Source organism: Notolepis coatsorum (genome assembly GCF_963971535.1).
Source record: "Notolepis coatsorum genome assembly, chromosome: 15".
NCBI lineage: Eukaryota > Metazoa > Chordata > Actinopteri > Aulopiformes > Paralepididae > Notolepis > Notolepis coatsorum.
Window position 1 is genome coordinate 106,600,563 of NC_140179.1, and position 72,089 is coordinate 106,672,651.

At 44.1% G+C, this 72,089-nt stretch overlaps 1 long non-coding RNA gene across 1 annotated transcript; it reads right to left on the reverse strand.

The window, feature by feature from the left end:
* Nucleotides 1–16,392: 16,392 nt before the first annotated feature.
* LOC311241267 lies at nucleotides 16,393–31,947 on the reverse strand. Its single transcript, XR_014620519.1, has 3 exons — nucleotides 31,867–31,947; nucleotides 23,286–23,346; nucleotides 16,393–16,467 (listed from the first exon to the last, which is right to left on the reverse strand). It is a non-coding gene; the product is annotated as an uncharacterized lncRNA (long non-coding RNA).
* Between the last annotated feature and the right edge of the window lie 40,142 nt (nucleotides 31,948–72,089).

Genomic DNA, 72,089 nt, shown 5'->3' on the forward strand with positions numbered 1-72,089 from the left:
TTTTGTTCGATTAATACCCAGGGATTAAAGTTCTCCTCAATTTTATTCCAAATCGCGACGGATTTTCCGTAAATTTTCTACCTGCTGCATATGATTTTCTAGAGGCATACAATCTATTTTGATGTCGGTATTGGGTAGCCTATATAAACAATAATACGAGAGCATATACAAGAACAATGAATCTCACTGCCATGTATGATGTAGCCTATACGCCATGTGTAGCCTGCCTATGTGATCAATACAAACATGAACTTGAATTCCATCATGTCTGTGTGCTAGAGCTCACAAGGCTGTTGTCACAATGTAAATAATAACGTGCACTGAAAAGTTACAGTATGTAGTTGGTTGATTATTTGTATGACAGTCATAAACCCTTGCAAAAAGTATCCGTTTTATTTAATGAATTGAAAACATGCAGCATGCCTTTCCTCCCAGCAGCAACGACAGTGGAATCCCTTTCTATTCACATAACTGCATTTGTGATGGAGCTTTGACAGCTACATGGGTGGTACAGTAATAACAGTCTATTACTCGATCCATCTACAATATCACGATGGACCGTGCCATGTAGCCTATGTATAGCCTGCCTATGTGATCAATAAAAACGCGAACTTGAATCCCATCATCATATTTATATGTTGTGTCTGTCCACTATGTTTATTACTTTGTTATTCCCCCCCCCCTATCTATGTAAAGCGACCTTGCATGGGTCTTTTGAAAGGCGCTATATAAAATACATCCAGGCGGCATGACTTTATTATTATTATTATATTATATTATTATTATTATATTATTATTATTATCACGGCGACATGACTTTATTATTATTATATTATTATTATTATTATTATTATTATTATTATATTATTATTATTATCCAGGCGACATGACTTTATTATTATTATTATTATTTTCCAGGCGACATGACTTTATTATTATTATTATTATTATTATTATTTATTATTATTATTATTATTATTATTATTATATTTTATTATTATTATCCAGGCGGCATGACTTTATTATTATTATATTATATTATTATTATTATCCAGGCGGCATGACAACAAGTCCCAACGCTGTTGTGCGCGGCGGGTCCGTGTCACGAGCCTGTCGGGACGAAACCAGGCAAGGGATAAACACGCACTACGGATAACCTGAGGTACACTAGGACCCAGGAGTTCTCTGGCCAGGTACTGCTAGCCTTGAAAAGGAACTTAAGGAAGTCCCGTGAGACTTTGACCAAACTCACGTTTGTTCTCGTCAGCTGGCATTTACACTCCAGGTGATTACAGGTGCAGAGGAGGTGGTGCTGCCCCATGGGTTTTTAAGACGTGTTTTGTGTGGCCAACCATCCTGGTGTCTGGGAGCACATTGCTGGCTGGCAGTTGGGAGCTGGAGGCTGGACCCACACGGCCTGTAGGGCAGCCACTGTTTTTCCTCTTTTTAACTTTTAACTAAAGTGATTTCCTTTTTAGAGTTTTAATTAGTTTCCATTTTTTACCTCTGTGCCATCTGACCGCTTTATTTTATTGTGTATTTTATCCAGCAGTGCAGTGATGCTTCCTATTTATTAGACGTGCCGTGTGTGTGCTCTGTTGAGGTGCAGTGCTGCGTTTGTGTGCAATATTCTTTTTAATTACTAGTAATGGTGGTCTAGATTGGTCCAGTTGGGCATGATCCCTTTTTAGTAGGGGTGTAGCGGTACACAAAAGCCACGGTTCGGTACGTACCTCGGTATTGGGGTCACGGTTCGGTACGAGTTCGGTACAACAGAAAAGATATATTTATAATAATTATTATTCATATAATTTTTTTGTATGGAGAGAGAGAGGGTCTCACTGCTTGCTGCCCTGGATTCTGACTGAGACCCCGACCTGCTGGGAGCATCTTCTCTGCTCAACACCTTGAAAGACATGAGGTTGTTGTTGTTGTTGTTGTTGTTGTTGTTGTTGTTGTTGGTGAGATCAGACAGGACCTACAATAATGGTGACCACTGCTCTATATATACTATAGTAGTAGATAAGTGGAGGGACCCATGTTACTGACCACACACCCTCTCTCTCCTCTGGCCCCCTGCCGGGGAGCACCTGGGCTGGGCGTCCTGCCTCCTCTGGCCCCCTGCCGGGGAGCACCTGGGCTGGGCGTCCTGCCTCCTCTGGCCCCCTGCCGGGGAGCACCTGGGCTGGGTGTCCGGCCTCCTCTGGCCCCCTGCCGGGGAGCACCTGGGCTGGGCGTCCTGCCTCCTCTGGCCCCCTGCCGGGGAGCACCTGGGCTGGGCGTCCTGCCTCCTCTGGCCCCCTGCCGGGGAGCACCTGGGCTGGGCGTCCGGCCTCCTCTGGCCCCCTGCCGGGGAGCACCTGGGCTGGGCGTCCTGCCTCCTCTGGCCCCCTGCCGGGGAGCACCTGGGCTGGGCGTCCTGCCTCCTCTGGATGACGTGGAAGGGCCCGGCTCAGTACTCTGCCAGCGCCACCCGTATGATGATCAGATCTACTGGTTAACGGTGTGTGTGAGAGGCTGTTCTACGACTCGATTTGGGCCTAGAACCTCCATCTCAGACTGATCCAGACCCCGAACTGAGAGACGGAGGCGTTTAAGGGCTTTTTCTGTGGGCCTATAAGCTCAAGGCCAAACCTTTTACCATGAAAATATCTTTCAACCCGAGCAATTAAAAGGTCCTGTAAGGTGTTTTTTTTGTTAAAATAAGTGTTAAGTAGCTCTACGTTCCAACAGCCATCACTGCTATAGTGTCTGGTCAGTAACATGGGTCTCCCAGGCCCTCAGCTCTGCAGTAAACAGAAAATACATTTTCTGGTATCCTGTTCCCACTTTATCCAATCAGGAGAGAGAACCCTAGATAATGTTAATAAGTCAGATGTTCTTACTGCACTGGTAGATTATTTCACTTGTTTCTAGGACACATTTGCTTAAAAATAGTTTTTATATCTTATCTTTTTGCAGTGTGGAGTTCTCTCTCCTGATTAGATCAAGTGGGAACGGGATACCAGACAATGTATATAAAGACAGGCAGTCAAATTTGATTTGAATATAAAAATATGAGAAAAGTAAATAGTGTAAACAATATAACAGGTCCACAAGATCTCCCCAGAGAGGGGACTGCACTGTGCCGTTTAGGTGCAGATCTCCCCAGAGAGGGGACTGCACTGTGCCGTTTAGGTGCAGATCTCCCCAGAGAGGGGACTGCACTGTGCCGTTTAGGTGCAGATCTCCCCAGAGAGGGGACTGCACTGTGCCGTTTAGGTGCAGATCTCCCCAGAGAGGGGACTGCACTGTGCCGTTTAGGTGCAGATCTCCCCAGAGAGGGGACTGCACTGTGCCGTTTAGGTGCAGATCTCCCCAGAGAGGGGACTGCACTGTGCCGTTTAGGTGCAGATCTCCCCAGAGAGGGGACTGTACTGTGCCGTTTAGGTGCAGATCTCCCCAGAGAGGGGACTGTACTGTGCCGTTTAGGTGCAGATCTACCCAGAGAGGGGACTGTACTGTGCCGTTTAGGTCCAGATCTCCCCAGAGAGGGGACTGTACTGTGCCGTTTAGGTCCAGATCTCCCCAGAGAGGGGACTGCACTGTGCCGTTTAGGTGCAGATCTCCCCAGAGAGGGGACTGCACTGTGCCGTTTAGGTCCAGATCTCCCCAGAGAGGGGACTGTACTGTGCCGTTTAGGTCCAGATCTACCCAGAGAGGGGACTGCACTGTGCCGTTTAGGTGCAGATCTCCCCAGAGAGGGGGCTGTACTGTGCCGTTTAGGTGCAGATCTCCCCAGAGAGGGGACTGCACTGTGCCGTTTAGGTGCAGATCTCCCCAGAGAGGGGACTGTACTGTAGCCGTTTAGGTGCAGATCTCCCCAGAGAGGGGGCTGCACTGTAGCCGTTTAGGTGCAGATCTCCCCAGAGAGGGGACTGTACTGTGCCGTTTAGGTGCAGATCTCCCCAGAGAGGGGGCTGTATTGTGCCGTTTAGGTGCAGATCTACCCAGAGAGGGGACTGCACTGTGCCGTTTAGGTCCAGATCTACCCAGAGAGGGGACTGTACTGTGCCGTTTAGGTGCAGATCTCCCCAGAGAGGGGACTGCACTGTGCCATTTAGGTCCAGATCTCCCCAGAGAGGGGACTGTACTGTGCCGTTTAGGTGCAGATCTACCCAGAGAGGGGGCTGCACTGTGCCGTTTAGGTGCAGATCTCCCCAGAGAGGGGACTGTACTGTGCCGTTTAGGTGCAGATCTCCCCAGAGAGGGGACTGCACTGTGCCGTTTAGGTGCAGATCTACCCAGAGAGGGGACTGTACTGTGCCGTTTAGGTGCAGATCTACTCAGAGAGGGGACTGTACTGTGCTGTTTAGGTGCAGATCTCCCCAGAGAGGGGACTGTACTGTAGCCGTTTAGGTGCAGATCTCCCCAGAGAGGGGGCTGCACTGTAGCCGTTTAGGTGCAGATCTACCCAGAGAGGGGACTGTACTGTGCCGTTTAGGTGCAGATCTCCCCAGAGAGGGGGCTGCACTGTAGCCGTTTAGGTGCAGATCTCCCCAGAGAGGGGACTGTACTGTGGTGTTTAGGTCCAGATCTCCCCAGAGAGGGGGCTGCACTGTGCCGTTTAGGTGCAGATCTCCCCAGAGAGGGGACTGTACTGTGCCGTTTAGGTCCAGATCTCCCCAGAGAGAGGACTGTACTGTGGTGCCATTTAGGTGCAGATCTCCCCAGAGAGGGGACTGTACTGTGCCGTTTAGGTGCAGATCTCCCCAGAGAGGGGACTGTACTGTAGCCGTTTAGGTGCAGATCTCCCCAGAGAGGGGGCTGCACTGTAGCCGTTTAGGTGCAGATCTCCCCAGAGGGGACTGTACTGTGGTGTTTAGGTCCAGATCTCCCCAGAGAGGGGACTGTACTGTGCCGTTTAGGTGCAGATCTCCCCAGAGGGGACTGTACTGTGGTGTTTAGGTCCAGATCTCCCCAGAGAGGGGGCTGCACTGTAGCCGTTTAGGTGCAGCTCCTTCAGTCAGTCCTGTTCTGCAGTCAGAGCCACTCAGTTCTGGAACATCCTACCAACTGAAATAAGATACTGTGCTACCTGCCACACCTTTACAAAACAACTCAAGACCTGGCTATTAACTAATCAAACATGTGCCCACTTTTAATCAGTTCCTTGTGTATTTTGTTATTGCTTTTACTATTATCATGTTGGATTGTGTTGTACTTTAAAGGGGAACTCCAACATTTTGGGAAATTAGCTTATTTAACATCTTCCCTGGAGTTAGACAAGAAGATACATACCTTTTTTGTCTCTGTGCGTGCATTTTAGCTTTGGGAATAGACGCTCCGTTAGCATAGCTTAGCTTCATCACTGGAAGTGAGGCAGGACAGTAGCCTTACAGTGCCTTACAGTGTATTGCAAGGTCTGACATTGACCAAACTTGATATGCATGACCTTGGTGGGCTCTAGGTCAACTCCTGAAAAGGGGGTCAATGTCAGACCTTGCAATCAAAAGTTAGGGGGCGCACTGAAATTATGGCAAGGGTTATTAGCCCCCTAACTTTTGATTGCAAAGTCTGACATTGACCCCCTTTTCAGGAGTTGACCTAGAGCCCACCAAGGTCATGCATATCAAGTTTGGTCAATGTCAGACCTTGCAATACACTGTAAGGCACTGTAAGGCTATTGTCCTGCCTCACTTCCAGTGATGAAGCTAAGCTATGCTAACGGAGCGTCTATTCCCAAAGCTAAAATGCACGCACAGAGACAAAAAAGGTATGTATCTTCTTGTCTAACTCCAGGGAAGATGTTAAATAAGCTAATTTCCCAAAATGTTGGAGTTCCCCTTTAAATGCTTCTGTTTTAGGTGTATGGTAACATCTTGCCAAAAGGACTACAGTTGCCAATTAAGACAGCTGGCTAAAACTGGCACATTTACAGTACTGTTGATTAATGTGTACTGTCCTTTTTAAATAAACTGAATTAACAGTGTAAACAGGGTGCAGATGAGGGTCTATATGCACCATCAGTTATATTAAACATTACAGTAAATATAGGCAACAAATCATTAGAATCTTAATATATACTATGAGTAAGAGTAAAAGTACACAGTATACACTAGGTGCAGTATACACAAGGTACCCTAACTGGCATGCTGTACGTCATACGTTGTCCGTGCAGGTTTAGGTGGTTAAGAGTCACACACTTAGTGGGCAGACATTCCTAGTAGTTGAGCTGTGATGGACCTGTAAGCGCCTGGCAGAGGGCAGCAGGTCAAACAGGCGATGTGCTGGGTGGTGAGAGGAGCAGGGGAGGAAACTAACTTTTTGGCTTACCAGCCAACTGGCGAGTATCTGATTTTTTTTACCAGCCAAACAGATTTTTTTACCAGACAAAAAAAATCGCTAATTGTGATAATTACTTCTTTGTATGTCTTCGTCTAAATAGATTTTCAATCATAGTAAAATAATCACACCGTGTCTCTACTCTTTAAAATATGTATTAGCATAAAACATTAATCTCTACTCTTCACAATATTAGCATAAAACATATTAACATGAAAGAGGTATCTATTCTGGACTGGGTTGGGCTGAACTGGGCAGTGAAAGATGCTGGGTTGGGCAGTGAAAGAAAAAAACCGAAGTATGTTGTGAAGTGTATAGATAGATGTGAAATATATAGATGTAGCAGTAGTCTATCTGTATGTCATATGTTATGATGAATTGAAAATGCCGTACTGTATTGTACCCATTCTGCAATCTGTTAATAAAGTTTTCAATCAATCAAGTTAACTTTGAACCTCGGTTGTCAAGCCTCGTCAATGTTGTGTATGCATCTGGGTAGGCACACTGTGCCTTTAAGACAGCTCGGTGGTCTTACGACAGTACCGTCAAGTGTTGTGATAACGTCAGTTGGGTTGGTGTGCTGTTGTACACAGTGCACTGGTTGAGCTTAGCTAGCCCCTTTCGTGACTGCGATGTGCAAGCCAGGGGCTTTTGAGCATGAAATAAAATGTCTAACCTTACGTCGTAGTCCTGTGCTTTTTTGGAAACATTATAGTCATAACAGATACACCTAGCTGGCTGCTTTGAGCACACGGGGCTAACGTTAGCTAGCAAGCAGCTATCGCTAAAACTAGAAGCTAACCACTGTATACATTTCCAGTAGACTAACATTACACCTCTGTGATTTAAATGTGTCCTTAGTAACTTATACTCGAGGGTTGTACTAGGGTTGGATGCAGTTCCCCGTTGGTCAGTCTGTCTGTTTTCCATCTTCTGCTGTGTTTAACGTTATCTGTTTGCGAGTGCTCCTGATGGCTAGCCTAGTAACGCAGGACTTTTATCATTATATGTCCGCGGGTTGGCCAGTACTGCGCAAACTTTTATTAAACATTATATGTCCGCGGGTGGTCTTGTGCAGTGCTCTCGTGGCACTGTCAACTAAAGCGAGCACTCAGAAGACGCGCACCGTTTGCCAGTGCAGTGATTGCAGAATGTTTGTTTTTTTTGTATACTCGCCAGACTGGCGAGTGGTCTTCATGAATCACTCGCCAAACGTAAAAAATACTCGCATTTGGCGAGTAAAGTGGCCTAATTTCCTCCCCTGGAGAGGAGGTCAGAGGGCATCGTGTCACATGGTACTCTCCCTGCTAGCTGGCACACCTCCACCATGCCGTATCCACGAGATGCCCTGCCTTGTGCAGAGCAGACAGGTTTCAGATCACGTGCAGGCAGCATAAAAGCCTTAGACACCATTATTCTGTACTAGAGATAAGTAATAGAGATAAGGCTTGTAATACACAACAGAGAAATTCGACCACCACATTGTTCAGGTGTAATGCCGGTGGATATGGTGCAATATTGCCCTAAATTATTATTCTCTCATAATTGAACTACGCAGTTACATCATTAGGCCACAAGATGGCCCCGTTGTATGACTGAAGTAAGGGTTCAGTTTTGTCAGCATTTTGCTGTGTAGGTTTCAGTTACGGCATACTGCTACTGTCTTTCATGGATCAACAATCATTTTAACATTCTCTTTAGTCTGTGTTACAACCCCAGTAAGTCAAGGGGAAGGGGTAACTAGCATAAAAGATGATTGTGTAAACGGGAACCGGTACTAAATTAGAAAAAAACTGAGTATTGATAAGCTCCGACATTATCGGTACTGCTATCGGTAGTCTTGGAGCACATTAGCTACGGAGCTAACAGAGTGTACCACTATGAATTGAAAATGGGGGACCCTGATGTAAACAAGACAAAAGTCTTTCTCTGGTCTGCATCCCCTTAACAATTGTGTGTATTGAGCATAACAGAGTGTACCATCCATCTGCGACGCAACGGTGGCAGCAACACTTGAAACGGACTAACGTTAACGTTATGTCGAGTTCATACTACACTACACGTATGAACTCGACATAACATTAACGTTACTCCGTTTCCATGAAGTGTTTAATTAGCAGCAATCCGTTGTTGAAAATGTAACGTTAAACCGGAAATGGAAACGCGAGGACAGGAAGCCGTCATGAAATCGTTGTCATATTGTAGTCTTTTAGTCTTATTAACTAAAAGATTTTAACAAAATAAAAAGCAGCAGCACTATTGGATAACTGAGTCATGTTTGCTATGTATTTCTTTCTTTAGGAGAGTAGGACATTTGTTTCAGTTTTAGCATGATGTTTTATAGATGGCTAGGTTAAACACAGGTTTTTGTTTTTAAGAGGGGGGGTTTGACTTGATTTTATTTACGTTTATTTCAAATATGCAACACAACAAACAAACATCAAGTACAGATATAGCCTTAAGCCGTTCAAATAATAAATGTATAATTAATTTTTAATAATAATGATCTAAAAGAACCGATAAGAGTATCGCTAAAGTACCGAACCGTTAAGCAGTATCGATAAGAGTAGTAGTATCGATAAAATCCTAGCGATACCCATCCCTAAGTAAAACAAAACTAACTCGGTAGGGAATATACTTTAACTGTACAATAACGCAAATGTCAAACCAAACATGCCCAAAACATACAAAGGGTGGCATCACTCCCGACTAGGGATGTCCGATATTATAGAAAAAACGTAAGATTGCCCTTATTCGCAGCAATGTCAGGTATAACAAGACATATTTTAAATAAATATTTAAATGATGATCTTCATACACAGGCGTAGATATTGTTTCTTTCTGCGCCATGCCCTACTCTACCTAGGAGCCACCCCTCTAAACCACATGCAGTATTTCATGAGTCCTATTGCAAAGCTTACAGATGTCAAAGAATAATTGGGAGGGACGCAATCTTTCAAAACTTAAAAATGCATTGTTTTGCATCTATATTTAGCACATATTTGATAGAATCTCTATCGAAAATAATCAAGCACCCCTTGCGTGTCTGGTTACAGGCAGCCATGTTGGAAGCCATGTTGGAAGAGAGGAGTAGAGAGCAAGGCCTCTATTCAAACCAGAAGTCCTTCCGATGCAGATCACATTCGTTGGATTGCTGTCCAGGATGAATGTGTTGTATATGTTGAGTTTCTAGGTTCCTCTATGAATGCGCTGGTGTTTCTTTAAGCTGCCAGACTGACTGAAGCTCTTCTCACACTGGTCACAGTGGTAGGGCTTGTCTCCTGTATGAATGCGCTGGTGTATCTTTAAGCTGCCAGAGGCACTGAAGCTCTTCTCACATTGGTCACAGTGGTAGGGCTTGTCTCCTGTATGAATGCGCTGATGTTTCTTTAAGTTGCCAGAGGCACTGAAGCTCTTGTAGGGCTTGTCTCCTGTATGAATGCGCTGATGTTTCTTTAAGTTGCCAGAGGCACTGAAGCTCTTCTCACATTGGTCACAGTAGTAGGGCTTGTCTCCTGTATGAATGCGCTGGTGTATCTTTAAGCTGCCAGACTCACTGAAGCTCTTCTCACACTGGTCACAGTAGTAGGGCTTGTCTCCTGTATGAATGCGCTGGTGTATCTTTAAGTTGCCATACTGACTGAAGCTCTTCTCACACTGGTCACAGTGGTAGGGCTTGTCTCCTGTATGAATGCGCTGGTGTTTCTTTAAGCTGCCAGACTCACTGAAGCTCTTCTCACACTGGTCACAGTAGTAGGGCTTGTCTCCTGTATGAATGCGCTGGTGTGTCTTTAAGCTGCCAGATCTACTGAAGCTCTTCTCACATTGGTCACAGAGGTAGGGCTTCTCTCCTGTATGAATGCGCTGGTGTTTCTTTAAGCTGCCAGACTCACTGAAGCTCTTCTCACACTGGTCACAGTGGTAGGGCTTGCCTCCTGTATGAATGCGCTGGTGTTTCTTTAAGTCTCCAGAGCTACTAAAGCTCTTCTCACATTGGTCACAGAGGTAGGGCTTCTCTCCTGTATGAATGCGCTGGTGTATCTTTAAGTCTCCAGAGTGACTGAAGCGCGATCCACATTGGTCACAGTAGTACGGCTTCTCTCCTGTATGAATGCGCTGGTGTTTCTTTAAGTCTCCAGAGCTACTAAAGCTCTTCTCACATTGGTCACAGAGGTAGGGCTTCTCTCCTGTATGAATGCGCTGGTGTGACTTTAAGTTTGCAAATTGACTGAAGCTCTTCTCACACTGGTCACAGTGGTAAGGCTTCTCTCCTGTATGCATGCGCTGGTGTGTCTTTAAGTGTTCAGATTGACTGAAGCACGATCCACATTGGTCACAGTAGTAAGGCTTCTCTCCTGTATGAATGCGCTGGTGTTTTAGAAAAGCAGCCTTTTGGATGAAGCTCTTTCCACACTGGTCACAGCAGTGAGGCCTTGACTCATTCATATCTCTGCTTGTTGTTGGGGAGCAATGCAGCAATTGTACCTGGAGAAGAGAGAAGTACACCAATGAACAGTTCAGATTTTGCATTCGTTCAGTTTGTATTTCTCAAGTTCTCAAAATGTTTTATGCTCCAAATTTAGTTGATGTGATTTAAAAGTGAATCTGCTCCAAGGGCGGTTATTGAAAACTGGCCAACATTAATAAAATACTGCGATAAATCCCAAGAGGCAGTTGCCTGCAATATGACATTGTGGTTGTATCCGTCCTTGTAACAATATCATTGTTGTTCCTAGTTTGTGTTGTTTTTTTGGAGCAATTAAGAGTACACAGCCCACCAGTACAGATAATTCAGTCTGAAATTATATATTCAATGGAATGGATATTATATTAGCAATATCAATTATACATGTCAATTAATCCATGTATTGATTAGCCAAAGAGTAGCCTATTGATCATTAGTTTGTAATAGCCAAAGAGTAGCCTATTGATCATTTGTTTGTAATATATCTATCAGATCAAGATCATGAATTAAGATCACTTTTTGTCTGTTTCTTTCAAGTCTTATAGTATCCATCATATTGCCACCCTATAACCTTTCAGTCTGCCCAGCACCAAGACAACTGCTGGCATTGCAGCCTTGATGCTGCTCGTTAATCCTGTTGTGGCCTATGGCTGAAAGGAAAGGTAAAGTAGGAAATACCTTTTTCTGTTGATTTGGTCATATCTGTCTGTCATAGTAGTCTTTAGTGGTCTGTCTTTGACCAATTCATGGACAATGTATGTCTTTACAGCTACGATAGACCTATCAGAGGTTGTAATATTGTGAAGAGAATGAATGTAATATTTAATTAATTTAACCCTTTCAGTGCCAAACACGTAATATTACGTTTTTGCTCGCCAGCGGTTGAGTGCCAGTCACGTAATATTACGTTTTTGGATAGTTTGTCATTTTTTTTCGATTTTAATATCCTATTCAATGTCAGGGACCCGTATGTTGCCGTTAGAAGGCATACTGCGACTCCGAGGGTGCAGTACCGGCCAGATCCTCCCAGGTGGCAGTATCGAGAGTGCAGTAAACCCTGTTCCAGACCCTGTGTTACACTCAAATGTCTCCGGGCGCAGTTTTTCAGTAGAGGGAAGCCTAGAGGTTCAATCGATCGCATCCAAACGTCTACAGGACATCCGATGCATATGTTGTGGTGGATTTTGTCGTGGACCAGATGGACAGCAGATGGACCAGATGGCGATCAAACAATTGGAATATCATTTTTGGAATACTACCGATCACAGGTAAGGACTATCTGACGTCAATTTCAGCTTGATCGTGCAATGTATATTATCATCAATACATTAGTTTACCAATAGGTTAAAGTGTAATTAGTGCGATTTTAGTATTAGTTTTTGTGTTGTTGTGATTGCGAAAGTCGGCCATTTTGAAAAAGCGACCGTCGGTAATTGTAGTCATTTTGACGCCATTTTGAAGAGGACATCCAGAGCTTTCAATGAGCGTTGGATTTTTTTTTTTTTTCACTTTTTTGTGAAATCTGCGCAGCCTGAGGGCGCTCCACATGAGGGGCGGTCCTCATCCCGACGATTGGGGACTACGTCCAGACATAGTCAGACAGGTCAGGGATCGCTTCGGGGAGGCCTCGGTGGATCTGTTTGCGAGCAGACAGTCTCACCAGTGCCCCTTGTGGTTCTCGTCAGTCGGGGGGACAATATCGGAATATCGGTATCGGTAAAAAAGCCAATATCGAGCATCCCTACTCCTAACCCATCCCTGCCATTTATCGTCGAGGTGGATGCTTCCGAGCTTGGAGTCGGAGCTATTCTGTCTCAACGCTCATCGTCCGACGGTAAGGTACACCCATGTGCGTACTATTCACGTGGGCTCTCGCCGGCTGAAAGAAACTATGATGTTGGGGACAGAGAGCTGTTGGCGGTCAAGTTGGCATTGGAGGAGTGGCGCCATTGGCTAGAGGGAGCTGAACACCCATTCACAGTCTGGACAGACCATAAAAATTTTGAATATATCCACTGTTTTTCTCTCGGTTTAATTTCCTCCTGACGTACCGTCCCGGGTCTAAAAATATCAAGCCAGATGCTCTTTCCCGGTTATATGATGGATCAGAAGAGGACCGTCCTCCTGAGCCCATTGTTCCTGCAGGACAGAATCTAGCTCCTGTGACATGGAGCATTGACTCTGCTGTGCGGAGGGCACAACGTTTGGAACCAGATCCGGGTGGGGTGCCCCCGGGTCGGTTATTTGTACCAAACGGCATTCGTTCTCGGGTGTTGAAGTGGGGCCACTCCTCTCGGCTGACAGGACATCCCAGAGTGCACAGAACTCGTGACTTCTTGGCCAGAAGGTTCTGGTGGCCTGGTATGATGAAGGACATTCGGGAATTTGTGGCAGCCTGCCCTGTTTGTGCACGGAACAACGTTTCTCAACAGTCACAACCAGGGCTGCTTCATCCTTTGCCCATTCCTAGTTGTCCGTGGAGCCACCTCGCCATGGATTTTGTGACTGGTCTGCCTCCTTCTGATGGTCACAGCGTCATCATGGTGGTGGTGGATAGGTTCTCCAAAGCAGCTCACTTCATTCCGCTGGTCAAGCTGCCATCTGCTCAGGAGACCGCTCAACTGGTGGTTGACCATGTCTTCCGAATTCATTGCATCTGCCAGGACGTGGTGTCGGACCGTGGACCCCAGTTTACTGCTCGGTTTTGGAAGGCATTCTGTGCTATACTGGGTGCGACGGTTAGCCTGTCATCAGGGTTCCACCCGGAGAGCAATGGGCAAACAGAGCGCACCAACCAGTCTATGGAGAGTACGCTTCGCTGCTTGGCCTCCTCCAATCCGACCACTTGGAGTCACCAACTGGCATGGGCAGAATATGCACATAATTCATTGTGCAATGCATCCACTGGTCCCATTTGAGGTTCAGTTTGGGTATCAGCCTCCACTGTTTCCTGAACAGGAGAGGGACGTGGGGGTTCCATCTGCCGAGGCGTTTATCCGTCGGTCTCGGGCAACATGGAAGAGGGTGCATTCGATGTACACCGTCGCCCTGCGCCTTCCTACCGTGTGGGCCAAGGTGTGGCTTTCAACACGCGACCTTCCATTACGAGTGGAGTCGCGCAAACTCGCTCCCCGTTTTGTGGGCCCTTTCACTATTGTTTGCAAGATAAACCCAGTCACGATTAGGGATGGGTACCGAATTCGGTACTTTTGAGGTACCGAACCGAAACACGTCGGTACTACCGAGTATCGATTCAAGTGAGATAACAAAAAAATGTAAAATTAAAAATAGCTTTTTTTTTTTTTTTGTCAACGTTCACACACACAATATGCTTACCTAGGATTTGACTTGATTCAACAACAAAGCAGTCGGAGCAATGGCAAGCCGAAAACGGTCGAAATTATAGTTATTTGAAGTTTGGATTCTTTTTTTCACGACTGAGGTAGGTAAATAAAAAATCTTGTGACTAAAGTACCGAAAAAAGGTACCGTTGGGTACCGGTATCGATTCACAGGTACCGGTACCGTATCGGTTCAAATGTGAAAGGTACCCATCCCTAGTCACGATGCGTCTTCGGTTACCCTCGTCGATGAGGGTGCACCCTACATTTCACGTATCCCGCCTTAAGCCGGTTCGGAGGAGCAGGTTGGTTCCTGCAGAGAGACCTCCACCTCCCCCTCGATTCGTTGATGGCCAACCTGTATACTGTACGGCGTATCCTGTCCAGTAGGCGGGTTGGTAGGGGTATACAGTACCTGGTGGACTGGCAGGGTTATGGGCCAGAGGAGCGCACGTGGGTTCTGGCCAGGGACATCTTGGACCCTGAGCTTGTTCGGGAGTTTAAGAGACGTGTCTCAGAGGGTCCGTCTGGAGACGCCCCCTAGAGGGGGGGTCCTGTCATGGTTTTTGCCTTATTTCACATTTCTGTGAGGGACAGCTGTCAATAACTGTTCCCTGTGGTTAATTGCCTCATGGGTCGGCAGGTGTGTGGGCTTGATTGCACCTGATGCAGTGCAGCTGTGCCTATGGCCATGTGGAGTCTATTTAAGTTTGGAGATCGCAGTGTCAACTGCTTTTTCATTTCCTAGTGTTGGCTGTCCTTTTGGTCACACTCATTATATTGAAGTGTAGTCTGATCTCTGATTCAGAATTGAGCTTTACGGTAGTCACTTATTTTAGGCTACTCACGTGATTCTACACATAAACTCCCTTAGTGGAGGTTTATTGTTTAACTTTTTCCAATATAAACTCCTTTATTAGGAGGTGTCCTTGTGGCCTATTTACTTTTATACTATACCTCTTTATTGAGAGTAGTCCTGTTTTTTGGGACTTGATTTATTTTCTTAATTACTCACTTTGAGATTTCCACCTGTAAAGGTTGTTTTCTGTTGTTTAATTTTTCCCCTCTCCTTAAATATCTGTGTTTCACGGATAACTTTAAGAGTCCGTGTTATCTGCTCATGACCCACACACACACACACACACAGCCCTCACTGTAGCATCTGTATAACGGAAATGCCATTGGATATAACGTTAGTAGCTATTAGCCCTTTATCTCGCCTTCCAGGAAATATACTAGACCAAATTCCATATAACGCTTATATTCACGGCGCTATAAAATGAGAACGTATTGATGAAATCTTTTTTTCTTTAAGCCATTTTTAAGGGACGGTTTATGGTCTCAATTGACAATGAGAATGGACAGATAGCAGATTTTGCTCTACAAACAGCCCCAAGTCTGTTTACATTTGCTGGCCCTCTACAGTTATATTAGACGGGCCCCAATGGCCATCAATGTGTTCATTTGGAATGCCAAAAAATGGACAAATCAATAGGTTACTCATTAACCTTTTTATTTTCCATTTAAAAACTAAATAGAATGCAGGTACAAAAATACAAACAAATCACACTACCTACTGTATAACCCTAATCCCCTCGCCCTATACATCCGAACCCCAGTCCACACCCTCATCCACCACCACACTTCCCAGGCAACACTGATGTTAATCATCCTCACCACTGTCATCAGAGTCATCATCCCATATGTAGCCCTATCCTCAGTTTCCTTAGAAACATTTGCACAGTGTTTCATAACAATTTACTCAAGCCTAGTAATAGACACAATATTTATGACACTGGGAATACATTCCCTGCGGTCCATAGATGTCCCTAGATACCAAGAAAATGCAAATGGCCTTGTAGAAGTGGAGCAATCTTCCATTTACTTAGGTGTGTATTTTTAGGCGGATTTTCAGAGATTAAGAGGTAAAGAGGTTAAAATCGGATCGGATCTGATTGAGATTAAAGATTTTGAACTACTGGGCACTGAACATGGAGACCAATCGCAAATCGATCTGCACTTTCTCGGCCGAGCTATAGTAATTTTTTCCGCACCTACTCCCCAAATTCTGCATGCGCAGATTGATAAACCTAGACATCTGGACAATCCCGAGACTCCGTGGGCAATCTGCGCATGCGCATGGGGAGTAGGTGCTGAAAAAGTTACTACAGCTCGGCAGAGAAAGTTCCGATCGACTTGGGATTGGTCTCTCCATGTTCAGGAGACTCAAAGTAAACATAATTGTACTTACAGATGTTGTGGTGTCCACAGTCTGATGTCTGTTTCCACAAGAAGAAAGTCTTGGTCCAGTAGAGTTCTGCCACAGAGAGACTTCACACTGTAAATACACAAAGCGTTTGTTGAATAATCCAGGAATTTATGTGGAGTGTATCGAGGCTCGTGTTGATGACGTGTGTGGTGACGGTGAACCTCACGTGACGGTCGTCCCACGTGACTGATTCAGGACATTTGGCGCGCGATTCAAGATATAAGGGGCAACGAAGCGCAATAGTCTCCTATGACTAGGGTTGGGTACCTTTCACATTTGAACCGGTACCGGTACCTGTGAATCGATACAGATACCCAACGGTACCTTTTTTCTGCACTTTAGTCTCTAAAAATGTTATCCATCTACGTGTTGTGAAAGAAAAAATCCAAACTTCAAATAATTTATCATTATTATTTATTTAGAACAATTTGTTAATATATATACTGTATATAATATAATATTGCAGCAAGCGTTGTCTGCATTTAGCTTTTTAAAGTGTAACAACACTTGCGACCGTTCTCGGCTTGCCATTGCCCCGACTGCTTCGTTGTTGAATCAAGTCAAATCCTAGGTAAGCGTGTATTGTCCGTGTGAACGTTGACGTGAACGTGCGGAACACTTCATAGGTTTCATTTCGCGGTAAACGAAACGTCATCGGACTTTAAAAAAAAATATTTGGCACCGGTGGTTCTCACGTGAATCGGTACTCGGTAGTACAGACGTGATTCGGTCGGTACCCATCCCTACCTATGACCTCACATTGTGTCGACTTAGGTGTTTATTGCACGTTTGTTTGCTATCTGTTCAACTAACTGAGCTGATCTCTCTCCTAAGTATGCACATAATAATAATATTAATAAATGTGACAACACAGCGTATCCCTTGTTCTAATTTCTGTTACTTTAAAAGGTGAAGTGTCTGTTGTGTTCAAAAGAACTTGGATACAACAATAACACCTCACCGATGCTGAGGCATTATAGAGCCTTGCATGAGAACAAGGAGCCCAACCAAGGTGGACCAAGCTCAGGTAAGCCATTTTAGGATGCAAATGTAACCTGTGTGTTACGTCTGTGTTGACTCCGACTCAGCTTCTTCCCCCAGGCCATCAGAACACTGAACACTGAACTCTCCACTCACAAATACACATGAGCACAGCACACACAGACACACACCACTCATGCGGCAACCGCAAAAAAAATCACTTTAAACAAAATGTCACTTTAAAAAATTTAATCTTTAGAAACACTTTAAAAGAAGGAGGTACTGTATAGTTTAGATACATTAAGAGTTAACATTGTAAATTGCATAGTGGTGTATATAAGAACCAGTTTCTCAGGAACCTAGCATGTATTTTTTTTACCATGCATATCTTGTGTCTTATCTATTTTATTTTTTCGATGCCTATTTTATTCTATTTTATTATTGTATTTTGCACAATCAATGCGGGCAAGACCACCCGCATTTCACTGTATGCCCTGGTATGTATGTGACAAATAAACCTCTTGATTGTACTGGTGTGTGTGGCGACTCAGCTTTTATTTCTCAGCTGAGCAGGAGAGTATCCTCTCCTCTCTGGCTCAGCCTAGTCCTGAGGACAGTTGTCCCCCTATTGTCATTTCTACTGAAGAGGTTCGTCAGGAGCTTAACCTCCATCAAGGTAAACAAGGGCCCTGGACCTGATGGTATTTATCCTGCACCCTCAAGGTCTGTGTGACCAGTTGTGCCATGTTTTTCATTATTTTCTCTCCATCTCTGTCTTCACCTGCTTTTCCTCCAATGTGGTTAACATCATGTCTTGTCCCTATTCCTAAAAAGAACAATGTGCGTAATAGCCTCACTAACCTGAGACCTATTGCTCGGACATGCCACATCATAAAGTGTTTTGAAAGGGTTGTGCTGGGCCACCTCAGGGAGCAGGTGGCACCTTATTTAGACCCCTTGCAATTTGCATACAGGAAGAGTGTAGGAGTCGACGATGCACAGATTTGTATGTTGCATCAACTGTATAGCCACCTTGAATCGTCTGCCAGCTCTCTTAGGGAAATGTTCTTTGATTTTTCTAGCGCCTTCAATACAATCCAGCCACATATCCTAGCAAACAGAAATATCCAGTTTAAACTGCATAACTCAACCAGCACCTGGTGCATGAAATATCTTGTTCCTTTGCCTCAGTTTGTTAGGCTGGATGATATAGTATCAGATGTCATCTGGACAAAAACTGGAGCCCCTCAGGGAACAGTTTTGGCTCCCTTCCTCTTTGTACTTTATACTGCGGACTAGGGCTGTCACTAATGACTATTTTTTTATCGATTAATCGGTTGATTATTTTATCGATTAGTTGATTAAACATTAACCATTAATTTACCCAAATAAATCTATTTCAATTGAATATTTCAAAATGTTTAATGTGTATCCTCCTTTTTAGCTTTAGATAAAAAAAAAAGACCAGCCAGAGATTATTACCGGCCATAAATAGCTTTTCAGTATATTTCCATGAATTATTATATGTATTGTGTGTTATCTCTCCACTCCACGCTACGGTAGTGCTTGTGCCGGCACAGGAGATACGATTAAAATGTATTTCTTATATATTATACATATTTAAATCAATATCTTCCTTTTGAATAAAATAGGCTCGGGAATCAGGATTGTTAAAGCTAATTAGCCTAATCTAGGGCTGGGCGATATGACGATATTATATAAATATCGGGTACAGTTCATTAACGATACACTTTTTCAACGTATCGTGGATATCGTGATGTTTTGCCCAAGAGGATTGTGTCGCGTCAATCTGTCCACACGTTACTCGTTCATATCTCAGCCCGTGCTGAGATATGCCCATTCCGCGGTCTGTTAATAAAGTTTTCAATCAGACAGATGTATGGAAAGGCTTTTATTATAACATTCGTTGTAGTAAAATCATTATGCCTCATTTAGTCATCCTGTTGAGCACTGGTCTCCTACTCGACGGCCGCGGGGAGCTAACGTTAGTAGCTTTGTTGACGTTGTTCAGCCACAGGACATTCAGGAAGTAAAAAACTAGGAGCTTGCCGATTGGTGCTAAGAACAGCAGGGCGGGTGCAAGCGCTGTGACGTAATTGGCAGACTCGACTGTCAATCAAAATTATATGTTTCCGTCAGAATGAATGAGTGAAGACTTTGTTAAAGGGTTGCAGAATGGGTACAATACAGTACAGGAGGATGAAGACCAGAAAAAGACTTTCGACTTTTTTACATAAGGGTCCTCCATTTTCAATTCATCAAAACATTTAGAGACATACATATATACAGTAGTTTCATTAAAATGCTATTGATTGATTGATTGATTTAAAACTTTATTAACATATTGCAGAATGGGTACAGTACAGCTCAATACATACAATTGTTAAGGGGATGCAGACCAGAGAAAGACTTTAGTCTTGTTTACATCAGGGTCCCCCATTTTCAATTCATCATATTTCATATCTAAATCATATAATATCTCATTGCTAAATATATGCAATATATAATCTAATAATCTAAATCTAATATATAATATAAAAATGCTAAATGCATGGGTATTTTATTTTGTCTTTAATGTTAGCTTGCAAAATCAAATACTGTCTTGGTAAGCCTCATAATGAATTGTTTGGGGTAAAAAAGAAAAACATCGTGATGTGTATCGCCGAAAGGTCAGAAAATATCGTGATATCATATTTAGGCCATATCGCCCAGCCCTAGCCTAATCCATGTGAAAAAGAGTAGCATATAGTAAATGTATGCACACACACACACGAGAGGGAGAATAGATTAGATAGATTATAGCAGACTTAATAACATCATTACAATTTTTAAGTGAAATATTTATTATCATCAACTATCAAGTTCGTTTTTATAGTGTACATTTTGGCTACTTCATTGATCATCATCGTTGAACGTACAGAGCGAAAGAGAGACCCCCCCCCCTTTCCTCACTATTAGAACTCCATGAAACTAATTTCTCCTGTGCCTGTGAGCTAGCTTAGCTAAGTTAGCAGCTAAAGTTAGTTAAAAGGGTGTTTAAACGAGACTGGCATATAGTAATGGCGAGGATATAAAGCATGTTAAAGACGCATTTATTGGACATGTTGCTCGCAGAGTTTACATAGAAACAGCGCGACTCCCAAGAGGAGTTATCACAGGCTGTAGAACGCAGGGCTGAAGAGTAGAGCCATATGAAATCCGGTTTATTTTTTTCCAAATTCCATTACATTTTTTTCCAAATTCCGTTTTTTCCGTTTTAATATTTCAGAATTCTGTATTTTGCTTTGTACGCTCATTTTACCATCAGAAATAGTGTCTAATAAGTGGGAATGAATAAATGTCCACAATTTAATAAGATATAACAGTCAATTTAATAGGGCTGTCTTAAATACTTCGAAGCGTGGAAGCTTCGTTCGATGGGCATGGGATTCGAATATGAAAATAAATGTTGATTTAAAAAAAAAAAAAAATTATATATATTTTTGCAAAATCAACTCTGCCTCTCTTTGTTAACTACAACAAGCAATGAGGTCGGACTCGGCACTGACAGATTTGTCTTCATTGTGCTGCTTTTATAAAGCCTCAAATGACGGCTTACAATATTTCATGAAAGCAAAGTGTTTTGTTTGTCTAAGATTTAAAAGGGTTTAAACTTTACAGCACTGACAAAGTTGAACAAAGTACCGTACAAGTCCCACAACATAAAAAAAAAAAAGTATAAAAAAAAAAAAAAAAAATTATAGTTGATTCCATTTTTATTGCTCAATTCCGCGATTCCGTCCGCGATTCCGTGATCGCGGATTCCATATGGCTCTACTGAAGAGCTGCCAAGCTGCTTCTAAACTGTAAAGTGTGGGTATCAGCCAGGCTCAGCCCCTCCCTTCCAGCTGGAGCGAAACATGGAAGCTATGTGACTGTCGAGTCCTGGCTCTAGGCAGAATCACAAATAGTGGTCTAAGAGAAGTTCATTCTATTTTGAATGTGATTCACTGCATTAGTTAGATTACACGGCTGGGCAATATAACGATAACGATAAATATCGCGATATATTTTAATAATCGATATCTAATATCGAAATTAAAAAAAAATCGAAAAATCGTTTTTGTGACCTGCAACAGGGCAGTTTTAAAACCAGAGACAGTGGACAGACTTGTCTTTCTTGCCTGCAACTTAAAGTAATGGCTTTGCTTGTCCAAATGACAATACTGACCAAATTGAGATTTATTTTTCTCTTGTCCATTTATTTTGTTTATTTAATTTAAAATACAGTTTGAAACCGTCTGTACACAGTAGGCTATGTGTGCTAGCAGAACTAGACTCCAGTCACGAGTCACGGTGCACATGTGCGGTGGTTTGTCCACCAAAAAAGCGCCAAAAGAATGAAAATAAACTAGCAGAGCCAGAACTGTTCAACTCCCCTGGAGCCACAGCCAGCAGAGAAGCCGGTTTACTTTCGCTTTTAAACCAGCTGCAGCCTGAGAACTGGAGTGTGAGGGGATGTATCTATCTATCTATCTATCTATCTATCTATGTAACACAAAAGATGGCGGCAATGACAAAGAATTGCTGCAAAATAAACATACATCTGTTGTTAAATTGTTTTTTTATACTTATAACAATTCGATAATTATCGATAGAGAAATATGATAACATTATCATATCGTTATCGCGATATGATTTTTTTCCATATCGCCCAGCCCTACGTTTCGCATGTTATGACTTTGAACGTCTGCCATTGCCACCGCAAAAGGCACATACAATTAACAATACGACGTGTCGATCATGAATATGCAAATCGACTACATTTACTTGTCGACCAGGTCGACGAATGGTGACAGCCCTACTGCGGACTGCAGACACAGCGAGGCCATGTGCCATATACAGAAATTCTCAGATGATACTGCTCTGATCTGTCTCATCAACAAAGGCAATGACCAAGCCTATAAAAAGGAGATTGACTCATTTGTCCACTGGTGTGATGCCAATTAACTTAATATCAAAAAGACCAAAGAGTTAGTCATCAACTTCAGTAGGAAGACGGTGAATGTCTCTCCTGTCATCATTAGGGGGCAGAAATGGAGATAGCCCAGTTCTATAGGTATCTTGGTGTCCACCTGGACAGCAAGCTGGACTGGAAGAAGAACACAGATTCTGTGTTCAAGAAAGCCCAGTCTCTGCTTTTTCATTTGAGGAAGCTTAGATCCTTTGATATCAGCAGGTCACTTCTTCATGTGTTCTACCAAGGAGTCCTTGCTAGTGTTCTTTTTTATGCTGTGCTCTGCTGGGGGGGGGGGGGGGCAGCATCACAGTCAGTGACAAAAACCGTATAAATAAAATCATTAAAAAGGCTGGCTCAGTGATTGGCCTCCCTCCTGATTCCTTGGAGATCATTATTGCCAAGCGAACTAAGACTAAATTGAACACCAATTTTTTGAAGGCCACCCTCTGTACAATATATTTGATGCTCTGCGAAGCTCATTTACTAGCTATAGATGCCTGGTGTGCAGTTGCTTGGTTTCACCTCATAGGCATCCGAAAATACTGTGTTACAAATTACACTATTATACTGTATATTCTGTTTGGCAGAAACTAAATTAAATTCCATAAAGAATCTTAACAAATATTAAATATGACCCATATTCACTTCTATAACAAATATGAAAATAAAACACATTATAATCACACAGTATCATTAACATTCAAATACGGCTTTAGTCACCTTAGAACAACATGTAACTCTGTTGTGTTATAATAATAACAATCACACCAGCCAGACTCACCTTATATGAACTGGTGTGGATTAACTATAAGGCTATTAGGCCTACAACCTTTGATTACACATATAACAACGTTTTCAAAGGAAACAGACACAAACATCTCCATACCTGTGTTGACACACATCAGATGCAGCATCATTGGGTTTGGTGTGAAGTAGCTTGGTTTCACCTGATAAACAGAACAGAACTTTACGATCCACTCAGCAACCAACTAGCTGCTCCAGTCTGCATGGAGCACTGGAGCTGGTAGCTAGCTAGCTAGTAACAGTCAATAGCTAGTAGTTGTTGAGAGCTCCCCACTCTTCCCCAAGACAAACACCCCAAGAGAGCGACCACGCCACCTAATAACGTCTCAATAATAATATACAACACATTCAATAGCTTACATATAAGTCAGGGTTAGATTAAATTAAAATCTTTTTTCAAGGGCTTTTTTTGCCCCCCTTAATTGATTTTCGGAGGCTTTTTTTTTTATTTCGGGGGCACTGGATTTTTATGATAAACGGGAGGGGTGGGACGGTTCACAAAATGGACGGTTCGGTTCGTATCACGGTTTTGGGGTCACGGTTTTCGGTTTGGTTCGATATACGTTAATTTGTATTAAAAAAAAATAACACTCAAATCTAAACATGCTTCTCATATATATATATATATATATATATATATATATATATATATAAAAAGGTTTACAGTGTTAGTGTTTACAGCCTTAAATAATGTTTGGCACACAAAGACCGAACTGACTGAAAAATATAGGCTACATTTGTCAAACAAACAATATGCTCAGCCAGCACTAGACTTTCCTTTCTATAATATAAACACAAAAAAACAATGTCAAGCATGTTTAAATTCCCTGATTGTCAGTTCTTAATGGAAAGATTCGTTTTCTGCTTGAAATTATTATGTATCTACACTTATTTAGACTAACATTATTTAAATATTGAGTGCAACTGTGGTGGATTACGTAATTCGTTGAGTTGGAACTATCTATGGGTTGGCGCCGGGTCCCCACGGACATTTTAGCGTGTGGCACCTTCAGCTCCGGTAACGTTAGGAGGAGATCATAACATCAACAAGCAGCACGAAAGCGGCAATAGTCCCGGTTGGAGTTAGTAAAACACAGTTGTATGTTAGCCTTCTTGGATGTTGAATAAACGCCTATCATTGTCTTTAAACACCCCGCCTCTCAGACTCTCATTCCCTCCTCTGCTAGCTTGTAGCTACGATAACATTTCATTGACTGTATTAGCTGGGGCTAGTGCTACCATAGTTAAAACGTGCGTTGTATTGTACAAACTGCTAACGCTATGGCAAGATGTGTGTATGCCTATGTAATGTTAATGGCTATGTTTTTAAAGTCGTAATGAAGATTGATTTAGATTGTGCTTCAGTGGAGTAGAGCCCATCGCAGACGATATACTCAGGGTTTGTACACCTTTTCCAAGGCAAAATGCAAGCACTTTTTAAGCATTTTCAAGGTGAATTTTCAAGATTTTCCAGCATCTTATGCGGCTGTGGTAAATTAAATATTTACTCAAAATGATTATTTCACTTCTTCCATCACATTAAATCAGATGTTATTGTGCTATAAACAACCAAAATTATGTAGACTTGGCATTATATACCGGTATAACCTGGCTGAGCCGATGTGTTGCAGTAACATACTGTATATCTGTATGTCGTGTATGCTATAAATGTCACTATGAATTGAAAATGGGGGACCCTGATGTAAACAAGACGAAAGTATTTCTCTGGTCTGCATCCCCTTAACAATTGTGTGTATTGAGCCGTACTGTATTGTACCCATTCTGCAATCTGTTAATAAAGTTTTCAATCAATCAATCAAACGTGACGAGCCAGGCCAATTTTAGCATGTTAATTTATGGAATATGCAATCTAACAGCTAACGTGAACTTTACAGTAATTACATGGATAATAATGTTACAATACAGTACAGCTCAATACACACAATTGTTAAGGGGATGCAGACCAGAGAAAGACTTTCATCTTGTTTACATCAGGGTCCCCCATTTTGGTTCATAGTGACATTTATGACATACATGACATACAGATATACAGTACGTTCAGGGTTTCCGTTAGAATTTTTTTTTGCAGGTCTGAGTGTCCGGTAGATTTCAATCTACCGGACAAATGGGATAAATTCCGGTCAGAGTTTATTGAGCTTAAAAACAATCGATAGACCTATATAAAGAATGACATCATCAAGGCATTTATAATATTTTAACTTAAAACTAGGCTACTTTTGCGTATCAGTCATTAATATATTCCAAATAAAATAAGTCCCTCGAGACTTCGTGCTGCTGCTGCCGACTTGAGGTGTCGGTGGGCAGTCTGCCCGACCTTAATAAACAGCAGTCTGTTATAATCACATTTTTATGAGCTAACTAATTCCGTTATATTGGACATTTGTATTAATTATATCAAGCGAAGAACTGAGAAATTTGGCACCGCTGTGTCAGCGCGAGCTGGCTGCTGATATATTTACGTGAAGCATGGAGCACTTGGAGCAGGCAGAGCAGAGCAGTGGTGTCAGCAGCGCCCCCACCCAACAGCTGAATTGCCAATGGCTGAATTGGAGTACTGCACCCTGCCAAGCCATGCTTCACGTAAATATATCAGCAGCCAGCTCGCGCTGACAGCAGGATGTCATTATTAGACCGGCTGCTTGGTGAGATTGTTTCGTTCATCGCATAGGCTATATAATTTTAGCCTATTTTAATACAATTCAAATAATCTAATTGTGTTTAGAGGGAATTATTTTCACCGGACATTATGACCGGAGAGATTAAATATGTCGGACTTCAACAGATTTTGCCAGTCAAATACCGGTAATTACCGGCTAACGGAAACGCTGAGTACGTTACTGCGTTCCAGACTACAACTGCTCCACACCAGTTCCACACCAGTCTCCGTAAATGTTCCGTTATAAAAATAACGTATAGTCTAGCCAAAACCCTATCAGCTGATTCACAATAAGTTCAGTAGAAGGCTAGAAGCCCAATAGTAACCAAACATTCCTTAAAATGGTCAATAGATTCAGAAATAGTCAGACATGGAATGGAACATATTCTGATTTAAATTGCTTATTTGTTTTTTAACCAACAAAGCAACATTAGGATAGTGTAAATACACAGTACACAGTACACACTGATTGCAATTCTCACTGGGAGTCTGGGACCTACTGTACAAATTTCACACACGTCACACATTCCCTTTTGTCCCTCCAGTCGTACCGTAGATCGCTGACGTCATTTTAACTTAAAATGGCGGCCCCCATCAGAGCATTCGGCTAACAACATTAGCTTAGCGAACCTGCCACCGCACTTCTAGGTGCATAAAGTGTGGTAACAAAATATCACAGCCCCTAAGACTGGGAGCGTTCTAACTCTACCGAGCATGTACCCAACATTATATGAAAAATAAAAAATCATTACGATGTTTTAGTGCACTTCAAGCGCTAAAGGGATTCATAACAACTTATAGCAGGGTCAATCGCAGTGTTAGCACTCGTCTGTTTCTTTTCTTTTCATACCAACATTACCTTTTTAAGTGAAAGTGGTCTTGTCCTTGTTGTATCCATGTGTAATGTTGATAGTAGTGGGTGTACACAGATGAAAGAGAGCAAGTCTGTGTCTGGGATATAGGTCCCGACTCCCAGGCTATTTATATAAAAACACTACGGGTCGAGCCCAGCCACATTTTGCGTGAAAGGCGAACGCAAAATAGGCTCGCTCGAGTCGCTCCGAGTTATTTTATTTCTTTGTCTAAAAACCAAACTATTCAGTCAGATAGCGATTTATTATGAAAGTATAAAGTGCAATTACAATTTCAATCACTTTCCAGCACTTTATACACAATTCAAGCACATTTAAAACCTTGAAAACAGCACATTGAAATACAAGCATTTTCAAGGATTTCCAGCACCCGTACGAACCCTGTATACTGGTAGTGGGCTGTGGGGAGACTGAAGAGGAGGCTATACAGGACCATGACACTAAACTGATAGCACTCATGGAGAGGTGCAGAGAGGTTAGGTTGAGGCTAAGTTTGAAGAAACTGCAGTTCAGGCTCAGAGAAGTCAAGTTTCATGGACACATCCTGTCAGCAGAGGGGCTCAGGGCCGACCCAGAGAAGGTCAGGGCGGTCCAAGACATGCCACACCCCACGGACACCAAGGCGGTGCAGCGGTTTATTGGGTTTGTGACATACCTCGCAAGGTTCATGCCCCGCCTCTCTGAGATATGCGAGCCACTGAGGAGGCTGTTGGACAAGGCCGTCCCATGGCACTGGCTTCCCAAACATGGTGCGGCGATCGAGGAGATCAAGCGTCTGATCACAGTGGCCCCGATCCTGAAATATTACGACGTGACCAAGCCGGTCACCATCCAGAGTGATGCAAGTCAGAAAGGACTTGGCTGCTGTCTGTTCCAGGAGGGTCAGCCAGTAGGGTACGCATCGCGGGCACTGACTCAGACAGAACAGAACTATGCACAGATTGAGAAGGAGTGTCTGAGTATTGTGTTTGCGTGCCAACGCTTTCACTATTATCTGTATGCACGGGGGGAGATTGTGGCGGAAACGGACCACAAGCCACTCATTTCGATATTCAACAAACCCCTCCTCACTGCACCCAAACGGCTCCAGAGCATGCTGCTCACGCTGCAGAACTACAACCTCAAGGTCACATACAAGCCAGGCCCGGACATGCACATCAGTGACACATTGAGCAGGGCCACGGCTCCACCACAGAGGACGGACACGGGATACATGAAACACACCGTCTGCAACCTGCAGAGGGCACAAGAGGACACTGAACAGATTAATCAGGCTGATTATCTGAATGTCACCAGCCAGCGGTTGAATCAGATCAGGCAACACACTGGGGGAGATGAAACCCTTCAGTTGCTCAAAGCGGCAGTGCTCCAGGGATGGCCAGATCACCGGGAGGAGACTCCCCTGGCGATCAGAGAGTATTGGTAGAGCCATATGAAATCCGCGTTCACGGAATCGCGGACGGAATCGCGGAATTAACCAATAAAAATGGAATCAACTGCAAAACGTGGAATATTACAGAATTTGGCCTAATCTGGACTGAAATTTCGTTTTTGGGTGGAACGTTTGGTGCACACGCGACCGGGGAGGCGGGGACTCTACAGCGTGTTACACACAACACAGCCGCGGTGCTCAAGCGTCTGGCTGCTTCAGTGTTAACATCGTCAAGAAGCTAAACAATTCCACAATAAGCCCTCAATTCAGAGCAGAACAGTATCCTAATGACTTTTATGCCTCCGGTGATAAGGTGTTTTGCTAATTCTGTCAACGTTCCGTGAACTGGACCCGCAAAAACACTTGCGACACTATTGTGATTAAATAGCTATAACGTTAGGACGTTTAGCCGTCTAGCTAAATCTAGTGCACCCATCCATTTCATTATACACTGCCCTTTATAAACTAAATACACTTAAATAGCTATGTAACGTTATAGGACTATCTATGGAAATGATAGCTTCTAGAAGTTCTAGCTAAATCTGGTGCACCCATATTTGTTTAATGCAAACGATTGTCATTATACACTGCCCTTTATAATCTAAATAAACTTAAATAGCTATGAAACGTTACAGTACATAGGACTATAGATGGAAATGATAGCTTCTTGCTAAATCTAGTGCACCCATCCATTTGTTTAATGCAAACGATTGCCATTATACACTGTCCTTTATAAACGAAATAAACTAAACTAAAGGTGCCTAAATTATGCATTACTAAATTTCATCACAATATAATAGATATAGCTAGGTTACTGACATTGTCATTGTGATAATGTCAGTAATAGCTAGCTGTATCTATTGTTTACACTTGAAATATGTATTTTTATTTTGTCACAATATTAATTGAAAAATATTGTGTAAAATTGAACTGTATTTCTGAGTTGCAGCACTTAAAAACATTAAATGGACTTATATCTTATTCAATTGTGGACATTTATTCATTCCCACTTATTAGACACTATTTCTGATGGTAAAATGAGCATAAAAGGCAAAATACAGAATTCTGAAATATTAAAACGGAAAAAATGGAATTTGGGAAAAAATAAAATGGAATTTGGAAAATAATAAAACGGATTTCATATGGCTCTAAGTATTGGTCAATCAGGGACGAGATCAGCGCACAAGATGGGGTGCTCTTCAAAAGTCAGCGAGTCATAGTGCCGAAAACGTTACGGGCAGAAATGTTGAAACGCATACACGCCAGCCATGTAGGAGGAGATGCCTGCTACAGACAGGCCAGAGACACACTGTACTGGCCCAACATGCAGGGTGAAATCAAGGATTACGTGAGCCAGTGTTCAGCGTGTAATGAATATTCTCATGAGCAGCAGCGGGAGACAATGATGTCGCATGCACTCCCAACACGGCCATGGCAGATTGTCAGTATGGATTTGTTCAGACAAGCGGGCAAGGACTTCCTACTCATGGTTGATCATTATTCAGATTTCTGGGAAATAGAGCTACTCTCTGACCTCTCAGCAGACACCGCGGTGTTAAGGTGTAAGGCCCAGTTTGCACGCCACGGGCAGCCTGACCGGGTGGTAACAGACTGTGGATCTCAGTTTGACTGTGAGAAATTTAGAAAGTTTGCAAAAGAATGGGATTTCGACCATGTCATGTCCTCGCCCAGGCACCCAAGGTCTAATGGAAAGGCTGAATCGGCAGTGAAAGTTGTGAAAAACCTGTGCAAGAAAGCAGCTAGTGCAGGTAACGAACCATGGTTGGCAATCTTGCAGTGGAGGAACACGCCCACAGAGGGCATGCTCAGCAGCCCAGCGCAGAGACTGATGTCCCGGAGACTGAAGACCCCACTTCCGGTCGCTGACTCGCTCCTGGGCCCCAGCGTGGTCACGGGGGTTCCTGAGAAGCTGCGGGTTAAGCATCAAACGGCCAAGCTGGGTTACGACAAGTCGGCCAGAGATCTGCCCGAGTTGTGTATCGGCCAGGACATAAGAATGAAGCCCCTGCCTGGAGACAGGACGGGCAAGTGGAGGAGAGGAGTGTGCCTGCAACCGGTGGCCCCCAGATCGTACTTGGTGGATGTCGAGGGGACATTCTACCGGCGGAATCGGGTGGACCTGCGACCAGCGGAGGGGGATGTGACTGGACGCCGCCCGGAGCAACACAGAGTGCAGCACAGCGGCCCACCTGAGGGGCCACACAGCAGTCCGCCCAGCAAAGGGATGGACAGTAGCACGGGCAATGACACTATCACCCAGGAAGTCAGGCCATTCAGGCGGAGCGACCTGTACCAGCCTGTGGTGGACCCTCCACCGGCGCCAGAGTACAGGACGGCCAGTGGTAGGCTGGTGAGAGTGCCACAAAGACTGGACTTATAGAGACTGGTTAATGGGTATGGTATGGTATGGTGTAAAGAAAAAAAAAAAAAAAAAAAATGGAAAAAACGCACAGAACAGATGGTTAGGGTTTTAAATAAGGACGTTTATGGGGTTTCTTGTAATAATAATAATAATGTGCACTAAGGGATGCTGTAACTATTGTTATCTAAAAAAAAGGAGATGTTACAAGAGAATGGGATTGTTATATAAACCCCCCCACAATGGTGTGTGTGTTGGTACGGTCCAGCAGGGACCAGGATGTAAGGTACGCTGTTGTGTTATGGGTTGGGATTCAATACAGATGCACAGTGGATACGCTCTAGTCTCCTGTCTCGTTATTTAACACAAACAGTACTGTCTATCTGTATGTCATGTATGTCATATATGTTACGATGAATTGAAAATGGGGGACCCTGATGTAAACAAGACGAAAGTCTTTCTCTGGTCTGCATCCCCTTAACAATTGTATGTATTGAGCTGTACTGTACTGTACCCAATTCTGCAATCTGTTAATAAATCTGTTTCTACCATCAAATCCATGCATTGAGCTCCGTTTTTATTACATGTTTTATCACATTCTTGTTCATTTCATAACATTTTCATACGATTTGTTTTGAAAATATTGAGGCCAACATGGCATTTCACTATTTCGAAAGCCTTTCTGGTGATTCTAAGGCGAGATATGAGTCAAAGAAACTCCCCCCGATTACCACGACCACAACATCAGAGCGAGTTAGCCGAACGTTAGCCACCAGCCACTTTTCCTCTGTGATGGTATAAAACTTCCGATTTGGATTTCTGTTTTTGTCATTAGTATAACGCGTAACACAGCAGCAGCATTGTGAAGGACTGAAGAAAAGTCTGCTTGATTGTCTTTAATTTGCCGCTTTAACTATCCGTTTCTCCACTAAATAGTGTACACAATGTACCAGGCGCCGCAGTTTCCCCCCACGCTGCAGTTGCGTAGCAATAACAGACAGGAAGTTGACTTCGAGAAAACTTGATTTAACAGATTGCAGAATGGGTACAATACAGTACGGCTCAATACACACAATTGTTAATGGGATGCAGACCAGAGAAAGACGTTTATAATATACAGTACTGTTACAAGACATTAGCATTAGCATAGCAGCTTAGCTTGTTAGCTGCTCCAGCTACCTCTGGTCGAGGCCCAGTCTGGATGGAAAAGTGGCAGAAACGCCCAACAGATCAGATGTGCGGTCAGTAGATTAATAAAAGCAGATGTTACTGTAACAAACGGAGAGGTCGACATGAACCTACCTTTTGTCGTATTTATGCTTAAGATAAATAATCGGGACAGTACGTTAACGTCTTTATTGCAGCGTCGGCATATCGAGTCATGTGTCTCTGGCGGAGGCTAGTAGCACACTGGCCATCAGGACCCCGTGTGTGGGGAACCCAACAGAAAGGTGCGCCAGCGCGCCTGTCGTAAAATGACATATTCAAGGCATGAATATTACATCCCCCTTCTTTTAAATACTTTATAAGATATTAACAGACTGCAAGTTACAAATATATTATGCATTACTCTGTAAGCCATTCTTTGTAAACATTAACCAGGTGTGTTAACAATATATCAGATAATATAATCAGGTAAGTATTAATAGGTATCAAATTTAAAAAATATATACTCTTGTTTCAAAGGTATTACAGTTAGTAAAACTGTGTTAAAGTTAGATGTTATGTATGATTGCAAGTAACTGTCTAACTGTGTCTAACTGTTTCCACAAGAGGGCGATATAGGCGGAGCTAGTAATGCTGCGCCAGGTACGAGGTATAAAAGGAGATGTTAACTCCCCCTCTGTCTCTTCCCATCTACTTCTCACTGAGAGAAGGTCTCATGTACTGTGTACTAAAGTGATAATAAACCACGCCGATTAATGGCTCAAGAGAGAAACCTTGTCGTCATGACCAAGTTATTGTCGCCCCATAAGTGACTCTGTCAACAGTGTGCACCTCTTATTCATGAAACAGCCTGCTTGAATATTGGAACATTTCAACAAGTGAATAAGGTAAGTAATCAAAGCTTAAAATATACTCTGTCTCAGAGGTAGTACAGTGCTTAGCGTATGCAAATCTTATTCACAGAACAACCTGCTTGAATATTGGAACATTTCAACAAGGTGAACAATGTAAGTAAGTCAGCCATTTAAATAAACATTAGTAAGTCAGACAAGCAGATAAGCAGACAGACAAACAGACAGCAGCAGCAGCATAGATAGACAGACAGACAAGCAGAAAGACAGACAGACAAGCAGACAGACAAGCAGAAAGACAGACAGAAGTAGTAGCAGCAGCATAGATACAGACAGACAGACAGACAGACAGACAGACAGACAGACAGACAGACAGACAGACAGACAGACAGACAGTGACCAGCTAGGGGTGTCAAACTCATTTTCACAGAGGGCCACATCAGCATTATGGTTGCCCTCAAAGGGCCAAAGACTGTATAAATGTTAATGTAATGTAAAATAAATGTAGCTACACATTTACATATTGTTAAACATGTTGTTTCTGTATTTATTACTTATTCAAGTTATACATATTGCATATGCATTTGCATAAATGTAAAAATATATGTTAGCTTGTTATTTTAACAAATAATTTTAGTTTATCAGAACCCCATATTACTCCATCAATCAATGATCAAACCATTCAAGTAAATAACAAAGAAGAATATCATCAAATACAAGCTATGACATTAAGTTTGTTCAAAACCTTTTTGTCACAGTCAAGAGGGGCAGAACTAACAACTGTGAGCTGCAAAGAACACGTGGGACAGATGTAGCAGATGTTACAAAAACTAATGGCTGCACACAACCTTGCAGAGGCCATACATCCAACTAATGGAAGATAGTTTAATTAACTTTAATTAACAGATTGCAGAATGGGTACAGTACAGTACAGCTCAATACACACAATTGCTAAGGGGATGCAGACCAGAGAAAGACTTTCGACTTGTTTACATCAGGGTCCCCCATTTTCAATTCGTAATGAAATTGCTATTATGTGTCTGCATGAACACACAACTGTAACTGTACTCAAAAATAACAAAATAAGGGTTGTCTCAGTTCACAACTATATTGGTCAAGTTTTGGGTGGGACTTGTTTGCGTCCCTACAGCTTCTTATTCAATTGAGCGAGATGCTCGGTTATGTCACACAGCCAGTTTGCATCTGACAGTTCAGACAATATTTCTTCAACCCTTTGTTACCTATTCCGCCTGGATCTTTTTTGTATTTTGGGTTGTAAAATTGTCAAAGAATGTCTGAGGAGTAAGTGCTTTTGGCTTTTTTCCTTTGTTACCTCAGATGTTCAACATACATGTATGTGTAAGAATGTGTAATAACTAAGGCTGTCAAAGTTAAAGCTTTATTAACGCATTAACCCACAATTATTTTAACACTGCTATTTTTTAACCCAATATTAATGTAAACATTTTATTTTTTATTTATTTTTTACCTGAGCTCTTGGGGGGCCACATCAAATGACGTGGCGGGCCGCATTTGGCCCGCGGGCCGTGAGTTTGACACCTATGAGCTAGGGTCTGAGTTACACTGTAATGCCTCCTCTAGTGTCAGTTAGTGTCTAATACCATAATATATACTTCAGTGAGAGAAATATTCACCTAAAAGATTATGGGTTTACAAATGTATAATTTCAGGAACAGTGGTTGATCTAATTCAGCTCAAAGTTGCAAGATGAGCCATTTCCTAGACCAGGATGCTGAGAGAAAACTTCTGAATAAAATATTAATATAACACATCAACATTTTGGGAAATACACTTATTTGCCATCTTCCCCAGAGTCAGACAAGGAGATTGATATCAGTTACATCTCTGTGTGTAGTAGCCCAAGAGAGAGGTACAGGTGCATGCTAGCCTAGCTTAGCACAATGACTGGAAGCAGTAGGGAGCAGCTAGCCTAGCTCAATCAAAAGTGAAGAAATCCAACTTCCAAAACTGACACAGAGATGAGATCCATATATTATTGTCTGACTCTGAGGAAGATGGCAAATAAGTGTATTTCCCAAAATATTGGAGTATTACTTTAAATACTGATCTTCAATTATATTGTAGGATAACTTGGTCTGAATCTTATCAAAATCTCCTGCCGTGCCTACATCCTTATATCTGATGGTCCTCATTTGTCAACTGGTGGTAGAGTGAAGGTTAGGCTTAATTACTTTACTGGTTTTAACCTGCTGAAGATGGAGTTGTAATATTCATGCTTTGAATATATCATTTTACGACAGGCGCGCCAGGCGCACCTTCCTATTATGTATACCTGACAAGGGGTCCTGACAGTCAGTTGGCTGCCAGCCGTGGATGGAGTTACACTCATGCTTAATGAATGCTTACCTTTGAATAAATCTCTAAATGCAATCTCCTCGTCCTGAAGATTATTCTCTATAAATCGAATACGACATGGTGTCAGAAGCAGGATGAACATGGATATCAACGGAGTCCCGTCGCCACGGATGAATTGGGATTCTCTGGACTTACCGGAAGAATGGAAGAAGTTCAGGCAGCACGCAGAGCTAATGTTTTCGGGCCCACTCAAGAAGAAAGGAGAGGACGAGAAATGTAGCTACCTGCTACTGTGGAGCGGAGAAAAAGGGAGAGACATTCACAACACATGGACTCTCAGTGCAGATGAAGCAAAGGTATTGAAGAGCTACTATGACAATTTCGAAGCATACGTACTTCCAAGGAGGAACACGATTTTCGCTAGGTACAAATTCCATGAAAAAACCCAGCAACCTAGCGAGTCATTTGAACAATTTGTCACTGCATTGAAACTACTCGTGAAGGACTGTGCATATGTGAACAATGATGAGATGGTTAGAGACCGCATAGTGTTTGGCATACACTCAGCAAAAGTAAGAGAGAAACTATTAAGCGTTGGATCAGACTTGTCGTTAGACAAAGCGGTAGATATAGCTAGAGCCCACGAGCTAGCACAATCACAGATAAAGAGCTTTACTGGCGCCACGAGCAGCGCGCAGGAGCAGCTCGTGCACGAGGTGCACAGACATGAACAGAAGTATAGCGCACAGAGATACCGCCCCAAAACAGAGTGGACAGAGAGAGCGAACAGAGCGAGCGACACAGACACACGTAAGAACTGTGGATACTGTGGGGGTAGAGCTCACAAGGAAGGAGATAACTGTGTAGCTAGGGGGAAACAATGCACGAAGTGTGGAAAATGGAACCACTTTGCCAAAGTCTGCAGGGCCGGTAGTTTCCAGAAAAAGTCAGTACACGAGATTAGCATGCGCTCTGAGTCAGGAGAAGAGTCAGACGAACTGTATGTAGACACCGTGACAGACAGACGGTTTGATGCAACAGAACAAGCGTTCGCAGACATACAAGTAGGAAAACAGGGCACAGAGCTTAAATTTAAGATAGACACAGGTGCACAAGTAAATGTAATTCCTTTGAGAGAGTATCACAGTTTACAAGATAAACGCAAAATACAGCCTACTTCACGCAGACTGACAGGATATGGTGGAGAGAAGCTAGTGGTAAAGGGCACATGCACGTTAAAGTGTAAATACAAAGAGCGTGACATGTTGTTAGACTTTTACATAGTAGACACTCAGGCACCCCCAGTTCTAGGTTTACAGACATGCCTGAATATGGACCTCATTAAACTAGTGTTGTCAGTAAATGCATACACAGATAAACAGACCATCATGGAAGAATACCACGACGTGTTTAAAGGGATAGGACTATTCCCAGGAGAGTGTCACATCCATATAGACCCAGACGCCACGCCAGTAGTCTGCCCACTGAGAAGGACACCGATCGCCCTGCGTGGCCGACTAAAGAAGGAGCTACAGAGTATGGAAGACACACAGATCATCGCTAGAGTCATCGAACCAACGGAGTGGGTCAGTGCACTGGTCATTGTTGAGAAGCCACGCACAGGCAAGCTCAGACTATGTTTGGACCCTAAGGAGCTAAACAAGGCTATCAAGCGCCCGCACTACCCTCTGCAGACACTAGAGGACATCACACCCAGACTAACAGGCGCACGCTATTTCAGCGTACTGGATGCAAGGTCGGGATACTGGTCCATCAAGCTCTCCACAGAATCATCGAAGCTGACGACGTTCAACACACCGTTTGGACGATACAGATTCCTACGATTACCATTTGGGCTTGCTTCTGCCCAGGACGAGTTCCAACGGAAAATTGACGAGACATACGAGGGACTGAACGGAGTAGCAGCTATAGTAGACGACATCCTTGTATATGGCGCGACCAGAGAGGAACACGATAAGAACCTACATGCAATGTTGGTGAGATCACGGGAGAGAGGCGTTCGGCTCAACGCAGACAAGTGCACCATCGGAGCCACCGAAGTGAGCTACTTCGGGCACGTCCTTTCAGCTGACGGCATGAAGCCTGACCCAGGCAAGATAGCTGCCATCAAGGAGATGGAGGCGCCAAAGAGCCGTGCAGAACTGGAGACCGTGCTAGGTATGGTCAACTATCTGGCGAAGTTCGCCCCGAGCCTCTCCGAGATCAACGCACCCATGAGACAGCTGCTTAAACAATCGAATGAGTTCCTGTGGGACGCGCAGCACGACGCTGCATTCCAAAAGATGAAAGACATACTTACCAGTGAACCGGGGCCAGTCCTCATCTACTTTGACCCAGATAAGGAGCTCAGCTTGCAAGTGGACGCATCAAAGTATGGTCTGGGTGCTGTGCTGATGCAGGAAGGAAGGCCCATTAGCTACGCATCCAGATCACTCACGGACAGCGAGGTCAACTACGCACAAATCGAAAAGGAGATGTACGCAGTCCTTTATGGATTCAAACGCTTCCACCAATATGCCTACGGTCGCCATGTTATGGTGCAATCTGACCACAAGCCCCTGGAGTCGATCATGAAGAAGCCGATCGCCGCAGCCCCACCGCGGTTACAGAGGATGATACTGCAACTACACAAGTACAACTTCACGATCGTGCACCGCCCTGGGAAAGACATCCCAGTTGCCGACACGCTGTCCAGGAAATCACTCACCTCTCACGACGACGGTCTCAGTGAAGGGAACAGCTAAAGCTGCTCAGCCAGGCTATCCTGGAGGGATGGCCTGAGGAAAGAAAACAATGCCCCCAGAACATCACTGAATACTGGAATCACCGAGATGAACTATCCAAAACGAATGGAATCATTTTCAAAGGGGAGAAAATAGTCATCCCTACCAGCCTCAGAGGAAAGATGCTGATCAAGATCCATGCAGGCCACATGGGAATGGAAAAATGCAAACTGAGAGCACGAGACATCATGTTCTGGCCTGGAATGGGTAGACATATAGAGCAAGTCGTGGAGAAGTGCTCAATATGCCAAGAGCGCCGCCCATCAAACACCAAGGAGCCTATGATGCCTCATCGTATCCCAGACCGCCCCTGGCAGGTTGTAGGGACAGATCTCTTTAACTGGAACAACCAGGACTATGTTGTGACCGTCGACTATTACAGCAGATTCTTCGAACTAGACAGACTTCACAGCACCACATCGGCAGCTGTTGTCCACAAGCTAAAGGCAGCCTGTGCCAGGCATGGCGTCCCAGAGACCATAGTCTCAGACAACGGACCACAATACAAGTCTAAAGAGTTCGAGGCATTCGCCAAGTCGTGGGAGTTTACACACGTCACGTCAAGCCCACATTATCCGCAAAGCAACAGACTAGCGGAGAGAACTGTGAAGACGGCAAAATCACTCATGGACAAGGCTAAGGCAGACGGAAGAGACCCGTACCTAAGCCTCCTGGAGTATCGTAACACCCCAGTCGACAACTTCAAATCGCCGGCACAGCTGTTGATGAGCCGCAGGCTACGCTCAACCCTCCCGGGCACCAACCAACAGCTGCGGCCAGGGGTAGTAAGCCCCAAAGATGGACATGACAAGCGAGTGCAGAGACAACAGCACCAGAAGAAATACTATGACAGGTCAGCTAGACCACTGCCCCCACTACATTGTGGTGAATCTGTCAGGCTCCAAGAACATGGACGCTGGAGGCCAGCAGTAGTCATACAACCAGCCGACACTGCGCGGTCATACCACGTTCGCACCCAAGATAATAATAATAATAATAATGGATTGGATTTATATATAGCGCTCTTCTCTGACTCAGAGCGCTTCACAGAGTCCATTATTCGTTCATACACAGTCATCCCGGTGGTGGTAAGCTACAATTGCAGCCAGAGCTGCCCTGAGGCAGACTCACGGAAGCGTGGCGAATAATCAACGCCTACGGCCCCTCCGACCACCACCAACATTCATTCACATGCATACACATTCATACGAGGCAAGTAGGTTAAGTGTCTTGCCCAAGGACACAACGGCAATGGGATGGACATGGGCTTGAGCGGGATTCGAACCACCAACCCTTCGATCATTGGACGCCCCGCTCTACCCCTGAGCCAAAGCCGCCCCACAAAGATGGACGCAAATACCGCCGCAACCGCAGGCACCTGAGGGACACAAAAGAGGAACACTTCCAGGACAGCGACGGTATGCCAAGTCCAGAGAGCGTCGATCAACCGCCGGAGACCAACGACCCTGAACTGTCAGAGGACTCAGAAGAGAACTCAGCTTCATACTACACCAGATACGGCCGAGCAGTGAAGCCACGGGGCATTTTAGACCTATAAATGTACAGGGTGCAGGCGGATCGCTGCCCTATTATAACACTGTTTACCCCATTGAAAAAAAAAAAAAAAAAAAGGGGGTGGTGAAATGTAACAAAATATTAATGTATGCTGAAATGATGACTTACTATATGTGTTGAATCTATGACTTACTTACCTTGCTTACTTGCCGATATAGTCCCATTTTGTTAGCAAGTTAATTCTACAATTAAGAGCTGCATATGGTAAGAGTGGTGAGACACACGACCAAATAAGCCTTAAATACATACCTTATTCACAGCTGAAGTATTCAAATATTAAAGCAGACTTTCCAGAATAAGAGGGCACACAATACGAACTGTAATACCTTTGATACAAGAATCTTTTTATGTTTAACATATTAATCTTACCTGTTTACATTGCCTGGTCCTGACACAGGTAACGCACATTTATTGTTTACAAAGAAACTCTTACAGAGTATTGCACAACCTTTCTTTATTTCAATTTTGTTCATAGCTTATAAAGCTTTCTTTAAAAGAAGGAGGATGTAATATTCATGCTTTGAATATATCATTTTACGACAGGCGCGCCAGGCGCACCTTCCTATTATGTATACCTGACAAGGGGTCCTGATAGTCAGTTGGCTGCCAGCCGTGGATGGAGTTACACTCATGCTTAATGAATGCTTACCTTTGAATAAATCTCTAAATGCAATCTCCTCGTCCTGAAGATTATTCTCTATAAATCGAATACGACAGGAGTGATGGATTATTCTCTTCTCTTTCAGATTAACTCTCTTCTGTCTCCACATCAGTCAGTAGTGTGTTGGATATTGATTCTCATAATAAAATGTTTACTAAATAGCGTACTCACTGTAATTAATAATTGAGGCACATTTACTGTTTAGTGAAAAATGACTTAGAATTCAGGGGTAAAAGGTTTTGACTGTGTGCAATGAGAACGTTTATAGATCTGGCTAATATTTTCATACTAAGGTTAAAAATGAATAGAACAGTCATCATACTGTAAGTATAAGTCTGTGCTTTAAATAAATAAGCAATGACTCCTAGTCCAACTGTATAACTGTGACATCATGGTTAATTAGTCACACAGGGTCTTGAATATTGTGATTCAATAGTTACAAGTATTTCTGAACACACCACTGATAATAGCTTAAACATATGTGCTAGCCTATATGATATACTTGACTAGGACATTCTGGACCATTCCAATTTTAGAATATGAGGAGTGGTTTGTTTACGTCACCTGCAGTGAGGCTGCCACCCAGTGGAGACTTGTGGTAATGACAGGAACATTCCTGAAGACACTCAAACTCTCAGAGGCAGAATATAAAAGCTGAGACAGTCCCACTGCTGAGACACAACACAACACAAGCAACACTGAACACACTCCAGCCTTCCATCACAACAAGAGGACTCAACAGTCAGTGAAGTAGCTGTGCTACTGTGGAGTCCAGCCTTCTCTCAGCCCCTTCATGGACTTCTATTGGCCTGTGAGCAGTCTCTGGCCAGAGGTCTCACCTCTTCCCTGCCAGGGTGATAGACTGCAGAGAAACATGCAGACGCTCCACAGCAGTCTGGAGTTTTTGGACAAACTTCAACAGAAGATCTTGGAGGAGGTGGAGTGTGTCCCAGCCTCTGTGGCCATCCAGCCAGTCTCCTACAAGCCGGAGAAAGAGGGAGAGAGCTTTGCCCTGACCCTGGACACTAAAGACTTGGTTGGTGTCTGGTTAGTGCAGCAAATCTACATGGTTAAACTTCTACTTTATCCAAACAATGACATCATTTTCTTTTTATGATTGTATTTGATCAATAAATGTTCTGGAAATGTACCTATTTCCTTTTCTTTTACTAATGTCGCACATAATCCTCTAACAAAACAAAATAGCTTATGGGACTCCAACATCCCAGATTTGTCAGACTGTAAGCCTTTCCAATTAGTGGTGATGTCACAGATGTTATGCAGGTGGACTAGTCATGGCCTTACATCAGATATAAGGATGTAGGCACAGCAGAAGTCATTTGATCAACTGAATATTGACACTTCGTTCCATTGGCGTGACCAAGGTAGTGTCATAACAAACTTTTTCCACGTCTTTACATTACGAGCATTTGTTTTCTGGCCTATGGTATTTTCACCCAAACTCATACTATGTGGTTCCAGCTAACAGGGGTTGTGCTTATAGGGACTGATACCTTCACATTTCACTGAGCTGTAATGCTTCTGAGATCCAAATGTTCTCTCAACTGTGGCCGTGGACGTTTGATTTAAAACATGGCAAGAGTAATCAACCGGAGGGACAGTTGTTGGAAAGCTAAAGAAATTGACAATGATGTCAGAAATAAATCCCACTGGGAACAGATGTATCAGGAGATAAGTTCCCTTTGGAGGTACAGATACAGACGACACCGGCAACCAATATGGATGTCAACTCAGTTATTAAAATATCGCAACCCTTTTAGTTTATTTTATTTGTAAATTTGATTTGATTATTTTCATTGTTTGCCCCCCCACCAACTACATTTGTTAACTCTTTCTGGGAGGTACGACGACGCTACCTGAAGACCAGCTGTAACTACCCCTGTTTATGCTTGCCCTAACCTTCTGTTTCTTGTGCCCCAGGACTTCGCTCCAGCGTCCTTCCACCCTGACGTCTCAAGCTCCAGCGTCCTTCCACCCTGACATCTCGAGCCCCAGCGTCCTTCCTCCCTGACGTCTCGAGCCCCGCAAAGAGGACTCCTGCTCGCTCTCAAGTGCAAGACCTGTGTCCTCTCTCTCTTGCTGCCGACAGCTGCACTGGAGTGCACCTGCTCTCATTCTTCTCCCCCCAAGAACATTATAACCTCTGTGTTGTTCACATTCCTGTTTCACATTCCTGTTATACTCTGCTTGGTTGGGAAGAATAATTAAAGAACCCTAAACCGCTCCATTCTCTCCTCCTGTGTTTTGCTATTGGACTCCGCAAGAACCCCCCATCCTTACACACGGGTCTTTTACGGGTCTTTCATGGGTCCTTCAAATAATTGGTTGTTGAAGGTCACACAGAATAGTAACTTGAATGGTAATGTCTCTTTATTTATCAATGCAAGATCACACAACACAAAGAGAGAGAACAATCATAAAGGTTATATATTATGATACAGTAGGAGGCAAATGTCCTCTTGAAGTAAACAGATATTGTTGACATCAATCTCATCCACAGCTGGCTCTGTTGCCTCCTCTCCCTTTCTGTGGAGAAATCCAAATATTTGATATTAATAATCACGCAGTGCTTTAATGAATATTGAATATTGTAGCAGCCAATGGGATCATGGACTCTGATGATACTGACAGGCATGCAGTGGCAGGTAACATACTGTACTAAGAATACACTGTTTGTTCACTATGTGTGTGAGGCACATTTGGCAATAAGGTCCTGGATCGTGCTACATTCTATTCTGTAGGGGTGGGGGGGGGGGGATTTGATAGTGATATTTTGCATGCCGATATTATATCGATACACTGATGGCAAGTATCAATCCCATTGTGCTGCAATAAGAATTATTGGAGTGAGGTGAACAGACGAACAACCTTACTGTATCATATTAGATCAAACAAATGTATATTTTCTTTGTTGAATTTGCAGTTGAAAAAAGGTAAAACATCGTGATATTACAGTATCATGACTAGTATTGTGATCGTGATGATTCCCACCCCTACTATTCTGCATTATTGTTCTTCTAAATGCAGTGCATGCATACACAATGGAGTTGAATGTTATTGTTGCACAATGTCTATTTAGTTTGGAAGGCTAAGGAAGTGGGAGACAGAGTATAGGCAGAAACACAGACACAACGTTCTGACAGGACTCCATGCCAGCCCAGCAGGGCTGTACTTATGGTTCCAGATATCTTAATCACTACACCCTAATTAGTATACATTATAGTATTAGTTTTCTTGAAGCTAAGGACAAAATATGCATCTGACATTAGACATGGTCTGTGTGTACTTGTGGCTACACTGGTCACACTTACAGCATTTGTAGAGCTTGTTGAGCTTGAGAATGTTGAGGTCAGACAAGCTCCTCCTCTGTCCAATGGGAACAGTGGCGTCAGGGATGGGCGTTATGGTTTCCTCTCTGTGCTTGTTGCAGGCACGCGGGAACTATAAAACGGCAGGGGGTGCTGGGGGGTCGCCAGATGAAACATTTTTTTTTTTTTTTTTTTTGCGGTCAGGCCACTGAACTTAGAAGCAGGCCAGGCCAGTGTTTCTATTTGCACCAGCGCAATAGTTAGATAACCTAGGTGGGGAACAACCAGGAGATCACTGCAACTCACACAAGTTGGAGAACTATCTCTCTCTCTCTCTCTCTCTTGCTCTCACACACACACAAAGGGAGCCGCATGTGATTGGTGGAGGCGGGATCCTTACGAAAAACTGCTAATCATTGACACATGCTAGCCTGTAATAATCCCCCCCAGAAAAATGTACTTTGCATTTGATATATTGCAAATATATGCCATCACACACACTGGCATTTAAAGGGTTAGAATTATAAAATGAATATGTGGTGTTATGATCAGGGCTGAAGTTGAATAAAATATTGTATTTATCAATTACAAAAAACTGAAAATCCATAAAAATCTGTGTTGTTGCTAATCATACATATGCTAGCCTGTTTTTTAACAATAAGTTGTGAAGCCATCACAAACACTGGCATTTAAAGGGTACAAATAAAAAAAATGCCTGCACCAGAATGCAGGAAATTAAGTCTTTGTAACAAAAAAAATCCTGGTGGGGGACCCCCAGACCCCCTGCTTAAAAAGTGGCCTGACTGGGGCTATATTTCCTGGCCTGAATGATTTCCCCAGTCCGGCCCTGGTTAAAAGCCTCCAATGCTTATTAGTGTGTGTGCGTTTGAACGTTTGCATGTTTCAACCATACATTTCCATTAATTTCTTTTTTACCTCCTATAATAGTGGGGGTCGCGGCTCTCTGACACCGTTTTTTTTGGGTCGCTGCCTGAAAAGTTTGGGAACCCCTGGTCTAGCCTGTACCCCCCAGACATGTTGCTGGCCCCGTCAAAACAGTATCCTATCAGCCTCTCCATGGGCAGGTCGAGGCGTAAAAGTATTTTATACACAAAAACAGCGTCTCGGCTGTTGTGTCTGGGCCGGGCATTGTAAAAACCCCAAAAGAAGTTCTGAGCTTCCAAGTTGTCATCGGCGAACTGTATATTACACGAGAATTGTTCTTTTCCAGTGAGTGACATCAGTGGTTCCGTCAGCGCTCAAGCCAAAGATTGGGCTTTTGGATGCTTTGCCTCTAATTTGTCGCTGAATATCATGGGCAAGCAGCTGTAAGATTTCGTTTTGGATGTTGTTGGACATCCAGTTGTCTCTCTTTTGGAGCCAATTCTTCAACTCGGGATCAGACTCGGTGCGCACTCTTTCCATCATGAGCTGCCATAACACCCCATCCCTATTTGCATCACCCCTCAGTGGAAGCCCCTGGCGCCCGAGGGGGGGTATAGGGGAACAGACTCAGTTAACTCTTCAATACCTGATGCTGAGGCTGAACCTGTCGTCTCTGTCTCTCTCTGACGTTTATCAGATTTAGTGGGACTGTCACTGGGACCGGCGGGACGTTTAGAAAATAAATCTGATATTTTTCTTTTCTGCGAGTGAGACATTCTGTGCTAGCAAAGTCTGACTACTAGCTCAAATCGACTGACTGCGCAAGCACTGTATCACAGTAGCTCAGTGGTTCGTGGCGCATGGGAAGGGCGGGAGACGGGAGGTGAATACAATTAGTTGTTTCACCTGTCATTCAATCAGTCTGTGACAGTCTGTCATCACTCGAAAATCTACTCGGTTTTACACGTATGATTGTGTACATACAGTAGTGTAATGAATGAATGAAAACTTTATTTAACAGATTGGAGAATGGCTACAATACAGTACGGCTCAATACACACAATATTAAAATGGTGACGTGCTTTGAGCAGGATAAACTTATAATATACAGTGTTACAGTTATACAGTTACAGTATATACAAATATATAAATACTGTCATAAAAAAAAAAAAATTGCAATAATTGAGAGGGGGTGCTGCAGCCCCCCCGCACCCCCCCTTCCTGCGTCCCTGGCTTGTTGGTGAAGGCCGTCCTGCAGAGATGGAGACTAAGATGATTGGAGAAGAACAGGCATTCCTTTCTCATGTGAATTGAGATTGAGAAACATGTAGATCAGTGGTTCCAAAACTGTGGTGCGCGCACCCCTTGTGGTGCGCGAGCGCCCTCTAGGTGGTGCGTGACATGAAAAGGCTAATGGTGGTCAATAATTTTTTTTTTTTTTTTACAATAAAATTTCATAAAAATCTTAGTCAACCCTTTAGTATTATGGATATTAAACATGCTGGCAGAGTACATGCATCCATGTTGTCGTGAACATTTTAATTAAATAAAGAAATTCCCTATCCATAGTCGCCGTGGGAAGAGATAAAATAAAAATAAAAATCTGTGCACGGAGACCAGCAAAAAAAAATTCTAACAGAAACCCATTGGGGGGTGCGTCAGCTAGGTCGGGAGGTGACAGGGGGTGCACGGCCAAAAAAGTTTGGGAACCGCTGATGTAGATTGTTCTTTAGCCTAGCGGTAGGCTTTTTCACAGTCACTTTTTCACATTTTCCGTTAGAAACTTTTCTTTTGCAGTGTTTGCATAGCAACTTTTCCCATGTTTGCATAGGAAAACATGAAAAGTTTTAAATTTGTTTTTACTCTGGTGTTTACATTTCTGTGAATATTGTTCTCACTATGCACTGTACAATCGTCGTTCCTGTAAATGAGGGAAACCTCAGATGCTCACGAATTTAAATAAAGGTTGAAATGAAATTAAAAATAGATGTCCTACCCTTTTTCCCCAGGATTCATTATTATTATTATTATTATTATTATTATTATTATTATTATTATTATTATTATTATTATTATTATTATTATTATTATTATTATTATTATTATTATTATTATTATTATTATTATTATTATTATTATTATTATTATTATTATTATTATTATTATTATTATTATTATTATTATTATTATTATTATTATTATTATTATTATTATTATTATTATTATTATTATTATTATTATTATTATTATTATTATTATATATTTTTTTATAACTCTTCCTTTTTAACTTTTACATAAGCATTGTACAGAACAGAGTAATATGACAACCACCACCACAGGACAGACAAGACAGACAAGACTCACAGGACAGTGTTGCATGGTGGGCGGGGAGAGCTGTATTTGCTCTTGGTGTGTCGGGTCTGTTTTGATTGAGCCATGGCAGTCTTTACATATCTAACGGCTCATATGTTGTCCATTTCGACCAGCGTCTGTCGTATGTCTCTGCCTTCATTCTCAGCAGGAATGTCATTTTTTCCATATCGCTTATCTCCTCCACTATTCCCCTCCATGTCTCTTTGTCTGGAGCGGCTTCTTTGAGCCAGCTCCTTGTGATGGCCTTCTTACCAGCTATTGTCATGATTTTGAACAGGTACAAGTCTTCATTGTGTATGGTCTCCTCTGTTATCAATCCCAGGTATATCAGCTGGGGTTCCATGGGGAATTCATAGCTAAGAATTCTGTACATTTCCTGTGTAACACACTTCCAAAATGGTTGCACTTTATCACATAGCCAAAATATGTGAGAGTGGTTGGCATTCATCTGTCCACACTGTCTCCAGCAGGGTTGTTGCCCTTTTAATTGTTTACTCTTAATTTGCGGTGTGATAAAAAAATCACATTTTTCCAACCGAATTCTCTCCATCCTCTAGAGCTAGTGGATGAGTGTTGTGTCTCACATATAGAATGCCAATCATCCTCCGTCAAGATTATACTCAGTTCACTTTCCCATTTCTTCTTCACATTATATGAATCACAGTTGTTGCGAGCTTGTAAACTTTTGTACATTTCCGATACTATTTTCACTGGAGTTCGCGTATACGCCATTTCCATCATTCCCACCATCCCGTTACCACCTACTGATATCCTATTCTTGACTTCTGTATCATAGAAGTGTCGCAGCTGTAGATATCTAAACAAATTGTCATTTCCCAAGTCAAATGTTCTCTTAAATTGCTCAAAAGACATGAAGTTATGGTTCTCTAAAAGTGTACATATGGCTGTTATACCTCTTATCTCTCCACCCGTCAAAAGTGGCGTCCAGTGGTCCCGGGCTAAAGCCTGGGGTCTGGGAAGGCCAAATCAGAAGTCTACTGTCTTCTTTTGATTTGTATTTCCTGACCACCTCATTCCAAAACATCAGTGTGTGGTCCACTATTGAATTATTTCCCTGTTTTGTTGTGTGTTCTTTCCCCCCCAATCTGGCCTGAGGTTGGACTCGCTCTAGGTGTGTCTCTATGTCCTTCCACCTGGCCCTGTATGCTCTTGAGCACCAGTAAACTGCATATCTCAGCTGGGCTGCATAGTAGTATTCCTTTAGATTAGGTAGTGTCAAGCCTCCTCCCTCTTTTTCAATTAGCAATGTTTTGAATTTCACCCTAGGTCTGCCCCCTGCCCATATGAACCTAGAGATCTGTCTGTCCCATGCTATGAATTGGGAGTCGGGGGCCTTGACTGTAGTGAGAGGAAGAGATACAACAGCCTTGGCAGAATATTAATTTTGATCACTTCTATTCTGGTACTGAAATCCATCATGTGTGTAGCCCATCTCGACCAGTCCTTCTGTAATTTATCATTAATCTTATTGTAGTTAGCCGCTTCTAATTTGCGCATATCCTTGGTGATAATCACTCCCAGGTAGGTCATTGATTCAGCTTCCCAGTTCAGTTTGTAATCATTCCTCATTCCACTACTGGGTGAGAAGTTGTAAGTGAGAATCTGGGTTTTCGCGACATTCAGCTTGTATCCTGACATCCAGCCATAATCATTTAGTATGGTCATTAACTTGGGGAAGGTCAAATTTGGGTTCTGGAGGTATATTATAATATCATCCGCGAAAAGGCCTATCCTGTGGTCCCCCCTTGCTATTCTAACACCCTTAATTTCTTTACTTTCTCTAATGGCTTGGGCTAATGGTTCTACGAAAATCGTGTAGAGGGCGGGGCTTGCACAACATCCCTGGCGCGTCCCTCTGAACAGTTTGAATCTGTCCGACAAGCTACCGTTAATCTTTACTCTGGCATTTGGATTGTCGTATAGAGCTCTTATACAGCTGATGAATTGTTCGTCGAATCCAAATCTTTCCAAAACCCTAAACAGGAAGGACCATCTGACCCTGTCGAAGGCCTTTTCCGCATCTAAACTCACCAAGGCTGCTGGGAGTTGTTGTTTTTCCACCTGTTCTATCACATGTAAAGTGCGCCTAACATTGTCCTGTGTCTGTCTGCCTATTATGAACCCTGTCTGGTCCTCGTGAATCAGGTCAGGGAGGATGTCCTCCATTCTCCTAGTCAGTATAGATATGAACAGCTTGTAATCCCCATTAAACATCGTTGTGGGACGATATGATTCGCAATCTTCCTTATTCTTCCCTTCTTTTGGTATAACTGATATCACCGCCTCTTTCCAGGACGGGGGGGCTTCTGCCTTTTCAAGTGTCCAGTTAAAAGAATCTAGCATTACTGGGGCCAGGTCTTCTTTAAAGATTTTGTACCACTCGTTTGGAAACCCGTCGCTCCCTGGACTTTTGTTTGCTTTCAGTCTTCCTACGGCTATATCTAGTTCTTCCTTTGTGATGGGGGAGATCAAGGCTTTATTCTCTATTTTCCCTATACTCGGGAGATCCAAGGATGATAAAAACTGTAACATTTTCTCCGTCTTCCATCTCGGGTTGCGAGTACAACTTTTCATAGTATTCCTTGAATATACGTTGAATTTCTTCAGGTTCATAAGTCGCTTCTCCTGATTGGGGTTCCCTGATCTTGTGAATAAAGTGTCTACTCTGCTGGGCCCTGAGTCGTTTTGCTAAGATCTTGGTTGCCCTCGGGCCTGATTCATAGAAGGTTTGTTTTGTGTATCTTAAATTCTTCTCTAGCTCTCCTTTTCCCCATCTCCTCAAGCTGTGATTTTATCCCCTTCATCTGTTCCCTGTCACCCCCCCTCCCCTCTCCCCTCCCTGCACCTGTTGCTCGAGTTTTCTCAAGTCTCTCTGTAATTGATCATATTTCATTTGCCTATACTTATTCAAGTGTGCAGTCTTTGAGATTAGGTATCCCCTCATAATTGCCTTGATTGTGTCCCATAGGATGGTCGGTTTCACTCGGCTGTCCACATTATTTTTAATAGATTCGGTTATCTCCTTCCTGATCTGATTCACGAGATCCTCCCCATTCAGAATCCCCAAGTTCAGCCTCCAGAGTGTGTCTCGTTGTCTGTTGTTCAAGTGTATGGTCAGATATACCATATTGTTCCTCTACCTTCTATCTTACCTTCCATAGTGCATGATGGAGGAGTAGTCATACGGAAAGTCCAGGTTATTAGTGTCCTTCTTCTGGAAGTTGTAGGTATTATCTGATGAATGAAAATAACATGTGAGTATGTACTATAAAGCGATAGACAGCAACAGATGTTGCCTGATTGGTTTTCCCTTATGATATAGACAATTTCTAGGCAGCAGCTGTATGACTGCAGCTAATTTCCTGTCGGGTTTGCTGTTAATATCAAAACATGGTGACAGTGGCTCAGGAGATAGAGCGGTCGTCTGGTAATCAGAAGGTTCCTGGTTTTACTCGATTAAAGTAAGTCATTTTACACAATTGATGAGGAGACACACACATACAGAAATAAACATGGGGTTACATTCTCTGCTTAAAATCATTTCGACAAATGTCAAGAAAGGTTGGTAAATTGCATACAATCTCAAAACAGACCATTCTGTATCTTCTGTAGCTTGATATATTGCATACTCTCTTTAATCCAGCGTATTGCTCTATTAGACTTTGATCTGAGAAGATCTTTGTTGTTGGATGTGATTTAGTCCAGAGATTAGCTTCTATAGCTGAGATAACAGTAGACAGTGAAACCTATGATCAGGATAATCAGAATATACTGTATTCTCTCATTGGACTATTGGCCCCATTTTTCTGGGGACCCTCTGGAACTACCGGAAGGACTCCTGGTTTAAGAACCACTGGCTTAATACACGACAGCTGCTCCAAATCCTCTGAGTCTGGCTCTGGTGATAGTTACCTCATAATCGTCCTGTGCCCCGCAGTGGCGTGGGGCGACATAAAACAAAGTACATGGGGATCCTATTGAGTATACTCTTTAGTATAAGTACATGGGGATCCTATTGAGTATACTCTTTAGTATAAGTACATGGGGATCCTATTGAGTATACCGTTTAGAATAAGTACATGGGGATCCTATTGAGTATACTGTTTAGTATGAGTACATGGGGATCCTATTGAGTAACGGAACATAAGCCAATCTCGGTCCCTCTCTTTGTCTGGGAACGCCCAGAGCCAAATTCGGCCACTCATCGCAGGTGAGGAAGTGGAGAGAGTCCTCTGCTTTAAGTTTCTAGGGACCCACATCGCTGAGGACCTCACCTGGAGTTAGACAAGAAGATACATACCTTTTTCGTCTCTGTGCACGCAGTAGGAGTAGGAAGACGCGCACCGTTAACCTAGCTTAGCGTCAGTCACTGGAAGTAGGTTCCTCCATTAGCGTAGGTCTTGTTTGCTGTCCTCTCCTATCTCTCCTCTGCCTCCATATGGGGCTCTGTGCTGTTTACACACACAAACACACACACACACACACACGCACACACACACACACGCACACACACACACCACTCGTGCCGCTCATGCACACACGTGCACGCTCTGTGCTGTTGTCCTACTCTCCTACTCTCCTCTCCTCTCCCATACGGGGCTGCGTGCAGTTTACACACACACACGCACGCGCGCACAAACGTGCTTTCTGCTCGCTACAAGTACCTGCCCGCCCATGCTCAGTGTTGGGAAATAGGCTAATGGAGGAACCTACTTCCAGTGACTGACGCTAAGCTAGGCTAACGGTGCGTGTCTTCCTACTCCTACTGCATGCACAGAGACGAAAAAGGTATGTATCTTCTTGTCTAACTCCAGGGTAGATGGCAAATAAGCTAATTTCCCAAAATGTTGGTGTTTTCCTTTAAGGCCTTCTACCACTGCTCTATTCAGAGCAGTAACACACTCCATCACAGCATGGTACGCAAACTGCACAGAATATGAAAGAAAATCCCTCCAGAGTCATAAACACCTGCCAAAAAATCGTCGGTCTCCCCCTGCCCACACTGGATGACATCTTCAGAACGCGCTGCCTCCGCAGAGGAAATGAAACGCACCCCTCTCACCACCTCTTCTCCCTGTTGCCATCTGGGAGGCGATACAGGGCCTTCAAAGCCCCCCTCTCACCACCTCTTCTCCCTGTTGCCATCTGGGAGGCGATACAGGGCCTTCAAAGCCCCCCCTCTCACCACCTCTTCTCCCTGTTACCATCTGGGAGGCGATACAGGGCCTTCAAAGCCCCCCCCCCTCTCACCACCTCTTCTCCCTGTTGCCATCTGGGAGGAGATACAGGGCCTTCAAAGCCTCCCCCCTCTCACCACCTCTTCTCCCTGTTGCCATCTGGGAGGAGATACAGGGCCTTCAAAGCCCCCCCTCTCACCACCTCTTCTCCCTGTTGCCATCTGGGAGGCGATACAGGGCCTTCAAAGCCCCCCCCCCTCTCACCACCTCTTCTCCCTGTTGCCATCTGGGAGGAGATACAGGGCCTTCATCTGGGAGGCGATACAGGGCCTTCATCTGGGAGGAGATACAGGGCCTTCATCTGGGAGGAGATACAGGGCCTTCATCTGGGAGGAGATACAGGGCCTTCATCTGGGAGGAGATACAGGGCCTTCATCTGGGAGGAGATACAGGGCCTTCATCTGGGAGGAGATACAGGGCCTTCATTTGGGAGGAGATACAGGGCCTTCATCTGGGAGGCGATACCGGGCCTTCATCTGGGAGGAGATACAGGGCCTTCATCTGGGAGGCGATACAGGGCCTTCATCTGGGAGGAGATACAGGGCCTTCAAAGCCTCACCTCCAGGCTGCGGAACAGCTTCTTCCCGAGAGCCATCACTGAACTGAACAATCACACACCCCCCCCTCCATATTGCCACCACATCTACATCTACCTCACTATATGACAGATGTTAGGACATCTGCAATAATGCAATAATGGTATTCATTAATGTGCATTTTTTCTCGCCGATGTGCAATCTTTTTTTTCCACTATGATGCTTTGTATTGTAGTGCATAATGTAGCAGAGGGTCTGAGTGGGTACATGTGTGGTGTGTCAGTGAGTGTGGGTACAACACATGTATGTATGGTAGTGTGTCTATGGGTACATCATGGATGTGTTGTGTGGTAGAGTGGGTACAACACATGTATGTATGGTAGTGTGTCTATGGGTACATCATGGATGTGTTGTGTGGTAGAGTGGGTACAACACATGTATGTAGGTAGTGTGTCTATAGGTACATCATGGATGTGTTGTGTGGTAAAGTGGGTACAACACATGTATGTATGGTAGTGTGTCTATGGGAACATCATGGATGTGTTGTGTGGTAGAGTGGGTACAACACATGTATGTATGGTAGTGTGTCTATAGGCACATCATGGATGTGTTGTGTGGTAGAGTGGGTACAGTATGTAGGTATCGTTATTTTAGGTGCTGCACCAACCAATCTCGTTGCACTGTATTGTGCAATGACAATACATCTTTCTACTTCTACTTCTACTACTTCACTCCCCATTTTGAGTGACATCCGGGGTTTTTTACTCTAAACCGTTGGGATTTTGACGTAGAAAGGTAGTTGATGTGAAATTATACTTATTTTTGAATATATATATCAAATTTCATGAGTATTCATCTATATTTAGTAATCTAATGACTATTAATATGAACATATGTACCAGTAAGAAGTGGGAATCTTGTTTTGGGCGACAGTGTTTCCAAGTACGGGTAGCCTCTCTAATCGTTGTCTGTTAACTCCCTACTTGCCCCAAGATAACGTCAAATAGTTTGGCTATGTTGTTAGCCATATAGCCAGTGTTATGTCCGACAAAATGGGGTAAAATGCATTGTAATCTTCAGCCTCTGGATGGGATTTTTTTTGCACCCTTGAAGGCAGATTTCTCCGGGCTTGTGGGAGATCCGTCTGCAGTTAGCCACTCCTTCATGATTTCTAAGAAAGAGTTTTATTTATTTTTTTAAACTTTGACCAGACAGCTGGTTCTTTTTAGCGTTTATCGCTTTTTCTGGTCAAGCATGACCGACAGAAACAAGTTGAATGGGATATAGATCAGGGGAAGACACTCTGAGAAAATACGGCGAGTCCGGGAGTCGAACTCGTGTACCCCAGATCCGTGACGCGCACGGTTGTCCCCGACGCCGAAATAGCGCCGAGATACGCGGTGAGCTACTGGAGCTCCCCTAGAGAAAGAGTTTTCAAGGGTGTTCAGAGCCTCCTACCAGAGGCAGAAGCATCGGAGGGTGGTGGTGGTTGCTTCAGGAGGTGTGGCTATTGATTGGTCGTGGGTCACGGCACAGGACCCCTGCCCCTCCATCTCCTGGTGCCAACCCTGCTGTTACCAGGGTTTGTACACCTTTTCCAAAGCAAAATGCAAGCACTTTTCAAGCATTTTCAAGGTGCCTTTTCAAGATTTTCCAGCATCTTATGCGGCTGTGGTCAATTAAATATTTACTCAAAATGATTATTTCACTTCTTCCATCACATTAAATCAGATGTTATTGTGCTCTATAAACAACCAAAATGATGTAGACTTGGCATCATATATAACCTGGCTGAGCCGATATGAAACAATCACTCAAATAATCACCAGATAAAACTTTGGTCTTCATCAGGGAAGAGAAATGAGGAGCTATCCCACATGTGGTGAGGTATGCCACTTTATACTCCCCACAAGTAAATTGCTTTGCTATCACACCGTCAGGAAACATGGTTTGAAACATGTCCCCCATGTCATTACATGAGTGGTAGGAATAGTGGCTGGTTACAGCTTTTGTTGCCCAGCATATTTCAGCTTGAAGTGTTGGATTAGAGGTAAAAATGATGTAATGGTGCCTGTGGTGTTGCTGGTTGACTGGTTCTTGGATGAGCCTGGGGATGGTAGAGGGGCAACTCCACTGCAAGCTACTCCACTGGCTGCTCTGGCTCTCACTACACTGCTGCTTGTTGATGTGGATGTAGCTGTGCTGCTTGATGCATTGCTCGTCTGCTGGAAATAATCCACTAATGCAGGACCTGGATTTAGACGTGCTTTCATCAGAATGTGATGCTTCTTCCCTAAATAAAAAGGAGCAGCATGTTATAAATAAAACAGTGTTTTATTAATTTAATCTCACTGGTTGTACTTCATTTTAAGAGTGTTTATTGTTTAATGTTGACATTTAATCTAAATGGATCATTATATTATACATTTATATTTCATTAAATGATAGGCTACTGCCTATGAATTTCAGAGCCTAATGATGGCCTACCTAGTACCTACAGGAACTAACTACCTTAACATTATTATCGATGTAATTTACTGTAAAGTTCACGTTAGCTCCATAAATTAACATGCTATAATTGGCCTGGCTCGTCACGTTTGATTGAAAACTTTATTAACAGATTGCAGAATGGGTACAATACAGTACGGCTCAATACACACAATTGTTAAGGGGATGCAGACAGACCAGAGAAATACTTTAGTCTTGTTTACATCAGGGTCCCCCATTTTCAATTCATCATGACATACAGATATACAGTACGTTACTGCGTTCCAGACTACAACTGCTCCACACCAGTCTCCGTAAATGTTCCGTTATAAAAATTAAATACCATTTCAATACACAAGTTATCGTGTATGAAATACATGGAAGGGAATGAGCTGACATTAATTCGCCTAACGTTAGGCTAGGCTACATGTAGCCCATTTCAAAACACTGCGGTGAAAAACAGAGTCCGGTAAACGCGAGTTTGTAATTCCAATAGTGTATTCTGCCTTTGACTATTTCGATTATTGAAGTGGTATTTTTATAACAAACATTTGCGGAGACTGGTGTGGAGCCGGCCCGCTGTAGTATCGAACTTGGCGAGCCAGGCTAAGTCACGTTAATAACATCCATGGCTCACCTTTCAACGTGGCTCGAAAGTGCAGACTCCCATGGTAAAAATCTGCAGGTCCTTTCTGCATATTTTGCACACGGCTACTCGAGGATGTTCTCCTCTTTTTAACCATGAATTATATTTGATATCTCCAAGCTAGAGCTCATTAAAACGGCAGCCTCCCGGCATGTTGGCCACACACACACTGTTCTCAGATGGCACAGGTAAAAAAACAAAAAAAAACACTACGGGTCGAGCCCAGCCACATTTCATTTTGCGTGAAAGGCGAAAGTGGCTCGCTCGAGTCGCTCAGACTTATTTTATTTCTTTATCTAAAAACCAAACTATTCAGTCAGATAGCGAGTGATTATGAAAGTATAAAGTGCAATTACAATTTCAATAACTTTCCAGCACTTTATACACAATTCAAGCACATTTAAAACCTTGAAAACACCAGATTGAAATACAAGCATTTTCAAGGATTTCCAGCACCCGTACGAACCCTGTGTCACCCCCCAGCCCCGTGCTCTTAGCTCCCCACCCAGCACCCGTACGAACCCTGTGTTACCCCCCAGCCCCGTGCTCTTAGCTCCCCACCCAGCACCCGTACGAACCCTGTGTTACCCCCCAGCCCCGTGCTCTCAGCTCCCCACCCAGCCCCGTGCTCCTAGCCGTGCTCCTAGCCAGGCCAGACCGACAGCGGGCCGAAAAACAAAGAACCCGGACTCCCACAGCCTCCTCCTGTACCCCGCGTGGCGGCTCTCTCCCCAGCCGCAGAAGAGGAGTGTCCCCCGGGGCCGCTCCCACCACCAGCTCCGGCCTTGCCATCGCCGGTCCCTCAGCCTCCATGCCCCCCTCTTCTGCCTCCCAGTCTGCTGCCCGCCTGTAGCCTCCACACCAGTCACACCAGCACTCGCCTGCCTGCTTTGAGAGGGGAAGACCACCACCCCTCCACCTCTTCCTCCTCAACAGCCATAATGGATGCTATTTATTTATTTGTTTTCGCTTAAGTTATTTGGGAGACAGCATTCTCAGTTAGCAAAAGAGTATTAATTTTCATATGAATAAATAATCATGTTTTATTGTCATGTAGTGATGTTAATAGTGTTTTCTTAACTATTTCTCAGAGCCTGCAGTCCCAGCGCAGTCCAGCCGGTGAGGGTCCCAGCCAACTCCCTCCCCCTCCCACCGTACGCTTTTCAAACATGCTGTAACTGTGGGGGACACTGTAAGTGCTGTTGCATAAATATTCATTGATTAATGATTGATTTCTTATTTTCATGTATAAAGTAATAATTAGATAAATAATGTGATGCAAAAATAATTTGATGTAAAAAGCTAAATTCATTGGTCAACAGTTAAACGTGATAGGCACAAAGTCACAAGAGTATGTCACATTTAACCTTAGAAAGACGATTGGACGACAGTTCAGCAAGAGTATACGCTGCTCAACCCGTTTTAATTTGATATTTTATGGACGTCTGGTGTTGTAGCAGACCGTCAAAACAAAGGTATTCCATAGGACAAGGACTCAAGAACCTCTTTTCCTGACAAGCGGCCAACGAGGTATTTTATTTCTTTTGAGTAAATGCATTTTGTTTGATGCGCCATTGCATTGTAACCGTTACATTTGTACTGTGTCTGTGTTCATCCAATAAATATAGTTCTCATGGCGTGAGAGGGACGAGGATTGTGATGAGCCCAAGACAATAAACGCCTGTTTATAAAGAACCGACCCGTGTGTCGCTCAGCGTTTCCGTTAGAACATATTCGTGCCGGTCTGGGTGTCCTGCAAGATTTCTATCCCCGGACATATTCGAGAAATTCCGGTCAGCCTGGTTTTCCTTTTTACCGGCTGAATGCCACCATCGGCGCCAATGTTAACGTTAATATCGCCTAATCTATGTTTTAAATTATGGCTATGTGTCTAATCTGCCCATCGCATTATCAAAGACTATTTTCCAGTCAGTGCTGTCAAGGCTGTTTATCGCGTCGTTTCCGTTTCAGAGCATTTAGAAAAGCCCCCGTTTTCAGATAAAAAACAGCTCATTCTGGAGCATTCTATGAAAATCGTCTTTTAGTGGAATATTCCACAACGTTGATATTCGTCGGCCTTTTTATGAATCGTTTTCAAATAAACGCTAGATGATCAATATTATACGTGCACGCAAGCACATTATGGCCGCGCACTGATAATCGCCCCGTTGATTTCCTCTCGGACTTTTACAGTGAAACCGAACAAAACAGCTTATAACTTCATCAAACTTACTCTGATTATCCTAACACTGATAACATAGAGTCCTTACCTGACATCAGATGGTATCCAACTGGTATATTCCAATTCCTGATCACCATTCGAAAAAATCGATACATGTATGGATCCAACGCGATACTGTAGAACTCCATGATCAGCGGGGATCTGAGGTTCCAGAATGAACTGTGGTAACCCTGGCTGGATCAGTGAACTGGAAAATGTGGATATAATGTCGCACCTCAGCCAGGAGAATGAAACTTTCCACTCAGGCCTGAACGCTCGACATTTCTGTTTCTGTTTTCTTTCACCACGGCATCAGCGGTCTCTGTGACTTCAAGTTCAGAAGACTCATCTTCGTTGTCATTATTATTAGACCTGCTTGTGCTTGGTTTCATGAAATATTTGTTAAGCTTAGCTTGTTTTGGCCATCTCTCTCTCTCGCTCGTATACCTGTTTGTCGTTATGGTGGCCAGACAGGCTCAAAAAAAGAAAGAAAAAAAGATTCACATCCGAGCGGCGCCATCCGCGCTTTATCAGAGTGAAGCAACATGTAATGATTGTTTCGTTCATCGCATAGGCTATTTAATTTTAGCCTATTTTAATACAATTCAAATAATAAAATTGTGCTTAGAGAAATTATTTTCACCGGACATTATGACCGGAGAGATTTAAATATTCGGACTTCAACATATTTTGCCGGTCAAATACCGGTAATTACCGGCTAACGGAAACGCTGGTCGCTCAGAGGCTAGCCGTGCCCACTGCCCCGCTCTCTCACCATGGTCTGTGTGGTGATATGTTACAAACAAGGTAACGGGGAACTACGCCCAATTTCAGAATTCATACATGTTATTCCCTTGGTCTAAGACTGTACACAAATATTAGTGCAAATGAACAACTCTCTCTCTCAATTTTTCTTTATATGATCCACTAAATTGGCCGAAAGGAACAGGAAGAAGAAAACTCTTATTGTACCTGCCCCTACACACATACAGTAGACTGTTCATAGGGCAATGTTTACCAAACCAAACAAAATGTACATACTTATTTTGCAGAAATGAAAACATCAACACAATTAAATTAACATAAATAAATACATTTTGTGTAACTCAGTTAAATTGCATATTTATTGAGGTTCATTAATTTATACATACACACATTTATCTATATATTTATAGTACACATTTCTATTATATCATGTATTATTCTATATTATACTTCTATATACTATATAATTGTATTATTTTGATTTATTATACTATAATTATATAAATATATAACAACCCTCCTTATTATATTATAAAATATATTCTTGATGACAGAGTACCCAGGGAGTTCAGAACTGAGACCACAACTATAGAATAAAGCTCATCTGTATATTAAAAATAAAACAAATGTTCTGTGGGTCTCCCTTCATTGTCAATGGAGCAGTTCCAGACTTCATAATTGATGACATCACAAGTTTGATCCCAAAGGTGGGCCGCGAGCAGCCACGGGAGGGCCGCGAGATGATTAAAAAAAATCAATAATAATTTTTTCTTTTTTTTTGTCAGGCCACTGAACTTAGAAGCAGGCCAGGACAGTGTTTCTAGTTGTATTCTAAAATTCTATTCTATTCTATTCTAAAATGTGACTATATGGTTTTATATTAACTTAATAAATAAACAAAAACGAAAAATTTACTTATTTCAACGAACATTTCAAACTAAATAACAGATTATGCACATAAAATGCTGAAAACAACCGAAGCAACAATAGTATTTTAATGAGGCTATTATTATTATCATTATTATTTTGCAACAAGTTAGCACTCTCATAAATAGCACATATAAATGAATAACTAACTTGAACTAACTTAATAGGATTGAAGTGATATTTGGCTTAAAAAATCGGTCGCTTGGCAAAAAAAAAAGAAAAAAAAGCCTGACGATGTGCATTTTCTGACGCCTTATTTTCTGGGTCCCGGCCTGAAAAGTTTGGGAACCCCTGCTATAGATCACTGGTTTCTGGCTATATGAGAAAGTAGCTCATGTTAACATATATTGATTGAACGGTCTTAGACCATGTAAATAACACATTATAATGTATGATTTTGAGTGGTGCTCCACTTATTGTGTTGCAGCCTCCTGTATTCCTGGACCATCAGGAGCATCGACCTCCTGCTCCAGACCAGACCCACGACACCCATCAGGAGCCTCGACCTCCTCCTCCAGGCCAGACCCACGACACCCATCAGGAGCCTCCACCTCCTCCTCCAGACCCACGACACCCATCAGGAGCCTCCACCTCCTGCTCCAGGCCAGACCCACGACACCCATCAGGAGCCTCGACCTCCTCCTCCAGGCCAGACCCACGACACCCATCAGGAGCCTCCACCTCCTCCTCCAGACCCACGACACCCATCAGGAGCCTCCACCTCCTGCTCCAGGCCAGACCCACGACACCCATCAGGAGCCTCCACCTCCTCCTCCAGACCCACGACACCCATCAGGAGCCTCCACCTCCTCCTCCAGACCCACGACACCCATCAGGAGCCTCCACCTCCTGCTCCAGGCCAGACCCACGACACCCATCAGGAGCCTCGACCTCCTCCTCCAGGCCAGACCCACGACACCCATCAGGAGCCTCCACCTCCTCCTCCAGGCCAGACCCACGACACCCATCAGGAGCCTCCACCTCCTCCTCCAGACCAGACCCACGACACCCATCAGGAGCCTCCACCTCCTCCTCTAGACCCACGACACCCATCAGGAGCCTCCACCTCCTCCTCCAGGCCAGACCCACGACACCCATCAGGAGCCTCCACCTCCTCCTCCAGACCCACGACACCCATCAGGAGCCTCCACCTCCTCCTCCAGGCCAGACCCACGACACCCATCAGGAGCCTCCACCTCCTGCTCCTCCAGACCCACGACACCCATCAGGAGCCTCCACCTCCTCCAGGCCAGACCCACGACACCCATCAGGAGCCTCCACCTCCTGCTCCTCCAGACCCACGACACCCATCAGGAGCCTCCACCTCCTCCTCCAGGCCAGACCCACGACACCCATCAGGAGCCTCCACCTCCTCCTCCAGACCCACGACACCCATCAGGAGCCTCCACCTCCTCCTCCAGACCCACGACACCCATCAGGAGCCTCCACCTCCTCCTCCAGACCCACGACACCCATCAGGAGCCTCCACCTCCTCCTCCAGACCCACGACACCCATCAGGAGCCTCCACCTCCTGCTCCTCCAGACCCACGACACCCATCAGGAGCCTCCACCTCCTCCTCCAGACCCACGACACCCATCAGGAGCCTCCACCTCCTGCTCCAGACCCACGACACCCATCAGGAGCCTCCACCTCCTCCTCCAGACCCACGACACCCATCAGGAGCCTCCACCTCCTGCTCCAGACCCACGACACCCATCAGGAGCCTCCACATCCTCCTCCAGACCCACGACACCCATCAGGAGCCTCCACCTCCTGCTCCAGACCCACGACACCCATCAGGAGCCTTTTTGAGTTTGTCAGTTAACATGTTGCAAAATATGTCAGTGTGACAGATCGGTTCGGACTCCTCTGCGTTGTGTGTTAAAGGCTGATGTCCCGAGGGGTAGTCGAACTCCTAAGTACCGTACCTATGCGTTAACCCTGTTATGAGGAAGTGAGTTTAACTTACCAGCCCAGTAGAGAGGAGGACCCCCTGCAGACTGAGGGCTTAGTGTCGTGGGTCCAGTAGAGAGGAGGACCCTGCAGACTGAGGGCTTAGTGTCGTGGGTCCAGTAGAGAGGAGGACCCCCTGCAGACTGAGGGCTTAGTGTCGTGGGTCCAGTAGAGAGGAGGACCCTGCAGACTGAGGGCTTAGTGTCGTGGGTCCAGTAGAGAGGAGGACCCCCTGCAGACTGAGGGCTTAGTGTCGTGGGTCCAGTAGAGAGGAGGACCCTGCAGACTGAGGGCTTAGTGTCGTGGGTCCAGTAGAGAGGAGGACCCTGCAGACTGAGGGCTTAGTGTCGTGGGTCTAGTAGAGAGGAGGACCCTGCAGACTGAGGGCTTAGTGTCGTGGGTCCAGTAGAGAGGAGGACCCTGCAGACTGAGGGCTTAGTGTCGTGGGTCCAGTAGAGAGGAGGACCCTGCAGACTGAGGGCTTAGTGTCGTGGGTCCAGTAGAGAGGAGGACCCTGCAGACTGAGGGCTTAGTGTCGTGGGTCCAGTAGAGCAGGACCCTGCAGACTGAGGGCTTAGTGTCGTGGGTCCAGTAGAGAGCAGGACCCTGCAGACTGAGGGCTTAGTGTCGTGGGTCCAGTAGAGAGGAGGACCCTGCAGACTGAGTGCTTAGTGTCGTGGGTCCAGTAGAGAGGAGGACCCCCTGCAGACTGAGGGCTTAGTGTCGTGGGTCCAGTAGAGAGGAGGACCCTGCAAACTGAGGGCTTAGTGTCATGGGTCCAGTAGAGAGCAGGACCCTGCAGACTGAGGGCTTAGTGTCGTGGGTCCAGTAGAGAGCAGGACCCTGCAGACTGAGGGCTTAGTGTCGTGGGTCCAGTAGAGAGCAGGACCCTGCAGACTGAGGGCTTAGTGTCGTGGGTCCAGTAGAGAGGAGGACCCTGCAGACTGAGGGCTTAGTGTCGTGGGTCCAGTAGAGAGGAGGACCCTGCAGACTGAGGGCTTAGTGTCGTGGGTCCAGTAGAGAGCAGGACCCTGCAGACTGAGGGCTTATTGTCGTGGGTCCAGTAGAGAGGAGGACCCTGCAGACTGAGGGCTTAGTGTCGTGGGTCCAGTAGAGAGCAGGACCCTGCAGACTGAGGGCTTAGTGTCGTGGGTCCAGTAGAGAGGAGGACCCCCTGCAGACTGAGGGCTTAGTGTTGTGGGTCCAGTAGAGAGGAGGACCCTGCAGACTGAGGGCTTAGTGTCGTGGGTCCAGTAGAGAGCAGGACCCTGCAGACTGAGGGCTTAGTGTCGTGGGTCCAGTAGAGAGGAGGACCCTGCAGACTGAGGGCTTAGTGTCGTGGGTCCAGTAGAGAGCAGGACCCTGCAGACTGAGGGCTTAGTGTCGTGGGTCCAGTAGAGAGGAGGACCCTGCAGACTGAGGGCTTAGTGTCGTGGGTCCAGTAGAGAGCAGGACCCTGCAGACTGAGGGCTTAGTGTCGTGGGTCCAGTAGAGAGCAGGACCCTGCAGACTGAGGGCTTAGTGTCGTGGGTCCAGTAGAGAGGAGGACCCTGCAGACTGAGGGCTTAGTGTCGTGGGTCCAGTAGAGAGGAGGACCCTGCAGACTGAGGGCTTAGTGTCGTGGGTCCAGTAGAGAGCAGGACCCTGCAGACTGAGGGCTTAGTGTCGTGGGTCCAGTAGAGAGGAGGACCCTGCAGACTGAGGGCTTAGTGTCGTGGGTCCAGTAGAGAGGAGGACCCTGCAGACTGAGGGCTTAGTGTCGTGGGTCCAGTAGAGAGGAGGACCCTGCAGACTGAGGGCTTAGTGTCGTGGGTCCAGTAGAGAGCAGGACCCTGCAGACTGAGGGCTTAGTGTCGTGGGTCCAGTAGAGAGGAGGACCCTGCAGACTGAGGGCTTAGTGTCGTGGGTCCAGTAGAGAGGAGGACCCTGCAGACTGAGGGCTTAGTGTCGTGGGTCCAGTAGAGAGGAGGACCCTGCAGACTGAGGGCTTAGTGTCGTGGGTCCAGTAGAGCAGGACCCTGCAGACTGAGGGCTTAGTGTCGTGGGTCCAGTAGAGAGGAGGACCCTGCAGACTGAGGGCTTAGTGTCGTGGGTCCAGTAGAGAGCAGGACCCTGCAGACTGAGGGCTTAGTGTCGTGGGTCCAGTAGAGAGCAGGACCCTGCAGACTGAGGGCTTAGTGTCGTGGGTCCAGTAGAGAGGAGGACCCTGCAGACTGAGGGCTTAGTGTCGTGGGTCCAGTAGAGAGGAGGACCCTGCAGACTGAGGGCTTAGTGTCGTGGGTCCAGTAGAGAGGAGGACCCTGCAGACTGAGGGCTTAGTGTCGTGGGTCCAGTAGAGAGCAGGACCCTGCAGACTGAGGGCTTAGTGTCGTGGGTCCAGTAGAGAGGAGGACCCTGCAGACTGAGGGCTTAGTGTCGTGGGTCCAGTAGAGAGCAGGACCCTGCAGACTGAGGGCTTAGTGTCGTGGGTCCAGTAGAGAGGAGGACCCTGCAGACTGAGGGCTTAGTGTCGTGGGTCCAGTAGAGCAGGACCCTGCAGACTGAGGGCTTAGTGTCGTGGGTCCAGTAGAGAGGAGGACCCTGCAGACTGAGGGCTTAGTGTCGTGGGTCCAGTAGAGAGGAGGACCCTGCAGACTGAGGGCTTAGTGTCGTGGGTCCAGTAGAGAGGAGGACCCTGCAGACTGAGGGCTTAGTGTTGTGGGTCCAGTAGAGAGGAGGACCCTGCAGACTGAGGGCTTAGTGTTGTGGGTCCAGTAGAGCAGGACCCTGCAGACTGAGGGCTTAGTGTCGTGGGTCCAGTAGAGAGGAGGACCCTGCAGACTGAGGGCTTAGTGTCGTGGGTCCAGTAGAGAGGAGGAGCCCCTGCAGACTGAGGGCTTAGTGTCGTGGGTCCAGTAGAGAGGAGGACCCTGCAGACTGAGGGCTTAGTGTCGTGGGTCCAGTAGAGAGGAGGACCCTGCAGACTGAGGGCTTAGTGTCGTGGGTCCAGTAGAGAGGAGGACCCTGCAGACTGAGGGCTTAGTGTCGTGGGTCCAGTAGAGAGCAGGACCCTGCAGACTGAGGGCTTAGTGTCGTGGGTCCAGTAGAGAGGAGGACCCTGCAGACTGAGGGCTTAGTGTCGTGGGTCCAGTAGAGAGGAGGACCCTGCAGACTGAGGGCTTAGTGTCGTGGGTCCAGTAGAGAGCAGGACCCTGCAGACTGAGGGCTTAGTGTCGTGGGTCCAGTAGAGAGGAGGACCCTGCAGACTGAGGGCTTAGTGTCGTGGGTCCAGTAGAGAGGAGGACCCTGCAGACTGAGGGCTTAGTGTCGTGGGTCCAGTGTGACAACTGTGTACAGTGGGAGGAGGAGGACGAAGGTGTTTGGATGAATGAGTATGAATGAATAAATGTATGTATGGTGTGTACTGCGTTGTAAATAGTTTATATTGTTTTAAATTGTTTATATGTTTATAAAATGTTATGAAGTGCTGGCTGTTTGTCATATTTTTCAAAACACATGTACTCAATAATGTTAATGTGACAAGTGATTGTGATTAGTATTTGTTTGTTAGAAAATATAAATGACAGTACTGTTGTTGTTGTTGTTGTTGTTGTTGTTGTTGTTGTTGTTGTTGTTGTTGTTGTTGTTGTTGTTGTTGTTGTTGTTGTTGTTGTTGTTGTTGTTGTTGTTGTTACTTAATTCAGTGTTAGCACTGCAGTGATGAATCTAAAGCATTTACCATTTTTTTTAAATGCATTTTCCATTGAAACCAAAATAAGTAATAAAAAAAAAACATATACATTTGGGTTTTGAACTGAAAATGGCCTGTGGGGGGCTTTATTTACAACTTCCATACAGTACTTTTCTGTAGTCCAGTAGATGGCAGCATTGGTTTAAAAGGTGAAACGTTATGTCAGAAAAGGTCTGTATGTCAGAACTACAAATCCTACAAATCCCAAGTCCAGGGGTCGGCAGCGGATTAAAGGTGAGGAGACGCCACCTGAATACAGTGGCCGAGATTGGTTAACAAATTAGCATAACACAAGTGCGACGCTAGCGTTACGTTTGTTGTCTAAAGGGGGACATGTGGTACAATTTAAGATTTTAATGATAGTCCGCTTATAAAGAACAAATAAAGCATCGTTAATTTGTAAGAAACCTCAATGAAAACGGTGCAGGATGAGTTATATTCACTATTGTTGTGAAAATGTGATAGAATCCTAGCAAAATGTGGCAGAATTTGGCAACCGTGACGTTATACTGTTTAGTATGAGTACATGGGGATCCTATTGAGTATACTGCTTAGAATAAGTACATGGGGGTCCTATTGAGTATACTGCTTAGAATAGGTACATGGGGTTACTATTATGTAAACGGAAAACTGTTTTGGGACCTGTTCCCTCTTCTTTTCAAGTCTACTCCCAGCTTAAACTTAAAATGTTTATTTTTTCAGTATGAGTTCTCATGTGTGTCTTCAGATCTCCCTTCATACTGAACCCTTTCCCACAAACTGAACAACTAAATGGTTTCTCTGCTGTATGAGTTCTTATGTGTTTCTTCAGATCTCCCTTCATACTGAACCCTTTTCCACAAACTGAACAACTAAATGGTTTCTCTCCTGTATGAGTTCTCATGTGTGGCTTCAGATCTCCCTTCATACGGAACCCTTTTTCACAAATTGAACAACTAAATGGTTTCTCTCCAGTATGAGTTCTCATGTGGTTCTTCAGATGTCCCTTCATACCGAACCCTTGCCCACAAACCGAACAACTAAATGGTTTCTCTCCTGTATGAGTTATTGCGTGTATCTTCAGATGTGCTTTCTGACGGAACCCTTTTCCACAAACTGAACAACTAAATGGTTTATCTCCAGTATGAGTTATTGCGTGTTTCTTCAGAGATCCTTTCTCACTGAACCCTTTCCCACAAACCGAACAACTAAATGGTTTCTCTCCCGTATGAATCATCATGTGTCTCTTCAGAGCTTGCTTCATACTGAAACCTTTCCCACAAACTGAACAACGACATGGTTTCTCTCCAATATGCTTATTTATGTGTATCTTCAGATTTCCTTTCTTTCTGAACCCAGGACTGCTGTTAGACAAACTTTGTATTTTCTGTGTCTTCTTTGGTTTCAGAGTCATCAAACCTGGTCCTCCACTCTCCTTCCATTCATCGCCGTCATTGGTCTCAGTTTCAGAACTGTCATCATCGCCGTCATTGGTCTCAGTTTCAGAACTGTCATCACTGTCATCAGTCTCATTTCCCGAACAGTCTGAAGAGAGGAGCTGGCCATCTCTAGTTGGTTCTAAATCACCAGCTGGATCTAGGTTACTGGCTGGTTCTGATACTCCACAGTCCTCAGCATCAGGTTCTGTTTTCATCTGTTCAGTTGAAGTGCTGGGTAAAGAGTATGCTTCTCCGTTTCTCTCCCTTTGGATTTGAAGAGGCTGATCATTCTTTTCACCATCTTCACATTTCACTGAGTCTACTGTGATCTTGGAGCGATCAGCTTCTTCCAGCCCTTGATGTAGTTCAACTTTAATCTGTAGAAGCTCTGGGTCCTGGGTTTGGCTGAGTTGTGAGGACAGAGTATTCTCACTATAGTTTTCATATTTCACAGGGTGTAAGGTCATCTTGGAGCTGTCAGACTCCTCTAGATCTTCACATAGTTCCTCCTGTTCCTCTTTAATCTGTAGGGGCTCTGTGTCCTTGATTTGGTTAAACCACAAGGACTGAGGTTTCTCTTCATCATGTTCACTCTTCACAGAGACATGATTGAATGTGACCTTCATGATATCAGCCTCCTCCAGACCTTGAAGCTGCTCTCCCTCCTGACTGATCCAGAGTTCCTCCTGTTCCTCTTTCATCTGTAGGGGCTCTGGCTCGTCCTGGTCCAGACTGGGGCTCCTCTCCTGCTGCTCAGGGGGAACCTCCTCTTCACAGATAAACAGTTGTAAGGCAACGGAGTCTAGAAAGAAAAATAATTGAAATGTTATTTGTTGTAACCATTACTTTTGAAAGTAACAAACACTACACTCTTGCCAGGAAAGTAACATGTTGAACGAATTGAGAGAGTCAACAGCTTTAAGTACCTCAGAGCCTACATATCCGAGGACTTGACATGGACCACACACATTGACAGTGTTGTGAAGAAGGCACGACAACGCCTCTACTTCCTCAGGCGCCTAAGGAAGTTCCAAGTCAGCCAGAAGATCCTTAAGAACTTCTACTCATGTACAATAGAGAGCATCTTGACCGGCAACATCACCTCCTGGTTTGGGAATAGCACTGCACAAGACCGAAGCAGACTACAAAGAGTGACACGTTCAGCCGAACGCACAATTGGAGGGGGGCTCCCCACCCTCCAGAACATTTACTACAAGCGTTGCAAGGGCAAGGCTAAGAGAATCATTAAAGACTCCAGTCACCCGAACAACTGCCTCTTTGAACTGCTGCGGTCAGGCAAGCGATACCGGAGTCTCAAGGCGAGCACAGAAAGACTCAGAAGAAGCTTCTATCCCCAGGCCATCAGGCTGCTAAACGAACAATGAATGAACACTACACAACAACAACCACCAAACGCACATAGCACACACATCCACACGCACACACTCACTTTAAACAAACACACTGTAGCACCCACTCCACACACTTTATAGCACACACCCACTTTAAACAAACACACTGTAGCACCCACTCCCCACACTTTATATTTATGGATGAAGGATTGCACTACAACTTGTACACCTTACTGTAAATTGTACCAAAAATTGTACCTCATCCCATTTCTGCTTTGCACCAGATAGTACTGTACATTAGTACACTGCATAGTATTGTGTATTGTATATTATATGGTAACTCAGAACATTGTACATATGTCTATACCGAACACTGTGACCTCATTTTTCTTCTTCTAAATTCATGCTATATTATGTTATTATGTCATTTGATACTATCTTGTCTAGCACAGTCTCTGGAGCGTAACAGTAAGAAGCATTTTGTATGAAAGTATTCTGTACTTCTGTATGACAACTATTAAAGAACTTGAACTTGAACTTGAATAGGCCTATATAGGGATGCACAATCATATACCCAATATCGCTATCAGGGTGATACTAGCTACATTTGATTGATCTGTATCGACTACAGTTGGTCAGATCTATTACCAAGTTGTCATAAAGCTTCCTCCTCCAGTAACATCAGAGGAGAAGGAAAAGGTTCCCAGATTTCCTCCAGAATGGATTTGATTCCACTTGATGAGATATTGGCCAAAGGTTTGACATTTCTATTACATAAGGCTATAAAGTAAGACAGGTACATGAGAATCTCATCTTTTACAGTCTATGCTTGTTATGTTTACAGTCTATGCTAGCTCGCCAGCAGTCTGAGCTGACCAGAGATTCTTCTTCTTAACTTTTTAAGTTAACGTGGAAAGTCTGTTTTTATCTCTGGTCCCATTCCCACACTGGCCTGTTGAGTAGAATCCTCAGTCTTCACACCTGGCTCCAGTGCTCAGAACATGGCTTTCATTGACAATTTGAATCTGTTTTGGGAATGTTCCTCGCTTTTTAGAACTAACAGAGTCCATCCAAACAGACTGGGTAGTGTGAGACTTTGGCTAGGAGATGAGAGTCTGTGTTCTAAAACAAAGAACATTTTTTTTTATCCACTTTTTCTCCTCCTGTTTTTTCTGTATTTCTTTTCTCCCATCCCAATTTTTTTAGTCGTTATGCCAATTCCCCCCTCCCCTTCCTGGTCGTTTCTCGCATGTGCCCCCCACTGGTCGTCTAGGGAGCCCTGAAGTCTATCAGATGCTTCCTCCGAGACATAGGAGACAGCCAGCCGCATCTTTTCACCTGCCAGCGCGGACTCTCATTGGTGAAGTGTAACACGTGGGAGGTCACACTACCATCACCATCTCCCTTCCTCGCTGTGCAGGCGCCCTGACCGACCTGTAGGAGTCGCTGTTTACAACAACCAGAATACCACCCACCGGCTTCCCTCCCGCTGACTGCCAATTGAGCCAGTATGATGGCTGGCCAAGCTGGAGGCAACGCTGACAGCCGGATTCGATACCAGTGTCTCTTGCGTTGGTGACGAGCGTTTAGACCGCTGCGCCACCCAGCCGCACCTAAAACGAAGAACTGTTGAAATTCTAGACCCTCTTTTAAGTCTGCTATAAAAAAAATTATAAAAAAAGCCTATCCTTGTTTGGCCTGAAACTATTTTCTGAAAAGCCATTTCATTGGCTTAGTGATGATAAGACGCTTGTTTTCTCTGTTCTGGGCAGAATGTCTTGGCATCTCCACGCTACTGTATATTCTGCCCGGTGCAATGTATCATTTTCCCATTGCAACGTATTATTTTCCTGTTTGTTGTTCACTTTTGAATAAACCTCTGAAAGATTAATTCTACCTTTTATTATTGAAGATGATCAGATAAACGCAACAGCAGCCGTATGCTAGTGGCCAACTTACAGCAGGCTGTCCAGTCACGTGATTGACTGTTTACATCCCACACCCTACTCGCGGACCCCTCCCCCTCCTTCATGCCACTGTGTCATCACCCGATTCAGCCTCATTAGTCCACACTCTTTTACTTTTACACTTTTAAACATAGGAAAAGCCTGGGACTAATTAATTTAAATGTAAAGAGTCTGGTAAAACAACTAAATATGGATCATCTGAAAATTCTGGTCCCTCAGATTGATTCTGATATTTGTATTAACTTTAATGTTAATTGGTTAAGTAATGTCTCCAACTACTTTAAGGAGGCTAGTGGTAATTTATATCTTCCCCAGCTGGTTACTGAACCCACCAGGCCAAACCTGAAAAACATGGCTAAATCCACCTCAATTGATTTGATTTTCTAAAATAGATGTAATAATAATTCAGCTTGCAGAGTATTTGAGTTGGGAATCCAGAAAACAAAATCTCACACTATTTCCAAAAGACACCCCTGATGTTGTTCTCTCTCTCAGTCATCAATAAACATGCTCCTTTTAAATCAATGAGGATAACCCTGTGGTTCTCACCTGATCTGTGATTTATTTAGAGAAAGGAACACACACAGACACTCTGGAGACCCTTCCCATCTGTTATTATTTAGGCAATTTAGAAATAAATGTGCACCTGAGGTAGTGAATGCCAAATCAAACTTTTATTTGAATTTCATCACCAGCTCATATTTAGATCCCTTTATACGGCCAGAATTTATTTAAGTGGTGAATTCAATTTTATTGTCTAATATCTGAGCAGAAAGAGATTTGTCTGGCCTTTAACACATTGGCTGCCACGTAGTTTGCCGCTCTCATGCCACTCTCTGCCACCACTCTAAGCCTATGGAGATGTTCACCTTCTTTGCAGGGCTATAACTTTTTTAATTGTATTGCTAAATTGACATTACTATGGCACATTCAACATCGATTATCTATCGTTCAGGATGTAGGAACGTTATACTTTTTCATTCATAGATTCATACGTCTAGAATATAAATATGTTTTTATCGTTTTCTGCAGTAATTCCTAGAACGTGAGTTATAGGCCTAAACGCATATATAGATTATCAACTGCCGTTTGTTGCCGATACACGCTATATTAAAAATTTCAACTGTACATGATCCTAAACGTTATGACTCATCATGCGCGGATGAACGGGGGGGGGGGGGTCGTTTATAATTCCGTGATCGTCAGTTCGGTTTGTATAATAATAATAAACGCCCAAATTATATCGATTATTGAGTTATGGCAGCGATCCATATACATGGATGTGTGTCTAGAGTCCCGCAACAATATGTGAGTGCCGGACGCATTTCCCAGATGCACGGAGATCACCAGAGATCCATTTCCGGTTGTAACTCGCCTGATCATCCACCAGGCGGCAGTATTGAAGCGTTGCAGAGTTGTGCAGGCTCCCACTGTATCAGCCGAGGCTGGGTGAGGGAATTATGAATACCATGGCGAAAAAATGAAATGTGATCTCAATAACGTTGTACGCCGTGGAATGGCAGAATTCGCATGACCTTGAAACACGTTGTACAACGTTATTGGCGCCCAATCTGTTAATAGGCACATTTTCTGAAGCCGGGCATTTGTTTGATAATAATTATATGGAGCCCCCTCTTGGTGATCATGAGCTGGTGCACGATATGAGGCATGCCTCACAGTCAACTGGAGAGGTTAAGCTAGACTATTTTTTTCTCCTCAGGGTAGCTGCTCCAGTAATTACAGAACTAACATATATACACTTTTTCATTGCCATCATGTATAGTTCCTAGTATCTGGAAAATAGCTCATGTTGTTCCATTACATAAGGTGGAGATAGAAGTAATCTGAATAGCTATCGACCAATATCCAAGCTATCCTGTCTTGTAAAGATCTGTTTCTCTCAGATCACTCTATATTAAGCCCACATCAATGTGAGTTTAGAGCAACAGCCACTACTCTAGTTGTAAATAGTATCTGACCTTGACAGAGAAAATATTGTGCTGCCTTTTTTGTAGATCTGTCAAAAGCATTTGACACAGTTCATCACTCTCTTCTATTGCAAAGGTTAATGAATGTTGGCTTTGACAAATCTGCTTACAAATGGTTTCAGAGCTATTTATCCAAAAGGCATACTTTTACATGTACTAGTTTAGTTTCAAGTGTTGTTTTATTTGTCACATATACAGTACATACTAGGGCTGACCTTCGAATTTTTTTTTGGAATTCGAAGCTTCGGGGCCGAGATTCGATTTTAACCCACTCTCCGCCACGGACGTGTTAA